Genomic DNA, 72089 nt, shown 5'->3' with positions numbered 1-72089 from the left:
TCTGAGGGAGGAGTAATTTTCCCTCAGGGCTTCCCTGTTGGCCTGTGCGTTAGCAGCAATAGCTGAGCGCAGAGCCACCAGTTCAGCCGGTGGGCCGTGTTGGACGCCGCCATGCCCAGCCTGAGTGAGCGGCATGTGGACTGCATTGCCTGCTGCTGGAGCTCCACCTGCCTATCAGGTGGGAGGATGGAATCAGCCACACGTTCCATGCCTTGGGCCAACTTCTAAATTGCTCCCCTCTGAGGCCGGACAAGGACAATGTAATACATGGATTGCTCCCACCCAGTGTTCCCCGGTGGTGCATGGCTACTGCGTTGCTCGGCACCATGCCTGCGAGGCCCAAAGAGATGTGGACCTGGCTGTGCCGGCAGAGCCTGCAGCAGCAGGAGAGCATTTCTGTTAAACGAATCTTCACGAGATCGTGAATTACCTCTGCTTCCTGTAGACCGTGGAGTTGAGGTTGCCAGTATGTCGATGTATGATGGCCGATGAATGGGTAACGCGAGAAATTAGTCCAATCCCCTCCTGGTGAGTAAACACAGGACGGCACTGAACCAACTCCCAACGCCACGGGTGGCACTTCTCAGAATTTGCGTGACGTCGGGACAGTGTTTCCACTGGCTGAGAAGGCTTGATGAAATCACCGAAGATAACAGAACTGAACTCAGGAACTCCCAAAAGGCAGTAAGGCACAGGTACCGGCAGGACACAAGACAGGCAAAGGGAGGCAACAGTAAGAAGGCAGAACTGACAGGAGATTCCCACTACAACTAGGAACCCAGGGATAACCTACTCTACCATAAGCCAGGGAAGGACAAGGTATCAGAATGAAGGAGCAGAAAGAGTAGGAGGACCAGAAAGCAAGACTGGAATAAGGAAATGAGGCAGAATTGGGCTGAAAAGGATAGAACAGGAAACTGGAGGACTGGACAACAAGTGCCAGGACTCCAGCAGCGCATACACAGTAACAACCGCGTTGAGACGCGTCGTCCCTGTGTATGCGGTGCCCTTTTATGGCTCAGGGGCAAAGCGAGGCTTGGAACGCATGTTCCGACACTGCGCATGCGCGGGACGTCGAAACACTGACGATCCGCGCATGCGCAGATCCTCGCAAGATGGCGGCGTCCACGGCGCCCATCCGAACCGCAGGTCGGCGTGAGGAAAGACGCCACCGCGAGTATAGTCTCCATGAAGGAGGAGACCGCTGCGGCCGTGGACCAGGGACCCCAGGACAAGTAAGTGGCGCCCGCGAGCGAGCGCGCGGCGTGACACCATACCCCCTCCCGGACAACCCCGGAGCACCGGGTTTCCATGGGTAGCGGAGATAGAAGTCCCGAACCAGGCGCGGTGCATGCACGAAGGAGCGCGGTTCCCAAGTACGGTCACAAGCAGGATAACCCTTCCAGCTGACCAGAAGCTGCAGAGCACCTCGCCAAATCCATGAATCACATATCTCTTGCACCTCGAATTCAGGAACCCCCCGAACCAAGACCGGGGCAGGACGGGAACAGGTACGACCCATAACATTGGGCACGTAGGGCTTCAAAAGGGAAACATGAAAGACAGGATGGATCCTCCAAGAGCGGGGCAAAGATAAACGAAAGGCAACAGGTGAAATACGCCCGGTGATGCGAAAGGGACCAAAAAAGCGGGGGGCTAGTTTCACAGGTAAGTTGCATACTGGTAGATTCTTGGAGGACAGCCAAACCATGTCCCCAACATGAAGGACAGGCTCAGGGCTCCGTCTCCTGTCAGCCTGCTCCTTCATATGTGCTTGTGCCGCTGCCAAGGTACCGGCCGCCAGACGATGTTGATCGCGAATCAGGGACACCAGGGCATCTGCAGATGGAACGGCGCTGGAAGATGTTGGATGAATAGGCAGCAGTCGAGGATGAAGACCGGTAGAGCAATAAAAAGGGCTGAGTCCGGTAGCGGAATGAACAGCGTTGTTGTAAGCTGCTTCCGCGGTGTCCAACCACTCCGACCAGTTGTCTTGGGTAGCATTGGCATAAGAACGTAGGCATTGCTCAAGGGTCTGATTGGTACGTTCCGTCTGTCCATTAGTCTGCGGATGATAGCCGGAACTCAGAGCTCGCTGGATGTCCAAATGCCGACACAGTTGGCCCCAAAAGGAAGAGATGTATTGAGAGCCTCGGTCAGACAATATCTTCTCCGGAAGACCATGAAGGCGATACACCTCGTGTAGAAAACATCGTGCCATCTGGGATGCAGTGGGCAGCTTAGGAAAGGGCAAGAAATGAGCTGTCTTGGTGAAACAATCCACCACCACCATTATACACGTGAAGCCACCAGACAGGGGCAGGTCAACGATGAAATCCGTGGCGATGGTATGCCAAGGGTACGGAGGCGTTGGCGTGGGTTGTAGAAGACCAATGGGTCTTTTGCGAGGAATCTTGGTCTGGGCACATACCAGGCATGAGTCCACGTATTGCTTTACCATTGTAGCCCATCCAGGCCACCAGTACTGTCGTGCAACCAGTTCTTGTGTTGTACGAACTCCACGGTGACCGCAAACGACGGAATCATGACAATTCAGTAAAACGATTTTCTGGAGTTCCAATGTGGGGACGTACAGACGATCCTTGAAGAACAATAAGCCATCACGTTCCCTGATGTCAGCACGTTGTAGTATCTGTGTTCTTAAGGGATCCGTTCTTGTGGCCTCAGTAAACTGTTGGAGCTGGGGAGTCACCATCGATAGGAAATGTTTGGACGCTATCAAAGGTTCCGGTTCCTTGACACCTTCAACGTTGTTTTCCAGAGACCGAGACAAGGCATCAGCCTTAGTGTTCTGGGAACAAGGAATGTACGTGACGGTGAAATCGAACTGTGAAAAGAAGAAGGCCCAACGAGCATGACGGGAGGTCCTGCATTGTAAAGAGCGCAAGAACTGTAGATTACGGTGATCCGTGCGAACCACCACCGGGTACCTCCCACCAAGCAAGTGATGTCGCCATTCCTCGAAGGCAGCCTTTATCGCCAGTAATTCCTTTTCTATCACTGTGTAGTTTCTCTCACTCACTGACAACTTCCTCGAGTAATACGCCACCGGGTGCTCTATTCCCGTGATTGTATCTTGCTGTAGTAGGACCGCCCCAATTGCATAGTCCGAGGCGTCTGTTTCAACCACAAACGGTTTTACATCATCTGGATGTCTAAGAACAGGAGCCGACATGAATGATCTTTTTAATTCCTGGAATGCCTCCTCGGCCTGCGTGTCCCAGAGAAATGGCACCTTGGTACTGGTCAGGTGGGTTAAACTGTTGGCCAGTTGAGAGAAGCGTGGAATGAAACGCCGATAAAAGTTGGCAAAGCCCAAGAACCTTTGAAGTGACTTCACGCCATGTGGCGATTTCCATTCTTGAATAGCTTGCAGTTTTGCGGGATCCATCTGTACTCCTGTGTTGCTGATCACGTAACCCAGAAACTCCATGCTCTCCCTATGAAATTGGCACTTCTCGATTTTGGCATACAGACCGTTGTGTATCAATCTACGGAGGACTTCCTGTACATGCGCCACGTGTGCAGTATGAGTGTCAGAAAAAACCAGAATATCGTCAAGGTAAACCCAGACAGATATTCCGGTAAGGTCAGAAAAGACATCGTCCATGAACCGTTGGAAGACTGCCGGGGCGTTGCAGACGCCAAACGGCATCACCCTGTATTCGAAGTGACCAATAGGTGTTTTGACGGCCGTCTTCCACTCATCTCCCTTCTTAAGTCGCACCAAGTGATAGGCCCCTCTTAGATCCAGCTTGGTGAAGATCTGTGCTGATTTCAGGGATTCGATGATGTCCCGGATGAGTGGTAACGGGTACCTGTCCTTCCTCGTGATCTCGTTTAGTTGACGGTAGTTGATACAAGGACGCAAAGTGCCCTCTTTCTTCTTGACGAAGAACAACGGGAATCCTGCAGGGGATTTGGACGGCACTATATATCCCTTGTTGAGGCAATCCGTAATATACTCCTGTAGTATGCCCTTCTCGAAGTGAGTCAACGAATAGATCTTGCCGTGGGGAATGATCGCACCAGGCAGAATGTCAATGGAACAATCAAAGTGCCGATGGGGTGGTAGTGGTATGTCCTCAGGCTTGGAGAACGCTTTGTGGTATCCGGCATATTCATGAGGAACCGATTGAGTGGCACATAAACGAGCAGATACATCAGCAGGATTGAGGGACTCCAAAATTGCCGGAAAGGTTTCGTGTATTACACAGTCACTAGGACAACGTGTCGAAGAGAACACCAAGGAGCGAGCGGTCCAGTCAACCTGGGGATTGTGGTACAACAGCCATGGTAAACCCAACACCACCGGAAATGAAGGAGACTTGATGACGTCCAATGAAATACGTTCGAGATGCCCTTCCACATAGAGCCACAAGGGATCGGAGTGTTGGAAAACCGGACCAGAAGACAAAGTAGAGCCATCGATTACCTCAACCACCGTTGGTCGTTCCTTGTTGTGTAAACGGATTCCATTGGTAATTGCGAACGAAGCATCGATGTAGTTGCCAGATGCTCCGCAGTCCAAAAGGGCCCAGGTCTTCACACACTTTCCAAGCCAAGCAACACCGACTTTCAAAATCAACAAGGGTACTGAGTTCATGGGGGGAAGGACGGATTCAGAAGGGCGGCCCGCTGCTGCCTTCGCCTGAAACAACGGGCCTGTTAGTTTTCCTGTTTCTTCAGAGGACGTAACGGACAGGTACCTAGAAAATGGCCAGAACCACCGCAATACATGCACAAGTTCTTCTGTCGTCTTCTTTTCTTTTCAGTCTCGGATAACGGACCTCTGACGGCACCCAACTGCATGGGTTCTGGAGCTACATCGATAGAAACAGCCGGTCCAGAGTTCTGTGCTGGAAGAATTGGTTGATACCTGTCAGATCTGCGGCGTTCACTCCGTCGTTCGGTTAACCTGTGGTCAATGCGTAAGACTTGTTCCACCAATGCTGGCAGCGTTTCTGGCTCCGGAATGTGCAACAATTCGTCTTTGTACTCCTCTCGTAGTCCCCGACGAAACAAGGTTTTTTGAGTGATTTCGGGCCATTGCGAATCAGTTGCTAGTTGTCGAAACCGACTGATGTAGTGGATTATGTCACCTGACCCTTGCTTGATCTCCATTAATTGATTCTGGGCCATGGCTGCCAAATTGGGCGGTTTGAAGACATCCAAAAAGGCTTTCTCGAAGGCAGCGAAATCGGCCAACAGAGGACTGTTGGTAGAGACCAAAGGTGCGGCCCAGGCGAGTGCATTGCCAGTTAGATTTCCAAGGATATACCCGATCTTAGCTTTGTCTTGAGAAAAATGTGTAGACCTGAATTGGAAATGGATCCGACAGTGAGTACAGAACTCAGCCACTCGACGCGGATCACCATCATACTTCATCGGAGTGGTGTAAGCCATGGAGTTCTCAGGCGGTGTGACAGGTTGTGCGGGATTAGCCAAACATCGATCCAATGCTTGTCTGAGAGTGTTGTTTTCCTGGCGGAGAGTGGTCATTTCCAGGCGCATGGCAAGCATTTCTTCACGTAGTTCCTGCATGTCGTCCATGTCGGGACTGAGGGATAGGCGTCTCAATCTGTTAAACGAATCTTCACGAGATCGTGAATTACCTCTGCTTCCTGTAGACCGTGGAGTTGAGGTTGCCAGTATGTCGATGTATGATGGCCGATGAATGGGTAACGCGAGAAATTAGTCCAATCCCCTCCTGGTGAGTAAACACAGGACGGCACTGAACCAACTCCCAACGCCACGGGTGGCACTTCTCAGAATTTGCGTGACGTCGGGACAGTGTTTCCACTGGCTGAGAAGGCTTGATGAAATCACCGAAGATAACAGAACTGAACTCAGGAATTCCCAAAAGGCAGTAAGGCACAGGTACCGGCAGGACACAAGACAGGCAAAGGGAGGCAACAGTAAGAAGGCAGAACTGACAGGAGATTCCCACTACAACTAGGAACCCAGGGATAACCTACTCTACCATAAGCCAGGGAAGGACAAGGTATCAGAATGAAGGAGCAGAAAGAGTAGGAGGACCAGGAAGCAAGACTGGAATAAGGAAATGAGGCAGAATTGGGCTGAAAAGGATAGAACAGGAAACTGGAGGACTGGACAACAAGTGCCAGGACTCCAGCAGCGCATACACAGTAACAACCGCGTTGAGACGCGTCGTCCCTGTGTATGCGGTGCCCTTTTATAGCTCAGGGGCAAAGCGAGGCTTGGAACGCATGTTCCGACACTGCGCATGCGCGGGACGTCGAAACACTGACGATCCGCGCATGCGCAGATCCTCGCAAGATGGCGGCGTCCACGGCGCCCATCCGAACCGCAGGTCGGCGTGAGGAAAGACGCCACCGCGGGTATAGTCTCCATGAAGGAGGAGACCGCTGCGGCCGTGGACCAGGGACCCCAGGACAAGTAAGTGGCGCCTGCGAGCGAGCGCGCGGCGTGACAATTTCTCCGTCAATCTGCTGCCCCAGGGACAGGAGCAACTGCTGTGGAGTGAGACTCTGCACCTGTAGCCACCACAGGCCGACATACCAATAATGACTGGCCCCTTGAGGGGTCTACCCCCACTGCAGGTGTGGCGGACAGAACAGAATCCATAGCAGAATCACCCACCGTCGACGGCATAGATTCATGAGCATCCGATTCAACATCAGAGTCAGAGAGATCCCCAGAGCCGTACGCAGAGGCAGGCCTGGACAAAATGGCATGAAGCACCAAGGGATGTTCGTCGCCTACCACCCCACTACCACCACTGGTGCTGGGATGGTGACCTGAACCCTCCACCCTGCCTGCCATCTCCTCCTCCACTGCTTCTGGTGCATCATCACCTGTAAAAAAAAAACACATTAGCACACATGTCAGCAGCACATACCACACACATATACAACACTATATTGAGGGCCAACACATGAGTCAGCAATGTCACACACAACACAAACTCTGTCATGCATCCAGTGGCAATGAAATGGATGGGGACCCTGAAAGTAGACATGGATGCATGTCAAATGCAAAACCCACACATATACTGCATGTTGCATATCAACTGCATCACACACAACCTTCTGGCAGGCATATATCTTTGCCAAAATTTACAGATGTCAACTAAGAGATTGCAGGTAGCATAGCCAAGGCACAATTTCCAAATAGCCACAGCAGTAAGTCAAATAGTAGTGTCCATGACACATGCAAAATGCATGTCAACATGCACTATAAGAACATTAATATCAATAAAAGCACACGTGTCACGGGATGCAACAACGCAGGTGCCTTGAAATACAGTGAAGGGAGGCAAATGGATACATACATGGCAGGTCACTTTGACAACACACAAGTGAATAGGCATGTTGAAGGGTGAAACATGGCTCAGAAGTGTGTGGGTGCAGTACAGCACATGTGTACGTCCTCAACTATCAACAGAACCAGAAATGTAGTGATGTCAATCTTGTGACATGACGGCACTGTAAGGGCAAGTGCAGTCATCATGTGCAAAGTGTTGGCACTGGGTTGTAGGTATGCACTGCACTCCCCACACCCCCCTATGGAATGGCAGGGAGCCAGTGCATGGCTTTGAATGGCTGACCAAGTTGCAGACAGTGTATGCAGGTGTCAATGGCATCATCTGAGACAACCGAGACTACAGCAGATGAGAGGGGGATAGAAAACAGTACTCATGAGGAACCATCACAAGTACATCTATGCAGGCAGAAGCCACAACACCATTCACCTGGAAGCAGGGTGGCTGTAACAGAGGGAGGCCTGTGCCCGACACAGACAAGGGCACCATAAACAAGTGCATGATGATGAAGTGACCCTGAGTGAGCATGACATGGCTGAGCAAATACCATGAGACAGATAAAATACTGGAGATGTGGTACAATGAGTAGCCTGCCACAGACCCATAGGGGCTTGCAGGGAATGCAATGGTCCATGAATGATCACTCATGTGCACTCTGAGCCTGTGCCATCTGCACGGTCCAAGCGAGACACCCTGCATGATATGATATGATATGGTATTTATAACGCGCCTATACACAAGTGTTTCAGGCATCAAGGACAAAGGATGTACCCCACAGCACAGGTATGGCAGGGTTGCACAGGGAAGTGTGCCTGTACACAGGAAAGGGGAACAGGCCATACCAGTAGTCCAACACGGAAACCACCAGTACCATGGAGACAGTGCACTGCAGGGTGGTGGAGAGGCAAGGAAGCATTCCCGTGAGGAGGAGCAGCTTGCAGGGTGACCTCACATAGCCGTCAGTCATGGGACGACATAGGCTGAGTGTTGGGTGGAACTACAGCACAGGCTATATGCAAACATGTCAGTGAGCCTGAACATGGACAGGAGAGGCCGACCGAAGGACTTGCATGTAAGTAGGGTGCATGTGTGGTGATGAGGACTGCCCCCGTGTGCAGCACATGTCCTACATGCAGACTGCATGACGACAATCACATATCAGCAAAGCATTGCATGTGTCACACATGTCACTCATCAATACATGGCCTTAACTGGCAGTCAATCACAACACATCACACATGCAAAACACACATGGGTCCGACAGACACGCATCAAGACTCACCGGACGTTGTGTCATAATCCTGCACCTCTCTCAATCCCTGGATAACTCTCTGAACGATGATCTCTGCAGCGATTCTCTCATGCGGAGTGAGTTCATCCGCCTCTGGTGGTGGCCCACTGCCATTCATCCGAGTCAAGGAGTAATTAGAGGCCCGCTTTTGTTTTGCACAGCGTCAGAGGTAAGTCCAACGCTTGTGGCAATCCTGAGCTATGCGTCTCTCATATCCCAATGCATTCACACCATCCACAATGAACTGCCAGTTGACCTGACGCAGGGCAGGTGTAGTATGGCACCCTGCTCCCACCAGCATAACGCGGTTGTGTGCCGACACGTAGTCCACAAGAAAGTCCAGCTCCTCTTTATTGAAAGGCCTCTTCCTTGCCATGCCAGAGGCCGATGCAGTGTGTGGGGTCCCAGCCTCATGCGCAGAAGCACACTCACTTCTCTTGGTCAGTTGTGCAGACCCTGAGAGGCAAATGCCGCTCTGGTCAGTTGGGGCAGTGGCGATGGTGGACTGGCCAATGGGAGTTGGAATTGGCATGAGGACGGAAGGCCTGGATTGTGTGATTGGCTGCTGGGTGCTCTTGCCAGGACCCAGCAGCACAACTGCCTCAGTGCCAAGGGCTGTGACTGACACAGTCCTGGCTGGCAGACTCACTGCCGAGGTGGTGTCAGCTGCATCTGCCCATGCAGCTCCTACCACCTGGCTGCTTGGGGCAGCAGATGTCAAAACCACCACAGGAACATGTGCCTTAATCACAGCAACCTTGGACACACGTGGCTTGGTCTTCCTGCCCTGAAAATCTGCCTGGGAGTCCTGTGGCAAGTCAGCCTGTGCTGGCTGACCCTGAGCCTTGGTGGTGGTTGCCACAGCTGCACCTGCAGCTTCCACCACCTGGTGGCCCGTGCCAGCAGATGACAATGCCTGTGGGGTCAGATGTGCACTGGGGATGTCTGCAGCAGCAGCATCTCCCTGAGGTGCTGGAGGTGGTGGCATGGCTGTCCCAGCAAGTTGCTGAACATCCTGCCCCAGTGTTACACCCTGGCCATGTCCCCCGCCACGTCCACCTTGGCCTCCCTGGACACCCTGGCCACCCAGGCTCCGATCCCCACCACACCTAGCCTTGGGAGGTTACCCAGCTTTGCAGCCCTTCCCTTTTGGTGTCCTCCCAACCATGGCACAGATGGTATGTTGTCAATGGGAGGTGCACACAACAATTGTCCTGGGCAATTGGGGTGAAGGGGGCAGGGTACGCAATGTTAGACACACCCCTCTGCTCCTGCAAGGCTATCTGAGACCCCTGGTGATAAAAGATGGGTCAAGCAATGCTCAAGCACCCCAAAATGATAAATGATAATAAACGTGCAACCCCCGGTAGCCCATGTGCATGGAATAAACCTTCCGCAGTATGCTGCGGCACCCAGGGACACACAAAATTCGTACGTGTGGAACACACTCTGACCTCGAAAATCAGTGCACGACACACAGGGGCAAACACAGTTGGAAAAATAAGCATGCGCGACTCACCATCTGCCTTGCATGGAAAAGAAAAACACAAGCACATGTGCGCGTAGGCAACTCCCACGCCAAAACAAGAAGTATGAACTTTAAGCGCTGTTAATTAATCGCGTGTGAACCCACAAGAAGAAGAAACACACGTGGTCGGTCTCCACAAAAAGCACGTACAGCAAACTGCTTACCCACACAGACCTTTAACCCCTGACGAAGGCAATGCCCACACGCGTCACGTCACTTACGCGCTTACGCGCTAAGGGCCTTTCCTCTGATTACACGCTCACATGCTGTTTTTTCACGTGCAGACTCGCTCTGAATCAAGCTGGCCACACGACAACACATGGAAGACCACGCTCCTGCCCAGAAGGCCATTTACCTGCCCCCCAGGCCTCCAAGCAGCCTCCTACGAGCCATCTGCTGCTGCCAGCCTGCCTGCTGCCAAAGTGCCCTGCTATTTGGTGCCTGCACAGAAGCCATAGCCAGGGATCGTGTACCTGAGACCACCTCTGCAGATCCAGAAGACTCCCGACTGGTGTATCATCGCTCCACAGGCCAGCCACAGGACAAAGTTGCCCACCCACACCTGCCTCGGGGGTTGCGTGTCCGACTCAACACCATCTGGGGGCAGTGGCAACCCCCAGTCAGAGAGGCAGAGGTCTGCCAGTTTCACTGAAAATGAAGTTGGCATCCTGGTGGAGCGAGTCCTGGGGAATCATGATTCCCTCTTCTCAAGTTCGCACCTTGACAGGGATAGGAGGAGGAAGATCTGGAAGGACAATGTGGAAGCCATCAACGCGCAGGGTGTGGCATCCCGCGACTACGACCGTGTCCTGAAGCGCTGGGAGGACTTCAGGTCCAGGACCCTCAGGAAGGCCCGGCGCCTCGTTGATGCTCGTGGAGAAGTGGGGCACCGGGACCAGCTGACCAACATCCAGATGAGGGTCCTGGAGCGCATTAACCCAGCACTTCATCACCAGGTCCTCGAGATGCAGACCCATCCGGAGTCAAGAGGTAAGTGTCCATGTGTTCATCTCCAGCGTAGTGCATGTTGAGGTGTGTCAAGTGTGTGCACCTTGGAGGTATGTCTGGCATGCCCCATGTATGGCTGTCTATGTGCAGGGACATGACACTGAAGCATGTGTGTCCGGTCAAATGTGTGCAATGACAATGATGTGTGTGTTGCTATGCATGATGTGCACCTGCATGTGACGATGCACACATGATTGCATGCCTGTGTCTGTACCTGGCCATGTCTGTTGTGTGAATCATGGATGCTGATGTCACCCTCATGGACATGCATGTTGTACATATGCATGTTCCTGAGTGGTGAGTGTGTGACTGGGAAACGCCATGGATGCATGACACGTGCACATCTCGATGCGTGCATTGACTGTTGTGGCCTAGCTGTCCATGATTGCACTGTGATGGAAGGTGTACACGGACGGATGCATGACTCTGCAGTGGTGTATGTGCATATGTGTTGCTTGCAAGGACCCGTGTGTTGTGGAAGGTGATGATGACTATGACATACGACAGTGCCGCTCATGTGTAATTGCTTTGTGTCTAGCAGACTTACGTTCAGTACCCTGGTGCTTGTGTTCAATGTCTCCCTTTCCACAGCAGCGAGGGAATAAGAGGGCGGAGAGGGTGTTGTGGAGCAGAACGGCGGGATGCCTCCACTGGCCGGAGACCCAAGGCCCAGTCTCCCTCCCAGGTTATGCCATCTTCTGGGAGCGAGGGGACTGGTACCGCGTCTGCCCCTACGACCGCAGCTGCTGAGGGGAGGCCCAAGTGCCCAAGGTTGGAAGTGGGCTCCTCAGCAGCGAAAGGGGCAGGTGGGCCCCCACAGGGGCAGGACAATGCGGAAGATGGCGCAGAGGCATCCAGGTCGGTGGTGGGTGAGGAGGAGGACGCATTAGACCAACACTGGGGCCTGGTGGGGGTGATTCCACTGGTACAAGTGGTGCAGTCCAGAGGCTGGGGCAGGAGGCAGCACAGGTCGCCGCAAAGGTGCCTGTGCATAATCCTGTTCCTGATTCTGTGACTGCATCACTCTGCACCAGCAGGGATGCCTCATTCCAGGCCCGTCCGCAGGTAGAGGATGTGTCCAAGTCAACTGACCTTCCTCTACCTGCGGACGAGGCAATCCGTGACAGGGTTGAGCCCATCCTAGTCGGTGTGGCGATGCGCACATCCGTGATTCGTGAGGACTGTGTGATTCCAGGAAGGACAACACACATCATCACGAACAGCTGTGTGCCACCCATAACTGGCTAGGACGGCTCATTGTCGCAGGGTTCCTCCATGTGCAGGCCGCTCTTGCGACCCTCTCCCACTATGCGCCAGTTGTCCTCCATGCCATTTTCCAGCCCAGATGTCACCAGGGCACGCTGTGGACCTGCCTCATTCACCTCGGCCAGGCTGGTGGAGATCACATCCCTGTCACAGTCGGAAGTCGGAGGTTCAGCAGAGGTGGTCACCCAAGCAACAGGATCCCTGGCAATGGAGGATGTGCAGGCAACTTCCAGCAGGGCATGTCCACGACCGCCCCGGGGGTCGTCAGCATCCCGGAGCCAGTCGTGGTGGCACAGGCAGATGACATCAAGGCAGCAGCACCAAGCTCGACGTAGGAGGCGTCCAGGCTCGGGGCATACAACATCACAGGGGCAGGCATCGGATGAAGGGCAGGAGGACCCTGGACTATGTGTATCTTCTGTGTGGCAGCGGATGGGCCAGCAAATGGATGCAGAGCGGCGGCGGGCAGAGAGGGCACGGCTCACCATGGTCACGGCAGAGAACTCCATGCGGCGGGCATTGAGCAGAGCACAGTTTCTCGAGGAGTCTCGCAGGGAGTTGGTGGAGAGCATGCCGGCGTCCCTGCAAGCCCTCGAGGACAGAGCCCAGTCCCGCCTCCGGGCATATACTCTGAGTTTGATGATGCCCTGGCCAAGACTCTTGGTAAGAACGGTGAGCCGTAGGACTAGCCCACCGCCATTGTGTATAGTTAATTAGGCTTAGGCTTCCTTTCCTTTTATTTTTATTTTGGAGTTGAAGGACATTGCTCCACGTTTTGTACATAGTTGTATTTTGTAGGGCTTTTACTAGGTTTCATTTGGTTTTGAGATCATGGACCCTAAGAACTTTCATTGTCAATAGTCCTGAAACTGCCCATTTTCTTCATTTATGTTTTTCACACCCATGATGGAATGGTTTTTTTTAATTTACCCTTTGTTTTCAGATTTTTTGTTTCTGGACATGGACCACTTTGAGTATTTGCTTTTATTTTTGGATCACACTGTTTATGGATTTTGCATTTCAGTTATGTTCACATTCATTTATTTTTCCTTGGCATGGTTGCTTTTCATTTGGTTGATTTTATTTTTTAATACATTTTCATCAGTTCACATATTTGTGTTGTCTGCTTTCATTAGTTTGGTGCATGTATCAGTCGTCATTGCCTCGGTCATGTGTCGCTGCTGGTTGTACATGTTGGGCATGTCTTTGGGTGCCTGCATGTGTGCTTCTGTGAATGACATGCCATGGGACCCGTACTGGCAAGTGCGGAGAATGGAGTGGTGTGGAGTTGCACTGTGGGGGGGGGGGCAGCGTGGGGTGGCATTTGGGTGGACATTTGCTACATGCATGTATGTTGTGACAATGTGTTGGTTGGGTGGATATGAGTCGGGGCCTGCTGGCAGGGGCCCGTCACAGGTTTGGGCCTGCTGACAGGTGCCCATCACTGGTGGGGGGGACATGAGTTGGGGCCTGATGGGTACCTGGCAGGTGTCCATCACTGGTAGGGGGACGAGTCGGGGCCTGCTGGCAGGTGCCCATCACTGGTGGGGGGGCATGAGTTGGGCCCTGCTGGCAGGTGCCCATCACTGGTGGGGGGACATGAGTCGGGACCTGCTGGCAGGTGCCCATCACTGGTGGGGGGATATGAGTCGGGGCCTGCTGGCAGGTGCCCATCACTGGTGGGGGGACATGAGTCGGGCCTGCTGGCAGGTGCCCATCACTGGTGGGGGGACATGAGTCAGGACCTTCTGGCAGGTGCCCATCACTGGTGGGGGGACATGAGTCGGGCCTGCTGGCAGGTGCCCGTCATTTGTGGGGGGGACATGAGTCAGGTCTTGCATGTGCAGGTGCCATGTGGGCTGCCTGCAGGTCATGGCCAGGGGTGTTGGGTGGTCCCCTGTGGTGTGGGCTACCTGCGGGTCATAGACAGGTGTGTTGGGTGGTCCCCTGTGGTATGGGCTGCCTGCGGGTCAGGGGTGATGGTCTGCCTGCGGGGCATGGCCGGAGGTGTTGGGTGGTCCCCTGTGGTTGGGCTACCTGCGGGTCATGGTCAGGTGTGTTGGGTGTTCCCCTGTGGTGTGGGCTGCCTGCAGGTCATGTTCAGGAGTGATGGGCTGCCTGTAGGGCATGACCAGGGGTGTTGGGTGGTCCCCTGTGGTGAATGAACAAGGTGTGAGTTTCTCAGGGGAAGAAGGCCTCTTGGACGTTTTAACTGAAACAGGTTACCTTCTAGTCAATTGTAACATAGTTCCTTGTGAAAAAAATACATTTATACATTTAAAATAAGCAAACATATCTTTACTTCCAGTCTTTTTCAACATGAAAATCAATGTGTGGCACTCTTATATGGCATTTTAATGGAATTCTCTTCGTTGGCATATTTAAGTTCAATGTTCAACTTTACACATGATAAGTTTTAAATCGCCTGCTTCTGACAGAGGTGAGTAACAGTACTTCACCCATTTTTGACAGCTTTCTTTCCATCAAATATCTTTAAAAGTGGATTTTGTTCTGATAACATATGACTCTTTCTGACATTGTCTTTATGTGGATTCTTGCAGTAGAATAATGTGGAACACCCAACAAGGAGGTTGATCTTTTAGGTGGTTTGTGAGCCATGATTTTAGCACATTTTTGACAATCAAGAAAACGGATTTCCAAACAGCTCTGTGTTTCTTTTTGGCAATCAGCATTGCTTTTTCAAGTGATTACAGGCTACTTTGTGGGTAGCCCAATGGTTGGTTTTGGCGGTGATCTCCTGTGTTCACTGAGATAACAAAAGTGTGTACGGCCTATTTTTCAGATTTTTTTTACTGCGCAACTTCTGGTGATTTTTAGCGAGCAGCATGCTTTCCGGCGGCCATTATTATGTTTCTGCTGCAAGCAATGCCCAGTAATGTTGCAGGGCTTGGACTAGTGGGTGGCGACATCCCACAAGCCCCCCTCTTGAGATTGGCATTGATCGTCCATCAATGGAAACTCGCAAGACTGGGAGGTCAGCCTCATCTCTTCTGATTCCACCAATGGCAAAGTTCAGCATCAGTTCCTCCATCAGGGGTGGATCGATCAGTTCCCCTCGCCCGTCCTGATGTGAGTATTGAGCGATACTCCGGGCCCCTCGGATCTTTGCTCCCGGTCCCCAGGTAGTCCTCCTTGGTTAGTCTCCATGGTTTATCTCTCTCTCTCCTATGATGACAAAGCAAAAACATATTTGTAGACATTTCCCCACCACTATTAATGTAGTGGGGCGGACGCATACATTTTGAGAAATCAGGACACATTTTTATTATTGTATTTTATAGACTATATGTGGAATATTTTAGAGTTGGAATTTTATGGATCTGGAGTGGCCCATTCTGGGGTTCCAGAAGACTCCTCCAGTTGCTGCAGAGTGTGCCTAGGATGGCAACACTTTAGCTGATTAATATGCACCCACTTCTCTTCCCCCTCTGCCAAACTGCCTGTGGGGATGTGGATTTTGTAGGCGACTGGTGAGATTTTGTCTACAATTTCAAAAGGTCCCCTCCAGGTAGGCAGACATTTTCGCTGTTTGGCCTGGTTCTTTGGAAATTGTATAAGTAGACCTGGTCTCCTACATGGTATTCTTTTCTGGTAGTCTTTAAGTTATAGTGGGCCTTCATGCTGTCTGCAGATCTCTCTAGATGTCGCTGAGCATAGGCAAAAGCATGTTGAAGGTGTTTTCTTAGGTTTTCAACATACTCATGAGTAGTGGAGGCATTGATCAATGTCTGCTCTTGGGTCCGGTAGAGCAGATGCTGGGGAAGCACCATCCTGCGTCCAGTCATCAGCTCAAACAGTGATATTTTAGTTGCAGATGAAGGGGTAGATCTGATGGCCATTAGGACAAGAGGTAATCGAATATCCCAACTTGGCCCAGAATCTCCCACAAACTTTTTTAATATGCTCACAATTGTTCTGTTTTATCTCGCGACTGCACCACTAGAGGCTGGCCGGTAAGCAATATGTAGCTTCCTTTTGACCCCAAGTATCTCCCACATCTTTGTCATTGCTTCGTTGGTAAAGTGGCTACCTCTGTCTGATTCGATCCTTTGGGGTAGACCAAAAAGCGAAAAGATGTGGTTGATCATCAGGGCAGCTGCTGTTTCTGCCTTGCAGATTGGGGCCGGGAGACATTCACCCATTTAGTAAACAAGCATGTCACAGTCAACATGTACTTGTTCCCCCTAGAGGAGCGAATCATGGGCCCAATGAAATCTACTTGCAAATCTGACTATGGCAGTGTCATCCCCCTCTTTTGGAGAGGCACACGGTGTGTGAGGTATGTTGGCTGAAATTGTGCACACACAAGACACCCCTTCAAGTATTGGTCGAGGTCCTGCCCCATGTGTCGCCAGTATGCAACCTCTCTTAAGATTTCAAGTGTTGTATGAAACCCCCTATGACCGGCTGTGGCCGCATCATGGGCATGACTTAACATCAGGCTTCGGAATGAGGTAGGAACTACCCACTGATCATGGCCAGCTAGGGATTTCCTCACCAACAAACCGTCTTGGATTCGGAACATTTCTGGACATTTCATCAACACTCTGAGGTCCTCTTTCCCAATGTAATCGGTATCCGTCAGGGGAAAGTTCTCAGGGTCCTCAATGTGTTGATAAAACTTACCAATTATTGGATCCCCTTTTTGAGCCGTAATCAAATCAGCATCTGTGGTCTCCTTACTCCATTGTGCAGTTGAGATGTCATTGTGAGCATTTGTCTGGGACCTAGTGATAGCAATGACCTGTATTTCCCCCAACAGGGACTCGATCTCTATTAGATCCCCTTGGGCGGCCCCGGTTTTGGCCAGCTGATCAGCTAAGTCATTTCCAGTTTTGTTTGGTCCCTCTACTTTGGAATGACCCTTGATCTTTTTCCAGTAGATGGTCATCCCATTCGAGGTGACCAGATCATCAAAGTTTTTAATTCATTTCCCATGTTTCAAGGGTTTTTTATTAGCACATAACATGCCTCTGGTTTTCCAGTTAACCAGGTGCTACACGAACCTGTTCCGTACATAATCTGAATCTGTGATTATGACCAGTTCGTGGACTTGATGTTGGACAGCAGTGAGGTTGGCTTGATGCACAGCCATCAACTCTGCCACTTGACTACTTCCGGGACCAATCTTGTACCCAGCGGAGGGTTCTGGGATCTCATTCACCCATGCATTCCCTACGCCGGCCACAAGTTCTTTTTCCCCGTTGTTGTCAACATGGTAAGGGCATCCATCCACATAGACTGTGGGCATTCCCTCACACTTGTCTTCTTCAAAGACTTTGTGTGGGGAATTAAGGTATGCCTCCATGTTGTCCTTGATTTTTAGACTCTTGTCCTCAAGACAGTTTTCTCTGGCACAATCATGCAAGTCAGCCAGACCTTGCGCGAGGGGACTCTTCTTGTTTTGGCCATATCTGACTTCCACAGGAAAGCCTTGCATTGACAGAATCCAGGAAGTAATTCGGGAAATACTCACATTTCCAGCCCAGATTCTGTCACTTTGGAGATATTGCAGAGGCTGGTGTGGAGTCTCCACTATGATGTGTTCCCCCTGGATAAACGGGCGGTAACTCTTCAATGCCCACACAGTTGCCAAAATTGCCTTCTCACAATCGTTGCATTTTTCCTCCACAGAGGATAAAGTTTTGCTCGCATAGGAGATTACTTTATTGACCTTGTCATGCTTTTGGTATAATACTGCAGTCAAGCATGTATTAGAGAACCCTGTCTCCAAGAAGAACTCCTTGTTTCTGACAGGTTAAGCTAGGCAAGGCGCTTGTGAGAGGCTTTTTTTGAGTTGTCTTACTGCCTCGGCTTGTTCTGGACCCCATTCCCACTTGATCCCCCCCTTCAAAAGATGAATCAGGGGTCTTGTGATCTCTGCATAGCCCTCAATGAACCTTCTGCTGTAATTAGTCAATCCAAGGAGGCTCCTTAGTTCCCGCAGAGTTGTGGGGTCTTTCCATTTCTGGAGTGCTTCCACTTTCTTTTCCTGGGGACAGAGACCCTGAGGAGTAATCTCATGCCCCAAGAAATTGACACGGGTTTTCTACACCACTGTGCTTTTTGAAAGGAAAGTTTTCCTCTGGCAGCCCTCAACTGTGTCAGAACATAACGGATCTCCGCTATGTGTTCCCCCACAGTTGAGCTTTTGATGAGAACGTCATCTACATAGGCCAGGTTACCCCTCTCACCCAGGTCGGGCATGGCCTTATGTAGGAATTACATTGCCGGAGTTGATGTATCCGAAGGGAGTCCGGGTCCATGTGGTCTGCTGGCCCCCAAAGGTAAAAGCCAGCTTGTATTGGTCCTCCCTACTGACAGGTACAGTCCAGTATCCATTGGTCAGGTCTATTGCAATAAATACCTGTGACCCCTGGATCTGGGCCAGCCCTTGGTCAATGTAGGGAAGAGGCCATCGGGAAGAATGGACCCGTTTGTTGAGCTCCCTAAGGTCGGTGCAGAGTCTCCACTGGCCGTTTGGCTTCAATATCCCCAGCACCGGATTATTGAAGGTGCTGTGGACTGGACAGATTATCCCACGGGACTCAAGGTTCTTAATTATTTCAGTAAGGGACTCCATTGATGTGAGAGGCAAGCAATATTGCTTCACAAACACTGGAGTCATGCCAGGGTCCGTGGGAACTGTTGTTGTGTGGATGTCGGTGCGACCACAGTCATATGAGTCAACCGCAAAGAGATCTTAAAAATCCAAGAAAACTTGTTTCAACTTTTGCTTCTGCTCCAGAGTCTCACAGGCATCAGCTAGGTTGACTCTCTCTTCAACCATCTGCCTGAAGCCTGGAAAGGCTTCTGGTTTCGCTATCTCAGCGGCCTCCTCCAGCTGGGTGGAGAAGTCCCTGGTCAGAGTGCTTCAGGTGGGAAAGGCAGCCCTCATGGACCTGGAAAATCACCTCATCCCTGCTGAAGTCACAAGTCACATCTTCCTTACCATAAGGGCAGGAAGTGTACACCAGGAACTTCCCCCCATGCCAGATAAAGATCCAGTCTGGTGTTGTGTTGTCATCACTATCACTGTCAAAACAGTCCTTGGGGATTGGTCCTAACAGTTCATTGCCTAAATCAATGGAAAAATGTCGGTCATCAACCGCCATTCCAATAATGGTGCCTGCGGCTAGATTAATACTCTTTAAGTCGCTGTTATCCACCTCTATTGGAATGGTGTCATGTTCTATGTTGACTAATGGTGTTGGGTTTAACCCCAACCCTTGCTGTTGGAGAGAAGCATTTAGATGAATATAAGCATCAGGGTTTTTCAATTTCTGTCCTCTTTTAACTTTCACTTCCAGGGAGAATTGTCAGGTCCTTTCTGGGATGATGACTTCCTCTCCAATCTGAATTTCAACTGCATAAGGCAGCAGTTGAGCTGACTTAAATGCTTTCTCTGGATCATCAAAGCCCATGGGATTATCCGCTAATCGGGACCAAGCTTTGACGTTTATTAGGTCCAAACTAATGGCAAAGCGATTGAGAATGTCACTGCCTAAGTAAAAGGCGGCAGTGACGTCTCGCAAGACCCAGCAATTATGGACTATGCTCTTGTTGCCTATGACGATTTTGAGCATACACCTGCTTGGCAGGAGATGTTTGGAATTGGGTGTTTCCAGATCCATTTCCCATTTTTCTATCAGTTTGAATGTGGGAATGGTTGGATCTTTTGGGAGTTGGCAGAATATGGCTTCGCTGATGAAGCTCTTACCGTTGTTCACACACACTCGGGCGAGAACAGAGTCTTTCCCTTCATTTAACTGAATAGGAATGAACAACTGCTCTCCAATTTGCTGGATCTCAGTCAGGCTCTGAGCTGATTTCACATCTTTCTGCATTATAGGAGTGGGAATGTTTGATTGTGGATTGGTAAAGAATTTCAGAGTGTTTCCTTCCAGTGTGAAATGCCACCTTAGACTGGAAGGAAGGTTGATTTTCAGAAATAGAGAGGAACCCCATCACCAGTCTGTTGTCCTACTGCTATTACTGTCACATGTGGAATTTGGTTGTTCTGGAAGTGAAATTCTACTTGGTCAGATTTGTGTTCAACCATGTGGCATGTGCCGTTTAAACTAACATGGTTGATGCTTTGTTTCATTTTTATTGGTCGGCTAGTCTGGGTCCAGAGAACCTTGTTTACACAGTCTATTAGGGGTGACAACCTTCTCAGGAGGTCAATCCCCAGTAAACAAGGGGTGCCCTCTGGAGTCACAACTATGACCGGGTGCTTCACCTTGTGTCGCCCAATTTTAATGTCCAAATCTGCAGTCCCCTCGACGGGAATTTCATTCCCGTCAAAGTTCTGAAGTTGTCCAGGAAGAGAGGTGAGAGGAATTTGATAATTCTCCCCCCTTCCTGAATAGAGTTTATCAAAGGCCTTTTTGGTCAGAAGGGTAGCTTGGGATCCAGTGTCCACCAGTGCCAAAATTGTACCCTGCCCCTGTATTTGTACCGGGGCATAGTATCTTCCCTCCTTCTCCACAAGGGGGCACAGATAGTGCACATTTTTGGACAACTGGTGGGCTAGTTTTTCAGTTTTGGACATTGAGAGAGAAGAGATTTGGGCAGAATTCTGTGGGGAGCCTAGGGAATCAGAAAAGAAAATGTGGGAACTAGAGATGGGAGAAGTTTTGAGTTCCCCTGGTTCTGGTTCTGGACCGCACCACCCCCCCTTTCTGGAGGCAGTCGCCAGGATGGGTTTGAACCAGGGGATTTTCATGTTGTTGGTTCTGGGGTTGGATGATGGGCGGCGCTACCTCAGTCCCCACATCTACCGAGTCCGGATTTGAATCCTGTGGGACCCATTTTTCCTTAGGAGGGGTTCCCCCATCTCTGAAGGAGAAGTTCCTTTTCCCAGAATACTCTCAGGACCTCTCTCCTTCAAATTGGATGATCTGTACCTCCTCCACAAAATGGGTCTTTTTGGATCCTTTGTTTCTCCTACCCACCCTCTGCCCCTTGGGTGGCAGACTTTCAGGGGCAGGGAATTTTTATTCCAGTTTCCTGGGTTTCCAGGGGCTTTTTACAAGTGGGGAATAAAGCTTCCTCCAATGCTTTACACCCCCCTTCCCCTTTTGCCTCCTCCCTGGGAACCGGTGGTTTGTCGGGGTGCTGCCTCCGTCATTGTTCTGGAGCACCAGGTCCAGAGTTTGGGGCGTTCTGGGCCAGCATGCTCATCTGAGGGTTAGCATGCAACCCAGATCTTGTGCCATATTTTGGACCTGGCGCTCTAGCTGTGAAACCCACTACAGGGTTCTGTTTTCTCCCCTGGGCTGATCCCGGGAAGGGTAGCTATCATTTCTCTAGTAATACCCCGGGTTGGGAAGATTTGGGTACCCCTCCACCCTTGGCCTCCCTCTCCCAGATTAGGTTGTCTGGGCTTAGGAAAGTGGGGATAGAAGGATGGATTGTTCTGGGGTTGGAAGTTTTGTGGATACCTGGGGAAAAAGTTCTGCCCAGGATTTGGGGAATTTCTGCCCTCCTGGGGGAAGTTAGGAGGGAAGTTCCCTGGGTTAGGTGCTTGGTTGGATCCCCCCCTTGGGCAGGAGGAGTCCACACATAACCCAGGATGGGTCTATTCCCCTTGTAGTGGGGACTTACATAGTCAGGGGAGTGAGGGATCCCATTTGTGGGACTACCTCCTTGGCTCCCTTTCGGTGACTGGCCCGAGAGCCTTCTGGGCTTGGACTCATTCTGCTGTGCAGGTGGGTTTTTAGGACCCCCATCTCCAAATCTAATATGGGGGCAACCTTTACCTCTGCCACCTTAGCAGCAGCAGGGGGGTTGGTTGTATTGAGGCTTTTTTGATTATTCTTGCTGTCTATGGGCTTTTGCACCTCATAGATCCGGGTGGCCTGATCAATGACCCAGTCTAGTGATCTTTTCTCATGAAAATCTCTCACTAGCTGGGTCATGATGTACTTTGGTAGAGCGTGGAAAAAAGTATTAACAAATTCTCTGCTGTCCGTGCGCACCCTTCTGGTAGTCTGCGCAAAGGCACACTTTAACTCCTGCACAAATTCTTGTGGGGCCTGATCCTCCCCACATTGTAAATTGTAGGCTGCTCTTGGGGATTTTTGTGAACAGAAAAATGCTTTAGGATGGCCGCCCTATATGTGGACCATCTTGAATGATTTCGGTCCTCCAGCTTAGCAAAGAAACGTGAGTATTCTGGGGAGAATGTCCATTTCACATACTGAATGCAGCTACTGCTGTCTTTCAAATGGAACGTCTCCATCATTTGCTCAAAGTGCTCTAAGTGCTCCCAAACAGAATACTTAGCCTTCTTATGATAAGGCGTGATGACGCTCCTTATTGCCTTGATCTGTTTTAAAGGGTCCTTAAGCAAGGCCCTTTTTGCCTTATTGGCCTTCTTGGTTCGGGTAACCCTGGTCCATTCATCCTCTGACTCAGAGGCACTGCCCCAGAGGTGCCCGTCTGATCTTCCAGGTTCTCCCGGATTCTGCGTGCCTGGGAATGGCTGGCAGAATGTGGGGACCTAGTCTCCTGTGTACTGGGGCACTCAGAGGAGTCTTCTGATTCCTCCTTGCTCCCAGGATTTGATGGGTACCTTCCCACTGTCCTAACTGGGCAGAGGTTTTCAGGATGCCCTTAGTGGGCCTACTCTCCTGGAGTTCCCCACTAAAGTTCACAGTACTTGGGTGCCCATACCCAGAGGCCTACCCATCCATACCTGGGAGGTGCTGGTCTATGAGCCCCATACTTCTAATTGGATAGTAATCTGCCTACCCCGTGGCCCTGGGCTCATGTGCGCCAGTGGACACGGGGGTGGCAGAGTCCAGGGACTGGGAGAGATGAAGGCCTCTGGTAATAGAGTTCCTGAGGTTGTGCTCAGGTGTTTCCCTTTCCCAGCGAACCTCATCTCTATCAGCCCCTGCTCCTTGTTGCCATGCAAGAACCTGAGCTTTCTGTTCCTCAATCAAGGCCTTACTAGTCTCTATCAGTCTCTCTTGCATGGCCACCTGTCGCTGGAGCCTATCACTGTGCTGACAGAGAGTCTCATTTTCTCTCTGTGCTTCCTGGTTTGTCTTTGAATACTGGGCCAGTCTTTGATGCAGGAGGGTTACCTCCTGAGTCCTGTCCATACTGGCCTGCTCCTTCCTTGCCAGAGCATCTTTCACCCTCCTGGTGTGCTCTAACAAGTTTTGATGCTCTTTTTGGAGGTCACCCAGTCCCTGGAGGGCCAGTGATTTTCTTCCAGTTTCCCTTTTAAGTGACAGATTTCCTGGCTTAAGGTGTCCCTTTCCTGAGTAAGAGCCTGCCTCTGTGCCGCTAGGTCATCCCTCTGCCTTTGAAGAGCACCAGCTTTCTGGCACTCTTCATCAAACTCTGCCTGGGTATCTAGGTCTTTCAAAATCAATTTATTGTTCTCTGCCTTCTCTCTATCTAGGTTGCTTTGCAGGGTGACTATCTGCTCTGCGCATGCCCTGTTGAAATCGAGTTGTTGCTCCAGCTTTTTCTGGCTCTGCAGTAGGGAGTCAAAACCTTCTTGGTACTCCTTCTGCAAGGCCAAAATTCTCGTATCCTGGTCTGCCTTTTCCTGTTGCAGGATACCCATATCCTCTTTCATTTTAATTATATACTGCCTGCTTTCATTTTCTGACTCCTGGCTCCTCTGCAGCCTCTGCTCAGAAGAGTCCAGATCAGATTTAGCCTTTTCTAATGCCCTTAGTTGCCTACTTGCCAAATCTTGGCCTTCAGCATATTTATCCTGTATGGCTCCCATAGATAAATATAAATATGCCGCTATCTTGGCAATTTTATTTTGCTCATCCTTGGCCTTAGGTGCCATATTTAGTTCACTCAGGGCCAGATGTAAGGGACCCTGATCTCTTCAGATCTCTAACCCAGTTGCAGTGATCTGTTGTGTGATTGCCTGCAACCACACATTATGGTCCTGCTCAGTCCCCTCACATCTCACAAATAACTTATGTAAAAGGTGTTGTCTAGCTATCTTGATGTCTACCAATGTCGCCATTTCGGAAATATTGATTTCCTTCCTGACTTACAGAAGTTTTTTATTTTATTTTGCAAAACAGACCGTTTCCTTAGAGCGTTCCCTTTTGAGGGGTGTTTTTACAGTGTAACACAGCGTAGTGGCCCAACAGGATGTATGTATCCTATTAGTTAGCACACTGTGTTCAGCTGCATAAGTGGTAGATCTAATCCAGAAGTCCTGCTACGAGCCCCCAATCTGTAAGTTTGTTTGTTTGTTTGTTTATTTATTTGTATAGCGCACCTTACCCAGGGGCAACAGGGCGCAGGCAAAAGATAATTCGAAGCTTACAATGTTGCAGAAATAAGTGATTTCAATCCAGCATTGCAACTAAGTCAATGCCTAGTATGGGATGCCAAATGGAAACCCTTATTTATATATTTTGATGTCAAAGTTATTTTAATTCTGGATGATGTACCCTTATATAACGCCCCTCTCTTTGAATCCCCCCGGTCTCACTGAACCAAGAAATAGGGTTGTTTTGCAAATGAAAAGATTTATTTGAAGACTTCAACAATATATAGATTACACTTTTATGAATATGAATAATATCTCAATATCACACTTATGAATATGAACAATGATCAGCAATGGGTAATAGTACAATATCAACAATCTCTTTAATCAGTTAGGAGTAGGAATAGGAAAAATAATATATCAGAGAATACTTTGTATGGGTTCAAGAAATGTCAATGATAGGAAGGAATGCAACACAGAAATAAAACTTGATATGACTTCAATCAAACACAATGAGATCACTCTTTCCCCCTGTTATTACTCACTCCCCCCCCCACTATGCAATATGAAGAGATGGAATGAGGGCACACAGGGTTCAGAAATAACAATCAACAATGCAGTTCAATCCCGATTCCCCCAGCAAGCTTAGAGAGAACAGGAATGTTTTTAAAAACAGGTCAAAATGCTTTTGAATGTGATTTTCAATGAATGGAAAAATGCTAAAAATGACTTTAATTCACTAAATGGATTCAGAACTAGTGAAAGTTGCTTCAGATGGGTTCAGGTCAACACTAGCAATGGTTATAGAATGATTAGCAGATGGAAAACGAAACTCAGAGCTGAAAACAAGAAACAGCTATTTTACATGAAGTGAAATTGAGCCAAATTGCAATTCACAGCAACTTTTCTGCGTGTGGGAAATGCGATTACAGCCAAACTATCAGGGATTGGGAAGCTGAGTGTGTTAGCTTCAAAATGACATTTAAATGTCATTTCTAGGACGTACGGTTCAAAAGTTACAGAGGTTTTTTGTGAAGGTAATTTTTCAGAAACAGAGTAAAGATTTCAATATGAAAGATTGCGCTTTAAAGATTCAGAACCAATATGGACTTATACTAAGGATCTATGAAAGTACAAGATACCCAATGGGACAACCACCAGAACAGGGCGCCTTCCACTCTGATTGTTGTGCGCCAGGACACTTGACTTTCTTCAGAAAATATCAGCGCACAGATGATTATCGCTACAATTATCACAGACAATATAAGAAGAATTCAGGATGGACACAAGATTCTATAATGCAGTTCTGGACAGGTTGAAATGGATTGAATAGGATTACTTTAAACTAAGAGATGACTATGGACAGTTCTAGACAAAATACTCACTCCTATGGCTTTGGAATGGAATGGACCCGTCAAAGATCTGGTCAAGGGTTTGGCTGGGATTCGCTTGCCACCGGACAGGTCTCAGGCACTGGGTTCTGCTCTCAGCATGGCACTCTGGTCTGCACGGCCTCTTGGACTGGATCTGATGGGTTCTGGGTTACAGCTCTGCTCTGCGGGTCTGGATCTTGGTTCTAGCACGGTGTTCTGAGATAGAACAGCAAAACAGCTCAGCCAGGCTGTTGGATTTTGTGGTGCTCCTTTAGAAGTTTAGGGATTAGAATCAGGTTGCAAAAGATTCTGAAGGCCAGCTGAGAAGAGTTCAGCTTTTGGGTTGGGCCTTTCTGCTTCAAAGTTCTAGAGTCTGGTTCTAGAGTCTGGAGTCTGGATCTATGTCTGGAGCCTGGATCTTCCTGCAGGGTGTTTCGCCAAGAAATCAGTTGATGAGTGGAAAGTCTGTGTGTGCCTGCCTGTCCTCAGCAGTGCCTATTTATGTATTTCCAAAGTGGGTGGGGAGGCTGATTATCTATGCCCAAACCTCTAAGGATCTGATAGGTCAGAGAATTTCCCCTGTCCTGATTTGAGACAGGAGCAGTGTGTCATATGTGTCAGAGTGACACCATGTTTATGGCCCAAAGGAGATCCCTCCCCTTTGCTTTTACTTAGGAAATCTATTTTACCCACAAAACATATTTCCAAGATGCACAACTTGTTGATATTACATATAAACATCACAGATTAATTAAGGCACGTCTCTGTTCAAGTCCCATGTTCTTACGAGCTTTGGTTCAGAAATGACAACTTTTTCGTGCTTTTGGTGGGTTTCTCAATGTTAGTTCTGCACCAATTTTTATACATGCATGCACGTCCCATCCGGGCACATTCCTGTAACTTTTCATGTTCCTAACATAAACACCATGGCTACAATATGAATAATTTCTGGTGTTCAGTCTCAGAACATCGCACAGATTCCAGCTTAGTCTTAAACTGTGAGCGAATTTTTCATTTTAACAATCTCTAAGTTTCATATTTTTGTCAGTTCAGTAAACTTTGCTATAAGCATTTTTCTAAAACATACATTTACACCAACTTCAATCAACAATTTCAGTCTGCCCCACCTCCAGAGCTGGGCTGAGTCAAAGGGTCACTTGGCTTGCCTTCCTGCCAGAGCAGTTGTTGTGAGTTGCACCCGAATTAGCATTTTCTATACAGCCCAAGGAACCCATTGTTTATTTCTCCGGGCAGCAGAGGAAATCTCCACCCCTCCTGATTAACAGGCCAATGCGATATCCTCCTTTTGGTGGGAATGAACAAGGTGTGAGTTTCTCAGGGAGAGAAGGCCTCTTGGAAGTTTTAACTGAATCAGGTTACCTTCTGGCCAATTGTAACATAGTTCCCTGTGAAGAAAATACATTTATAAATTTAAAATAAGCAAACATATCTTTACTTCCAGTCTTTTTCAACATGAAAATCAATGTGTGGCATTTTGATGGAATTATCTTCTTTGGCATATTTAAGTTCAATGTTCAACTTTAGACATGATAAGTTTTAAATCACCGGCTGCTGACAGAGGTGAGTAACAGTATTACACCCATTTTTGAGAGCTTTCTTTCCATCAAATATCTTTAAAAGTGGATTTTGTTCTGATAACATATGACTTTTGCTGACATTGTCTTTATATGGATTCTTGCAGTAGAATAATGTGGAACACCCAACAAGGAGGTTGGATCTTTTAGGTGGTTTGTGAGCCATGATTTTAGCACATTTTTGACAATCATGAAAATGGATTTCCAAACAGCTCTGTGTTTCTTTTGGCAATCAGCATTGTTTTTTCAAGTGATTACAGGCTACTTTGTGGGTAGCCCAATTGTGGGTTTTGGCAGTGAACTCCTGTGTTCACTGAGATAACAAAAGTGGATCGCGGCCTATTTTTACTGCGCAATTTCTGGTGATGGGTTGAGACATCCCACAAGTCTGAGGAGTGGGTCTGAAACCCCCACACCTGCAGCAAATGTGGAAAATGTTGATAAGGATGATAATATGTCAGAGCCAGCTCTAATATTGTGGGTGAGTTAGATGAGGCAGAAGAGTCTCAGAATGTATGCCCTGTCTTACCTCTACCTGCTCATAGGCCCCAACCTTTGACCACAGGGACCCCATCAGGTCCAAATCTATGTCCTGAATGTGTCTACTTGAGTTATAATTTAAAAGAATCCAGCTCAAACTGAAAGCAAGCATCAAGAGCTTAGACTCAGAGAAATGGAATTGAATCATGCACTTGAAATGAAAAAGTTGTCTCTTGAAACTGGTTTGCTCCCAGAGTCCTCTAGGTCTTCCAGTCATAAGAGGCCTTGCATGCCCAAAGATGCAGTAAGTATGTATGAGGTTAAGCTTGACATTTTGGATTGGTTGGCTGCTTTTGAATATAACCATGGGATTCAAGACATTACAGGGAATCTGTTGATTCCTTGGCTTTTTTCTAGGCTACCCCCTGTTGCAACTGATTTGGTAATGGAGTTGCGGGATATAGACAGAAAGGAGTATGAAACTGTGAAGCTAGCTTTGATAGCTAGATTTGGGAAGAGCCTTCTCAGTATCTTAAGAGGGCTAGAACCCTCAAAAAGCATGATGGTACCCCTTGGGCTACCTGGGTGACAGAATGTTTGAAAAACTTAGATGGATGGGTTAAGGGTTACAGAGTGAACTCTTATGAAGGTATGAGAAATCTGTTTATGTTGGAATCTATTTATGATGCCTGCTCTCCTGAGCTGAGACAGCACTTGGCTAACTCTAAGGAAATTGATCCAAAGAAGTTAGCAAGGGCTGCTGACTTGTGGATTGCCAACAGGGCTACTCACAAGGATTCTGGGGTAACTCTGAAAAAGGATGAGGGGAAGCAGCACAAGAAATATACCAAAGAGAATTCTAATACTTCCACTCCAAAAGAGGGCCACAAACATAACAAGGGTAAGCCACAAGGGAAACCAAATCAGTGTACATTCTGGTGACAAACCAGAAGGAGGTCAGAACAAACCCCATTCAAAAAGACATTTGGTAAATGTTATGTGTGTGGGTCAACTGACCATGTGAAAGGGTATCCCAGATGTAAGGGTAAACCTGCAGGGGTCCACACTGTCTCCTTACCCTTCTCCCCAGTGTATGAAGTACCAATGGCAAGTGGAAACTTTCACTTACTGGCTGTGGAACCCATGAAAGTCTCAGCCAGTGTTTCTTTAGTATCCCTGGGTCTGTGGGAACAACAGAAGTTAGATGTGTATAACTATATTCCAGACAATACTAAAGGGTATTACAAAGACAGTGTTCTTGTGAATGGTCAGGAGACCCCTGCCATCAGAGGCACTGGGGCCAGCATAACTGCAGTTGATGAATCTTTTTTCAAGGAAGAGGATGTTGCTAAGGCACCCAAATTCCTAACTAAGCTTGCTGTATGCCCTGTCAAATGCTTCCTCTGTTACCGGCTCTCATCCAGTGCAATGACATGACTGTCAAGATACCTTTAAGTGTGCAGAGTGAAGTACCTGGGAGAGTTCTGTTGGGGAATGACTTAAAAACTCTTGGAGTAATATCAAGCACCCCCAGGCCTCCCATGAAAAGGAAACAGGTGCATATTAGGAAGGCCAGATAGAGTACCTTAAGGAGCTCTCCAGAGGAGATTATAGAGGAAGCTATAACTCCCAGTCCACAGGAGTTACTAACTGCAATTTTGAAAAAGAAGGAGGAAAAGGTGCCACCTAAAACCTCCAGGAAGAAACCAGCCAGCACGCCTGTGCTACCAACCAGGACATTCCCGAGAGGACTATCCAAAGTCACACCAGTGACTCTTCCACCAGCCGAGGCTGAGTGTGTGGAACAACCTTGTCTGGTTGAATCAGCTGCTGAGGAATCAGAGTGGGAAGAGGACATTGCTCCTGTTGGAGATCTGGATCCTGCATACCACCCTGAGCTGCAGTATTTACAGGCAGAAGGTGGACCCTGTAGGACAGACTTCAGCAGACGTCAGAGAGAGTGTCCTACTCTTGAAGGTCTTCGCCAACAGGCAGCTTCCCAGCTGGATGGGCAAGAGCCAGTGAAGCATAGGTTGTACTGGGAAGATGGCCTCTTCTAAAGTGAACCGACTGAATCTATCCCAGGGGACCACAGAGGTTATAGGTCAAATGCTTGAATGCATTTGATCGAATGACAATATGCTCGAATCAATTTGACCGAAAAAAGGGTTGAATTTATTTTTAATTTATTTTTTTATTTTTGTTGTGTGGTTGCCCCCCAAACCCCTGTTGTTGGTGTTAAAACGCCTTTTTTTTACCTATACTAGAGCAAAAAATAAGTATATACTTTTTAAAAAAAAATTCGACCTTTTTGTTTTCAGTCAAATTGACTCGAGCATTTTGTCATTCAATCAAATGCATTCGAACATTTGACCGGACACCGACTACAGAATAATTGTAGTGCTTCTTGAAAGCAGACTCCAGTTCCTACAGTTTGCCCATGATATACCTTTGGCTGTTCACTTAAGTTGTATGAAGACCAAGCAAAAGCTCTCTCTATATTTCTACTGGCCTAACTTGGAGTCTGATGTAGATAAGTTCTGTAGGAGCTGTCACACTTGCCAATCCTCTGGCAAGAGTGGAACCAAGAATGTGGCACCCTTGGTGCCTCTCCCAGGGGTGGGAGTTCCTTTTGAGAGGGTAGGAATCAACATTGTTGGTCCCTTAGACCCTCCCATATCTTCAGGAAACAGGTTTATCCTGGTTGTAGTAGACCATGCTACTAGGTAGCCTGAAACAATACCTATGAGAATGGTTACATCTCAGCTGCTGTTAATACTTGGCATTTTTACCAGGGTAGGTTTTTCCTAAGGAAGTTATCTCTGACAGGGGATCCAATGTTATGTCCCAATACATGCAGGCCATGTGAAAAAACTGTGGATTGGTAGAGAGGTTCAACTGTACAATGAAGAGCATGATAGGTGCTTTAGAGGAACCCCTTAGAAGAAAGTGGGACCTTCCACTCTCATGCCTTCTCTTTGCTTTTAGAGAAGTCCCTCAGGAGGGAGTTGGATTTTGTACCTTTTGTTTTTTTCATTAAACATTTTGTTTTCCAATAACATATAAAACACACACCCTCACACTACGAGGTAACAATTCCTTCTGCTACCCGCCAAACATCGGGATCACACCTTGGCTGCAGCTTAATATGGTCTCTTAACACGCCTGGTTACATTTTACTACAACAGTGTCTCGTAAACTTGATTCCCATCTCATGTCCCTAGGTGACAGTTCAGTTTGCTAGTACAAACATCCCCTCAGTGTGCATCTTCCCACTTCTGCCATATTCTCTGGGCTTTCTCAGGACATCCTCTAGCAGTGTAAACTCTTTTTTCCATTGCAATACAAATGTCCACATCTGTGGTCCATTGTACATAGTTCGGTGTCGTCTCAGAACCCCAAAGTTGCGCCATGTTCCTCTTGATCAATTCCGTGGTGGTGGATATAAACAATTCTTCGTATCGTGACAGTTCACTGTCTTCTTCTATCCCCAACAACAACTGTTTCGGGTTTCTGTGAATCACTTTGCCCATTACCCATGACAATTCATTGCAGCACTGCTGCCCTTATTGCTGAATAAGAGTACATTCCCACAGGATGTGAAAGAAGGAGCCTTCCTCACTTTTGCATCTTAAACAAGATGGGTTGGTGATCTTACCCCATCTGAATATTGCTACCCTTGGATAATATATTCTATGCAGTATTTTCAGTTGGATTAGCCTGAGCCTGGATGAGATAGCCGATTCTCTGGGAAACATCAGTGCGGCTACCCATTCCTCCAGAGGTATGGCACCCACCTCCCTCTCCTATTTAGTCTTCAAACCTATCAGTTCATTGGTGGCAAAAGAGATTATGGCACTGTGCATAGTTGACGTGACTTTGTGTTTTATCATTTCTGGAAATAGGTTGCGTTCTAGTGGGGCATAGTCAGGCATATCAGTCATGTCAGTGAGGTGGGCCTGCAGCACGTGTTTAAGTTGCGTGTAGTGATACTGCTCATTCAGGGGGAGTTTAAAACTGGTGACTAGATCTGTGAACGGTATTATCATGTTCTCTCTCACGACATCTCCGATTTTTGATATGCCAAGTTGTGACCAAGATGGCCATTTGGGTCGTTTGTTCACTTCTGGGAGGTGTTTATTGCTCCAAAGTGGCTTCACCAGGGTTAGCTTTTTATCCCAACCTAAGTGTTTATGTGTGTCCTTCCATATTTGAGTTATGTGTGTTAACATGGACGGGGTAGCTAGCCGGTCCTTTTTGCGATAGAGGTATTTCATGATGGGTCTTTCTGTGGATTTGGGTCTTGTATTCTAATATGCGGTAATGTAGTATCTCCATGAAGTTTGTCGTTCACTATTACCATTTGGCTGGCCCAATAGTAGGTTTGTAGACAGGGGAGTCCAATCCCACCCTCCCATACAGATCTTTGTAGGGTAGTGAGTGCTAAACGTGGGTGACCCCCGTTCCATAGCAGTCTCCTATGTAAGTGTTTGGTCTATTTTATGAAATTCACTAGGCGCTATAGGTAACGGAGCGTTTTGTAGTATGTAAATAAAGCGGGGAAGAGCCATCATCTTGAAGAATGCTGCATATCCTAGTAATGTCATTGGCAGGGACATCCAGTGTCGGACGTTTTCTTTGAACCTTACTGTTAGTGGATGTAAGTTCCTAGGCACATAGTCCGTTAGATTATTCATGATCTGTATGGCTAGGTACCTAAATTCTCTTTTTCCACGCGGTAGGGGCAGTCGTCTGGCTCTATGTTGTCTGCTTTCCCTAATGGAAACAATATGGACTTAGACCAGTTGACACGGAGGCCACTAAACATGCTATATCTATTCAATAACCACGTCACGATGGGGCAGGATTTTCATGGGTCTTTTAAATATATCAGCAGGTCAGGTCATCCGCATACAAGGACACCTTGTCAAGGACACCTTGTCTTCCCACCCATCCGACCAATCGAAGCCACTCCATGTTTGTGTGGTTCTTAATAGGATTGCTAGAGGTTCAATTGCCAATGCGAAGATTAAGGCCGATAGGGGGCAGCCTTGTCTTGTTCCTTTTCCTAATTGAAAGGGGTTCGAAACATGCTCATTCACCTTTGTCACTGCCTCCGGGGAATTATATAGCAGTTTAACCCAGTTTATGAAGTATGGTCCTATGCCCATGTGCTGCATAATTACCCAGATTGCCTCCCAATAGACCATGTGGAAAGCTTTTTCAAAGTCTATAGCGAGTAGGGCCAGGGGACCTTGAAGCTCGGGTAGTTTTTCTAGTGCTGTATGTAATCTGTATATATTCTGTCTGGTGGATTTTTGCGGCATAAACCCGCTTTGGTCCGGCTGTACCAATGAGTGTATAACTTGTTGCAGCCGGTTGGCCAGCACTTTCGCTAATAGTTTGGCCTCACTGTTTATAAGAGAGATGGGTCTGTAAGAGCTGCATTTGTCAGGTGGTTTGTCTGCTTTCGGCAGTACTATTATCGTAGCTCTCCTTAGGTCTGGGGGCAGACAACCCTGTGAGTGTGAGTATTGTAATAGACGTAATAAGTTTGGGGAAATCACATTTGCTCCTATCTTCTTCCATACTTCGATGGGGAAGCCGTTCGGGCCTGGGGTTTTACCTGATTGGAGCTCTGACATGGCTAGGGTTATTTCTTCCTCTGTGATTTATTGTTCTAATAAGTTGAACTGTTGGTCGTTTAGGGTGGGGAGGGTAATTTCCTCCAGGATATCAGCTTTAAGCAGTGAGGATGGTGCTCTATACAACTCAGCGTAGTACGTTGTGAAGCCTTCTGCTATATCTCGGTCTGCCACTAATGTCTCAGATTCTACTATTGTCAGCTTCCTAACTTGGGTAAGGCCCACATCTCTGTGATCTAGCCATGCCAGTAATTTTCCTGCCTTGTTTCCCGTTTCGTATAGCTTTGCCCGCATCGCTGTGTGTGCCGGATTTCGTACCTTTGAACTTCTTTATGGCCATCCAATTAGAGGCCACTTGGCCTAATTAAGGAGGGGTTGGAGAGTGCTCCTTCCCCCAAGCCAGTGAGAGTCACTGACTATGTAATAGGTCTCCGGAAAGAGAATGTCACGCATGATGGCAGAAGCATCAGACAACTTGAAAGCAATTCAGGGTCTAGTGAAATATTGCCATGACCAGAATGCCAACATGGTTGAGTTTACTCAAGACCAGCTATTTCTAGTTGTGGTACCTAGAAAGCAGAGGGCCTTACAGGACAAATGGATAGGACCCTTTAAGGTTGTGGGTAAACTTGGAGAGGTCAACTATCTGGTGGATTAGGAAATCCTAAGGAGGCTCCCAGAGTCTTTCACACCAACCGTTTAAAAGCTTATGTCTCAGGACCAGCAGTGGGAGCTTTTTTTTTCTTGGGAGCTCAGAGGCCAGCCTTTAGATGAGAAAATAGAAGGAGTTAATCTCTCTTCTAATTTGACACCTGAACAACAGGAAGGGTGCAAGTTTCTGTTAAATCAGTTTGCCTCCCTGTTTTTACTATCTTCAGGCTCGACCCCTTGGGGCCAGCATGATATTCTCACTGGTGACTGTTTACCTGTCAAAAACAGAGGTTACAGGATGTCAGATCATGTAATATCCCACATAAAGGAGGAGGTCAACAAGATGCTTAATCTCGGGGTAATAGAGCCCTCTAACAGTCCATGGTCTGGTCCAGTTGTTCTAGTACCAAAAGCAAGATCCAAGGAGTTGAGATTCTGTGTGGACTATAGAGCTCTTAATGCAGTCACCAAGACTGATGCCCACCCTTTACCAAGGAAAGATGAACTGGTGGATAAATGTGGTTCAGCCAAGTACCTCAGTACATTTGATCTCACTTCAGGCTATTGGCAAATAGCACTGACAGACCATGCCAAGGAGAAAACTGCACTCTCCACCCAGCAGGACTCTGCGAGTTTAAGGTAATGCCTTTTGGACTAAAGAACGCACCTGCTACCTTCCAAAGGATGGTTAATCAAGTTCTGAATGGGATGGAGGACTTTTGCATGGCATACTTGGATGACATTGCAGTGTTCAGCCCTACTTGGGAAGAACATGTTGACCACTTAGGATATGTTTTGCAGGCTCTTGAGCAGGCCCATCTGACCATAAAGGCTAGTAAATGTCAACTTGGTCAGAGTAAAGTGGTCTACCTTGGACATGAGGTAGAAGGAGGTGAAATCAGGCCATTGCCTAGCAAAGTACAAGCTGTACAAAACTGGGCCACCCCTACTACTCAGACCCAAGCGAGAGCCTTCCTAGGCCTCACTGGGTACTATAGGAACTTCATTGAGAACTATGGGACCATAGCTTCTCCCTTGAATGTGATCTCCTCTCCCAAATTCCCTAAAAAGGTCAGGTGGAATGAAGAGTGCACTCAAGCATTTGAAGGCCTAAAGAAAGCCCTTTGTCAAGCTCCAGTCCTAAGTGCTCCTGACTATAACCAAACCTTCATTGTGCAGACAGATGCTTCAAATACAGGTGTAGGTGCAGTGTTTAGTCAACTGGATGAGAAAGGTAGGGAGTGCCCCATTTGCTTCATCAGCAGGAAGCTGAAGGAACCTGAAACAGGATGGGCCACCATAGAGTGTGAGTGCTTTGCTATTATGTGGTCACTGAAGAAGTTTAGGTCATACTTGTATGGATCTACGTTTGTGATTCAGACTGACCATCAACCCTTGTGATGGTTGATGCAAATGAAAAGGGGAAAACCCAAAACTACTGAGATGGTCAATCAGCCTGCAAAGGTTTGCTTTTACCATTGAACACAGGTCTGGGTGTCACCATCAAAATGCTGATGGTCTCTCCAGGATGTTTGACCGACTGGAGTAAGGAGATTCATCCAGGAGTGGATTAAATCCTCCTGTCCCTTAGTCTGGGGGGGATGAGTGTTAGGGAGAATTCTCAATATGTGCTAATTTCCCTTAACTTTTGCAACCCCCAGCAACTTTGCTGGATTTCTAGGATTTGATTTTTCTACCTGGGAAGAGTGTGAGTCTTTTTCCCCACTCTTCCATGTATTTTGTGTGTGTTTTACTTTTGTGTTCTTTGGTTATGGAGTTTTCAAAACAACTACAGTGGCAGCATCTTTTGCTGTGTGTCACACAGCACCTTCAGTGCAGTGGCACAGGGATGTCTTTTAGACTTCCCCAGGTTCAAATACCTTCTCTGGGACTGACTACCGTCTCCCAGAGCATGTAAAGTTAAATTGACTTTACCAGTCTCTTTAAATGTACTGACCCAGCACACACTATCTTCCTATAGAGTGCCTGAGTGGCTGCTTAGCTTCCTCTGAGTCAAAACACTCATGTAACAGTAAAATGTTACCCTTTCCTACTTTAAATGGCTGGTGGCAGTGGTTTAGATTGAACTACCATGATTTTTCCCGACCGCTAACAATGGCAGCTAAAAATCGTGTCAGCCATGTTTTTCAATATGGCTCCCAAGACCTGTCTGTAAAAACAGACTCCGGTCATCTTTTTTTGCCATTTCTTTTAGGAAAGGTCCTTCTTGTGTTTGTCTCTGTGTACCAAACCAGGTTTGCTCCCTTTGTTCGTTGGCCTTTGGCGGGCTTCAGTGCTGAAGCCCTCCTCTGGCACCTGAGTGTCTGGAGTGGACAGGACATGAGGGAGGTGCCCGAAACTCCCTGTGCTTAGTCTCCTATGAGACATGAATGCACTCTGGCATGATTGGCCGGCTGGCTGTCCTGCATTGACAGCCACCCTGATGTGTGAGTGACAGCCAGGCTGGAATGAAAGGGGGAAAAATGTTTAAAAGCAGGTCTCTGGGACTTGGAAAGCAGAGTCGACCACTGGAACGAAAGAACCGAAGACGAGCTGAAGGAAGAGGACTGCTGCAACTCCTGGACGACCGGTGAAGCCCTGCTGCAGGTCCGAATTGCCTGAAACTCCATTGACAGAGAAGCCCTTCAAGGTTAAGTTCTGCCCTTGAGTTTGGTGGGAACAACCAACTTGCAAGCCACCTGGTCACCGACCCCAATGGGTCGAATTTTCATCAGAGTGCTGTTGAAAACCGGATAGCCAGAGGGAAGGAAACCAGCTTGTGGACTTTAAGGCACTCGCACCTTAAACCGATGTCTAGCTACAGCTTTTGGTCTCATCCCTGGGCAGTGCAGGAACCTCCCGACATCCTCCTTCTTGTCCCCATGACTGAAGCTCAGGAACAGCGAGATCTGCTCGAACTGCCAGGAACAACTGCCTCAGCTACAGCTTTCTTCATTGACAAGGTACTGTGCGAACGCGGTCCAGAAATCTTTTTGGCCATCGAGAAAGTATGTCAAACTTTCCTCAACTACGAAGGATTGTACTTCCCTTAACATTCATCAAACTTTTGGCCTAGCCAAATTCTTCTATTCTCTGTGGCAAAGACTTAACCGTTACTTAACAGAACTGTGCTATCCTATACAAAAGACTCTGAACCATTGACTTTGGCCCAGGCCTGTTGAGAAGAATTGCTGGTTGTATTTAACTGAAACCCTTTGCCCTGCCTATGAATGTATTTGGGCAGTCTATTCTTATAACCTTGTCTTTTTACCCCTTTATTAAGTATCTGAAGTGCCATTTTGCTCCCACTTCATTTGGAGCTAAACTTGTTCATTTACTTACTGGTTGTATTTGTGGGGTTTATTAGTGCGTGATATTGAGCTGCTTATGCTAGTGTAAAGTTTTCTAACTGACTGAGTAAATAAATGTGTATACTTTTACCAAGAAACCTTAAGTAAGTGTATATTTGAATCACTGTATATGTTGGTCTTTTGTGTAACTTGCTCAACTGCTCACTTAAACTCTTGAGATACGTCTGTCTGATCAGCCATCGCTACCACTTTACTGTGCAGTACAGGCTTGTACCAAATGTGAAATTGTGCTTCCATTTGTAGTTCTAATTGCCTGTAGTGTTCCCAAAGGGTACTGCAGGTGATTCTGCCTAACACATTCCACGCCCCCTTTTTGGCTTAGAAGCCAGTCCACACCACCTCCTGGCTCCTAATTAAATACCCATTTTATGTGGTATGGTTATTTTTCTGGTACATTTTTATTATACACAAAATTGTATTCAGAAAACAGGCCAACATATCCGATGAAGTGTTGTCTTGAGTGTTTTGCTTTGCGTAATATTGAATAATATTCTATGTTACAGCCCATCACTGCTTGTATTCTGCTATTTGAAAAGAGGAAGTGCAGTTTGTGTCCATCATCAGCACTCTGCAGCCACAGAAAAGTGGTCTGATACTGGATCTGTGTATGTATGCGTGTGCAGCGCCTGTAGGAGCAACTGAACCTTTGTCACCAGAGGCCTGATAGAAGACCCCTGAAAAGAATCTTTGTTTCATATACATTTAAGATAATTTTACTAGGAAACAGCTGTTCTAAATGCAAACCCATCGAATTGTCCAGCAAGTTATAGCTGAAAGATCCAAAGGATTAGTGTAATCAGTAGATAGATCATGTAAACTTTGATAATACACAGGCAAAAGCTTTAAACACCCATCAGCCTAGAGAACGTGCTTCAGCACGAAACACTTGTCCATGTGCCGGCTACTATTTCTTGCCAGAATATTGCACCTGTGAAATATGTACATACATAGCTACTGTTACTTACCATCATAATTCATTTGCTGTACAAACGCTGTGCATAAAACGGGCATTTATGTTCATTTTATTTGAAATGTGATTTATGTTTTTATAACTGAATATTCATGATGTAAAAATAAATATGCAAAAATATATAACATTGGTTAGACCACAGGCAAGGGCATCCTTGCTGTTAGCCTCTTTGAATGGGCCGGCAGAATATCTGTGGCAGGTGTCCGTAACTTTGCGTAGATCTTTGCGAACGTTAGATTTAACATGCTTCCAGTAAGGACAGTCCTGCAGACATGATCTAAGGGTAGCCATGGGGGTTTAGACTGCAGCTGTAAGTGCAGGGCGTGCGAGACTCTTACCCATTTTCTGGTTATGTTCGCCTTTGCTTGTTTTCTAACACATGCTTGGCGGAGGCCCATTCAAATGTGCATGGGCAAAGACAGAGCTTTTTAAGTTTTACTGTTGTTAAGTAATTTTAGAGTGTGTTTTTCCCCTTTTGGTGGGTGTCATTTACTCTATGACCTGTGATAGATTGTGATAGTTTTATGGGTTTTTTTAACAATCCGAAATAAAATTTGCTGATTGATTATCTAATAATGATTTACTGGTGATTATCTTCTACATAAATTCGACTAGCCAATGAAAGATGGCGTGCAGAGGTAAAGGTGTATTATCTAATTTGTAGCAATGTGTATGTAGGTAGGGAATTTATAAAGCACAAACCTAGCTGGAAAGCAATGGATCATTGTGTATAGGGGAGGCACCCATATGATAATAGTAAGGGGGCTGGGATGCTAGAGCTAACTCAGGAGATGGGATGCTAGAGCTACCAGAGGAGCTGAGATGCTAGAGCTAGCAGAGGAACTGGGATGCTGGAGCTAGCAGAGGAGCTGGGATGCTAGAGCTAGCAGAGGAGCTGGGATGCTGGAGCTAGCAGAGGAGCTGGGCAGCTGGAGCTAGCTGAGGAGCTGGGATGCTAGCGCTAGCAGAGGAACTGGGATGCTAGGCCTAGCAGAGGTGCTGGGAAGAATAGGAGCATAGGCAGGGGAGCTCCAGAGGGGTAAAATTAGGGTTAAGTGGAATGATCAACGATTGGCGCAATGGAGCATTGGATATAGGGGAGGCACCCAGATGATACAAGTAAGGGAGCTAGGATGCTAGAGCTAGCTGAGGAGCTGGGATGCTAGAGCTAGCAGAGGAGCTGGGATGCTGAAGCTAGCAGAGGAGCTGGGCAGCTAGAGCTATCTGAGGAGCTTGGATGCTAGCGCTAGCAGAGGAACTGGGATGTTAGGCCTAGCATAGGTGCTGGGAAGAATAGGAGCATAGGCAGGGGAGCTCCAGAGGGGTAGAATTAGGGTTAAGTGGAACAATCAACAATTGGTGAGATATTATTTGATGAATAGGGTCTTCATGTTGTTCCTGAAGTGTAGGATGGAGTGGGCCAGTCTTGCCTGATGTGCACAATCTTTGTGTGCCTTGACAAGGGTTTTGCATCCCCCAGCCATCAGCACAGAAATTCAGTGGGCAGTGCTTTTTGCCCAAAAAAATATCCTTGTGTTCTAATGATAAATACTGAAGGGTTTACCATGATTTCCCAAAGAGACTGCCAGGTTATCCTTTTTACTCTAAGACATATTGGGTCTCATCAGGGGTTGGGTGGTATGTTAGCTTTACTGCATCTTGGTCCAGCGCAATTTGCACTGGATCCCGAGTTTCAGTGGGGAGGTAAATTCTGAATTCCCATTGGGCCCGCTGGACCCAATGGGGGCTTCTATTGGTGCTATTAGCACCGGCGCAATTAGCACTGTGCTAATAGCTCCGAAAACGGGTGAACCCTGTGATGATGCCCATTGCGTCCTGTCTTATGGAAGCAAGTATTTAATTAGTTATTTGATTGCGATTGTAAAAATTGTTCCATTTGCGTCTCTGATCATTAGATTTTTCCTCCTAACCAGACCATCGTGCTTATCGCAATCACGCAAAATACCACGAAAAACGGCAATAAAAAAAACAGCAAAAATGTCAGTTTTTGCTAAATATTGTTTCTTAAATAAGTAACAAAAAGCCAGCTTCCCAAAACATGTTCGGGTCCAAGTGATGAGGTGTGCTAACACATCTCATGACTTGTGCCAAAAAAGGATTAGCCCAATCCAAGGGCATCTGAATGGGTACATCTTATAGGTTCCCCTTCAGACGGCCCTTTTCACCCTTTTTCACATTTGCCCAAATCAGGGGTGTTTCTGCGCATTTAAAAGTGCAGCCGGAATTCATAAACAGGATGTGCTTTTAAATGCACATAGAAAAATAAGGTAATCCCATGAGACTGTTTGGTAAAGGCGCCATGGGGTGCACATTGCATGACTTGGTCTTTGATGAACCTGTCGTGCAATTGTTTTTTTAAGAGGTATGATCCACTGCTGTCTCACTTGCATTTTTATTCGTCAAGCAGGGATAGAAAAGTTTTTTTTTTTAGATCAAATTTTACAGTGAGAGGCGCTTTATGGGCTCGTCATGCTGAAATGCGCTACCAGCACCTACTTCGGTAATGGGAACCTATAGAACATTAATGTCAAGAGAGCACTCCTGACAATAACGTATTCAACTCAGCTGGCCAGCGTATCATTTGCACTACAGCTCAACCCCATGGAACTGCACATTTCACCTTTGAGAATAAGGTGACCTGCGTATTTCCCGAAAAGGGGCATCTAAAATAGCACACACTCTGTTCTATTTCTCGTTGCCCCATTTTTTACAAAACTTGCCCAAAATCTACATTTTTGAAATATTTAAAAAACAGTCACAATTCGAGGGAAAAAGGAGATAGAGAGGGGATTAATGGGCCTGAAGGGGTGTGATGGGCAAGAAAGTAGAGGGAGAGCAGTGGGCCAGGGTTAGGGCAGTGGGCAGTGGGCCAGAAAGCAGTGAGGGAGCTGTTGCCCAGAAAGAGGGAGCAAACTATAGATTGTGAGCAAGGATCAGGGAAGGGTGCGATAGAATGGAGAAAGGATGCAAGATTCAACAGAAGCGAGAAATAACGAAGGACTGTAGAGTGCATGAGGAAATGACACTTGTAAGGTGTGAGTTAGGAGTGTGGCAGAGACTGGGAAGTGCGAGTTGTGACTTGGCAGTGTGACAGATCACGTGAATATGCACATGACTGGCAGAGTGAGGGGTTTGGCAGTGTAATGGGGAATTGGTGAGTGTGAGCGATGTTGGTGAGTGGCGTCGGTGCTTGCAGGATTGTAGAACATGGAGGGAGAATATTTTCATCATCACAACTGATAATGGTCAATAAAGTTAATACATGAAATAGGCATGCAAATTCAATCAAAAATCTAGAGCAAAACAAACCCTGTTCTGTCAGGTTAGGGAAATCTGGGACTCTCCCTAATAACAAAAAGTGCAAATAATGGCAACCTGGCTCTCTTGTAGCCTCACAGACTCCCTCTTGCTTGCAACCTGTCAATCTTATACCCTCCAGTCACTAACAAATGTGCCACCAAAGGCTGCAATAAATGCTTTTTGATGCTGCAAAATGTCCCTTTTTCTGCCGCAACATTTTCAATTTCATGCCACAATATTTTGGAGGGTCTAAGTTAACTTAAGTGTGTGGTCAGGTATTCCTCACTGTGAGGAGAAACTAAATTATCATTTGGGATTAAGTATTTTTTCACAGTTTATAGCAATGCCAACTTACTAGCCATATCTATGATCACTTCGAAAACAAGGTGTGTAGGTTGATGTTGCAAACAGGGCATCTAGGAATTGTTTTTCACATTTTCAATGAGGGATAATAAGCATCCTGAAATATATTTTCTCATGTTTTACCTCCCCTTTGGTCATTTATTTGTGCGATCTGCATAACCTTGATTGGCCTTTTTTAAAATATTTGTAGGTTATCAATCTGATTGTCTTATAATTAACTACAGAGACCTTCAGGAACCTGGGATGTAGGAAGTAAAGTATAACCCCCAACTTGAATATGACTGCACACATTTTAGGATACAGTCTCGCTCCATGTTTCCTTTATAATAACACAAATTTTTATTTTTTTTAAAACAATTATTATTTATTTTAAACACACAAACACAACAATGTACACTTTAATCCTCACAGGAGGATAAATGTAAATAAGTAACAACTTCCCTCCCCAACTCCCAACACCCATTCCCCAGCCTCCCCCTGGGCCTACACAACATGATCATGGTCCTCTTTTATATTAGAGCCACTTCATCCATGGCAACGGGTGCACTTACAGTGGTCACCCCCCTTTCTTGAGTATCATGTACAGAGGTGGCTAAATCAGCTAACAGTTGTTACCACATATCAACTTCTCGTACTCCGAGTTCCTCCTCTCTGCTGGACGCTTCCAACCACGCCACCGTTTCCGGATTGGCTCATTTTAGCAGATCCCCCACCATACTCTCGCTACTGGTCTTGCTAGTACTTTTCATTCCATCGCTATTCTCTGTTTTGCCAGGATATACGCTAAATCCTTCAGCTTACTTATATGTTTTGCCCGCTTGTGTCTTGGGAAGCACCCAAGCAGACAGGCTTTTGGAGAGTCTACGTCCAATGTGATCCCAGATTCCACAAACAGCTGTGCCACCTCCCTCCAGAATCTTCCGATTTCCACACATGCCCAAAACATATGCACCATATTAGCATTTCTCTCCCCACATTTCGGACATGCCTGGTCTTCTGCCTGATTAAACCTGGCTATTTTGTATGGAGTCGATTATGCCCCATGAGTCACATACAGCTGAATCTGCTGGAATCTTGAGTTTTTCAATACCCTTTTATGATACAGTCTCACCCTGTCCCATTCCCCGTCTGACAGTGGTGCTCCCAAGTCCGCCTCCCACTTCCGCCTGACTTGGTCTATTTCCCCTTCTACTGCGGACATCAATAACTCGTAAATACGTGAGACTGCATGTCCCCCTTCTGACACATCGTAAAATGATTCCATCACCCTATCCGGTTGCATATGCGTGTAGGGATCCGGCCATCTCAGTTTCAAGCCTTTTAGGATTCTGGCATGTGTGATGTACTGACCTCTATGTATCCCATTATCTATTACTAGCTCTTCAAATCTCTGGGGTTTCCCTTCTTTTAGCACATCTCCTACTGTGGCTACTCCCATGGGTTCCCAACACTTCTGTACGTTCTTCCTGGTCTGTTCATCTGCCCCAGCAAGTGCCGCCAGTGGCACCTGCGGGGAATACGGTGCTATGGAACCTAGCAGCCGCAGTGCCCTGCGCAATATGTTGCAGCCCCGTCACAGCAGGAGGTGCCCCCTAGTTTTGTGTAAATCAGATAACCAAATCATTTCTTTTAAAAAGTACAGCCTGCCTGCTGTTTTCAACAGCCTCAATTCGGTAGTTGGTTCATCTGACAGCCATCTGGCCACATATTGCAGCTGACTGGCCATGAAGTACACCTCAAAGTTGGGCAATTTGATACCTCCACGCTCATATGGGTTTGGGAGCTTCCCTAACGCCACTCTGTTTCTCGATTTATGCCAAATGAAACTCTGGCATACTCCGTGTAATTGACCAAAAAACACGGGATCTCAAAGGGGACATTGGCGAAATAATGCAAAAGCCTCGGCAACACCACCATCTTCAATAGTGCCGCCCGCCCCATCATGGTTAGTGGCAACCTCCTCAAGAATATTATACTCTTCTCTATCCTCTCCACTGCTTTCTCAGTGTTGTGCTTATGTTCCTCTCTGGGGTCATGAATCATGTCTATTCCCTGGTATCTGAACGTAGCCAGCTCCCATTTGATGTGAAACACCAGCAGCCTGTGTATGGACTTCCCTTTGTATCCTCGTAGGGGGTACAAACTAGATTTATGGGGATTCACCGATATACTGAACACTAAGGCGTACCGTGCTAGCACCTCTAGGACATATTGCAAATTCTCTTCTGGGTAACTCAAATAGAGCAACATGTCATCTGCATAAAGCGAGATCAAGTGTCTCCTGTTTTGTGTGCTTACTCCCATCTCTCCGAATTACGCCCTCAAGTAAACCACCAGTGGCTCCAGTGCTAGTATGAAGAGCATAAGTGACCATGGGCACCCCTGTCTTGTTCCCTTACTTAATTGACACTGCTCCAAGATCATGGAACCCGTCTTGACTCTGGCCTTCAGAGCATTATATAGTAATTCCACCCATCTTAAATATGTTGGTCCCAATGCCGAAAGCCTTCAGGACCGCCAGCAGCCAGGTCCACTTTACTGAGTCGAATGCTTTCACTGCATCCAGCGATACCACCGCTACCTCATCTGTATTCCCATTCATGTAATCTATTATATGATGTAGCCTCCTCAGGTTGTCGGTGATGTTCCTGTGCGGGACGTACCCTGTCTGGTCTGGGTGGATAATCTTGCTAATCATCGGTCTCAGCCTCGTAGCCATGACCACAATGAGGATCTTCCCATCCTGGTTCAGCAGTGACAGAGGTCTATATGACCCACAGTCAGTGTCGAGTTTATTAGGTTTGAGGAGGGGGACAATTGCCGACTCCCTTAGGGATTCGGGCAATTTACCCTGTTCTAGTGCTTCATTTAGCATTGTCAGCAGTGGGGGTGGATGTCTGCCCTATACTCCTTATAGAACCCACTAGGAAGCCCATCTGCCCTGAATCTTTGTTGGTGGGAAGACTTTTAATGAAATTTTCTAGCTCCTCAATCGTTATGGGGACTTCGAACCTGTCCCAATCCTCTGCGGTGAGTTGGGGGAGATTTATCTCGGATAGTGCCCCTTGAATGTCTACTACTTCCTCCTCCGTGGGTTCTCTGTAAAAGTCCCTCTAAAAGTCATACAAGCACTTGTTTTCCTCCTCCTGAGTTTCACAGAAGCGGCCATCTGTCCCTAGCACCACCCGTATCGGTTGCTTAGCAACCTCCCTCTTGTATAACCACACCAGTAGGGGTTCAAGGTTTTCCCCCTCTGCGTGTTGGCGCTCAATGTATTTTTTATAGCTCAAGCTACCCAGCCTCTCCCATTGTACTATGCATTCCTGCTTGAGGCGTAGTCATTCTTTTGCTTCCTCTCGTGTCCCACTGCCCGTCCTCATCATGTCCTCCAGTTTCTGCTCTATCTTTTGTAATTCCTGCACTATTTCCTCTTGTAACCCTTTGGACTGGGCCATTGCCTCCCCCCGCACCACGACCTTGAATGCTTCCCACAGCACACCGGCCGAGCTTACACTACCAGTGTTATGTGTAAAATACTCCTGCACTACCGTTCGCATGTGGTCTAGGAACCCCGGTTCTTATAAGGTTTCGACTCTGAGTCACCAGGTAGGGATCCTTGCTCGGGGAGGCCAGATTTGCCATGTAATGACCAGGGGTGCATGATCAGACATGACTTTTGCCTTGTACTCAGCTTGTGTGAACTCATGTATCACTTCTTTGCCAGCAAACACGTAGTCTAGTCTTGTGTGCAGGTTGTGTGGAGCTGAATAGTGTGAATATACACGTCTATCGGGTGCAGTTCCCTCCAGACATCTGCTAATTTCAGATCCTGCATCACCGCCCTCAATGCTTTGGCTGCGGGGGATGGGTTAGTAAACTTGTCATCTGACCTATATTTTGTCGGGTTTATCGTGCAGTTAAAATACCCCCTCCCCCATATGAACCCACAGTCCCTATGCGGGCTTATCTTAGAGTATACCGTCTTAAAATAAGCCATGGTGTTCTGATTCAGGGCATGCGTATTTATGATACATATCTCTTTATTCTCTATCATTCCCCTGACAATAGCCATCCTGCCATCATTATCTACTTCAGTTCGTAGGACCTTAAGTGGAACCCCTGGCGCCACCAAGATCAAAACCCCTCTGGAATACGTCGAGTATGCCGTACCAACCATGATACCCCTCCATTTCCTTGTCAGTGTTTCTAATTTACTCCTGGCAAGGTGAGTCTCTTGTAGGAGCGCTATATCAACTCTCTGCCGCTTGAGATATGTCATAACTCTATTTCTCTTTATATAGCTGTTTAACCCTCTAACATCGCATGTCACAATTCTCAGATCACCCATTTTCGTAAACCGTTTCAAACTCCTCCTTACTCCCTTTTCCCTTTCACATCCTTTGTGTATGTTTGTAGGCCTCCCTCCTTCCATTTTCCCAAAACTCCCTCCCTTTTGTGTCTGTATCCTTTGTGTTTGCTTGCCTGGCCGATGGACAGCATGCGCTTATCGTTCTCTTGATTTTCACCTATTTAAGGGTGCAGGCGTGCATTAGGCTTGGTCAGCAGTGTTCGAAAGCCAGTCCCCTCTCACAGCCACATCGCATGTCCATTCAGCTGCTTGCTGCTGAACACCGTAAAGCTCACCTGGTACAGTTTGTATGTGTAGCAGACGTGAGAGACAGCACAACAGGGAGCTTACTGTGTGTTCCCTGGTAACCATCAACCTTATCTTAGCCAGCCCATCAGTTGCATTGTGTATAGTGCTGTTCACATTGTCCTCATTCCATTTTGAATGTTCGTTTCTTCACCGCGTCTGTCAATCAGGGGAGTTGCTAGGTCTGGAAAAGACCCCGGGCTAACCTAATGTCAGAACTGTTGGGACTGGGGGCTAGCTAGTATTTTGGCTGTAGCTCCTGAGATTCTATCCGGGGCTACAACCAAAAGATCAGGGGCTTTAGCTCCCTTAGCCCCCCCTAGCAACGCCCCTGCTGTCAATAAGGGCCAATTTCATTACATTCCTGATGTTGGTGTGACTCTTACCAGCACCTCGCCGCCAGGGGAGCTCTGCGGTCCCAGCCTCCTGCTTCCGTACTGTGTCATCCAGCCGGCTTCAGCTGCACTCGTTCCGAGGCTGGGTCTGGTGCTCTTGTCATTACTTATGTCCTTAAACACAAGGCCACATGGACACCGACCGCCGTTCGCGATCCCGTGCCCATGTCACCAGCGTTCACTTGCCCAGCCGAAGGTCATTCGAAACCCTCCACTCTCCCAATTCTAAGCTATGAGCGAGTGGCGGTGCACATTAGTCCCAGACTGCAGCATTCGATAGCCTTCATTTCTCATACCCGCCTGGCTTGCCCGCTCCGCTGCACACTGCTGCACCCCTTGGATCACCATGCAATGCGCACTCAGTGCAGTCCATGTGTTCAGCAACTGTGACAAACAGCACAATGGGGGGCTTACTCAGTGGTTTGTTGCTGAGCAGCAACCGTATCTTATTAACGTGTTACAGTTGTGTTGTGCATAAAATTGTCCGCGTTTCGTCGTTTGGCACATTCGTTCTCACTCAACGTATCTGACCGGGGCGTATCCGAGTCCGTTCATGTTGTTAATACGGCTCTTCCGAGCACCAGACGTCAGGGTAGCTGTGCAGTCACAGCCGCTGTTATAGCCTCCTTCTCTCGCTCCAGGCCGTCCAGCCTTTTCCAATTGCACTTGATGCAGGGTCAGATTTTCCATTGTTGCCACTGCTTCCTCGGAATTCCTTTGTTCTGGGGTCGTTTTACTTGTAGGTCCTGTCGCCAACTATGGGCCGAGCCATGGAGAATATGAATCCTGGTCTGAAAACCCTGTTCACCAGGGTAGCATCAGTGCACCATGGGCGTGATTACCCTGCGCACCAGTCTCGCCTTTTTTCCACGCTGGCTATACTCTTTGTCTCTGGCCCTGCGCCATCTTGGCTACAATTGTTGCAAGTTCCTGCCAATCTTCATTTGTCCATAAGCCGCAGACCTCATCATTTCTTCCACCCGATCCTCGCTCACCATGTGCTGTAGAGATTCATGTATCTCTGTTGCTAGAGCTGGAATATATAGTCAATTTTAAATGGAGCTACGGACCAAAACTTCCCGGATCAGCAGGAGCTCCATCAGAGATAAGTCTTCTTACATGGCCTCGTAGCCGCGCCCCCCCTTGGAATAACACTAATTAGTATGGGTATTTAGCAATTCCTTGTGCACACATGCATGCAACCAGATTTGTTTCTCTAGTATATAGCCATACACTGACAGAGGTAGTAATACCACAATCTCACCCAGATGTAGCATGACTATGCACATGTAACCTGCGTCTAGGCATGCTCCATATCAATTAGTAGTATGTACCACCCGTTAATATTACAGATGTGTGGTGTTTGCTGTGCTGTTGCTTTCGTTTGGGCCCGCAGTGTACACGGCCAGGCTTATGAAGTTTTCTGTTTTAATAACAACACAGTTTCATCACCTTTGGTAAAGGGACAAAGTGTTGCAATGTTGATCCAGAGAGACTTGTGATGAAATAATGATCTAAAACCTTTGACTAACAATGTTCTTCTGACTGCTCTGTTTCTCTTTGTTTCATCTTCATTTGTTAATCATGGGGTTCATTATTTCTTTTTTCCATGTTCAATTTGTTGTATGATTTACTTTTGATTTGGGTTTCATTTATGAATATTTAACACCTACTTTTCTGGGGGGGGGTTCAAGAATGGGAGCAATTAATTTTAATTGAATGGCTTGCAATATACACTTGTTACGGACTGCACTATAAATAGGATTTTGAGTTTCAAATTGAAATTCTATTTTGGAGTTTTAAGAGCTCTGAGGAAGAGCTCTTTCGCTTGAAATGCGTGTTTACTTGCTTTCGACACATATTTCTAATGTTTGAATACAATATGTATTTGTTTCATGAAACTTAAATTTCAATTTGAATCAATCATTTGTGTGGAAATATTTTTCATATATAATTTCAAACCCATCATGGCATTAGAAGGGCGCGTAGAAAATGCTGGTAAAATTGTTGTTTTTTGATTTTGGGATTCTGTGCCACCTTTACTAGAGTATACAGCGACACCCAAACGTAGAATTGCCTAGTTCTTAGTGTATTAAGTGGGCAGTTTGCCTCTTCTTCTTGTTCATCTTTTAATTGTACATGGTGTTCTGCCACCTTACAGAGGTGTCAAGCTTTATGGGTTTAAGCCATCCCCCTCTTAGCATTCAATACAAGGGGCCTATGAGAAACTGTCTCATCAGATATTACACAACATTGGGCCTCATTACGACCCAGGCGGTAAGTTACCGCCTGGGTCGTACCTTGACCATCATGGCATAAACTATGTTTACGCCATGGTGGTTGGCGGACTTACCGCCCCATTCCGAGGTTGGCGGGGCGGTAAGTCCCCATTAACCCATTTACCCTTCCCCACTCCCATTTTTGCCCCATAGGGCATAATGGGAGTGGGGAAGGCGTTAATTACGCCACCGTAAATTACGGTGGCGTAATTAACAACAAGGTCCCTTAGCGCCATGGATTTTAACACCTGCTAAAAGCAGGTGTTAAATCCTCCATGGCGCTAAGGGACCTCGGAATCAAGCGGTAAGGGTCGGCGCTGTTTACGCCGCCGTAAACCCCTTACCGCCTGGGTCGTAATGAGGCCCATTGACATTTCATGGAGCGACCACCGCCCCCACCTTGAGGAATAAGTTCGCAGTGGGAGTATCCAAAGCCTTAACCTCAAAAATAGGCTTCTTTCCTTAACTTGCAACATGTTGAGATAATTTTAGAAACTCCATATACATTCGATCTCCAAATATTTCCTTGCTATTTGAGCACCCACTCCTTGATCCATAGCCATGTGCAATGCCCATCCCCTGTGGGCCTCTTTTACTAGGCACTTGACACGTTGGCCGTAACAAGAAGGGTTGCCCTACAATTCAGATATTTGAATTGTTGATAGCGTGTTTTTTTTTTAAACCTTCTTTATTGAGTTTTTAAATAGAAACAATGCAAAAAACAAACCAAACTCTGGAGATGCATATCCAACCCGCCCTCCATTGTATGGTGATTGTGGCCCCTCCCACTTTATTCGTTTTATTTATTTATTTTATTTGCATAGCGCGTAACGAAGGCCCGGGGGCATGGTAGCGCTTGGACAAGGAAGAAGCAAATACATTTATTTATTTGCATTTTTAAAGCGCACTAATGTCTTAGTTACAGATTATGTCATTGCTACTGGTTACAAGAAGAACAGTCAGAATGGTCAGGTGCAAAGGTGTAAGAGTACAGGACTGTTTTGAGTCCTCCCTTAAAGGTAGTTAGCAAGGTGCATGCTCACAGAAATGGCGGTAGTGCGTTCCAGATTTTTGGAGCTGCGTGTGGAAAGGATCGCTGAGCCACAGTGGCAAGTCCAGTCTCGGGTATTTCCAAGAGACAGGCATTATTAGACCATAGGGCTCTTCGGGCTGGAAGCCACGAGACACATGCCGAAAGGTCAATGCACACGAAAGGTGATCCTTCTACAAATGGGGAGCCAGTGTAGGGCTTTCCTAATCTCAGTCACATGTTCTGATCTCCGCAAAACTTCCACAATACTCACAGCATTATTTTGATTAACCTGCAGGCGAGTAAGATACCTTTTGGCAATATCCAGCAAAAGACTGCAACAGTAGTCCAATTTGGCTCCTATGATGACACGTGCGATGGTAAAGCAGTTGGTAGCATTCAAAAAGGGGCGGAGCTGAGCAATACATTTCAAATGATATGAAGTGCTGGAGACAAGGCTAATAACGTGGGCTTTCATGGTAAGTGCTTGATCTAATATGACCCCAACAGTTTTATCCTTAGACTGGGTGTTAATGGTACAACATGCCATATTGAAAAGCCGGTATTCAGGGCTCAGTTTACGCAGTTGTAGGGTCGTACCCAGAACCATCAGTTCTGTTTTGGTGTCATTGAGCGTGCGCTTATCAGCTGACATCCATGATTGGAACTGATCGTAGATGGTCCCCCCACGCGGTTCCCACCTTTTCCAAGTCCCCCACAAAGTGCCACCCAATCCCACTCTCCGCCACCCCCCCCCGCTGCTCCCGCCCGCCACTGCATCCCTCCCTAATTTCTGGCCTCAGTTTGCCTGTGGCCATTTCCCCCAGATTTTATCGTATTTCTGGTGAAAGCCCCAGTCTCTGAACACCCGCAGTTCCAGGTCGCAACAGTGGTCCATTCCCTATTTCCAAGAATAGATCCCCAGTGCTAATGAGCCCTCCCTCCCTCTTGCTATGTCCCGCTTGGCCACCATCACCCATGTCTTGATCAAGCTTAACTGTTGATAGAATGGTTTTGATATTGTTTAACCAATGAAGATCTATTGCTCCAGCTGTTGCCACGAGACACTCCAATACTGAACAATATTGTTTGAAGTTCGCAATGTTCCAAACTCTGGCCCAGGAGACAAGATGTTTTAATCTTAGTGTATATGTGATTCCAGTGAGCCCCAGTCCCATCCTAGTCAGCATCAAGGGGGAGCTACAAGGAAGTTCCAGCAGCCTCTCTATCATTTAGTTTTCTTTAGTTTCCAATGCATTCAGCTTGCTATGAAAACGATGCAGTTACCGCATGGGCCCTACAAACCTCTAGAGCACTAGAGATAATCCTCTCACCAGGCTGTTTTGAAAATAATATTAGGTTGTGATGGTCAAGGCTTATTAAAAGATCAGTGGTTATATGGCCAAGGGATCATGCATCACTGCATAGAGTCTATATCCAATTGCGCCCCATTAGCCAAGTCTGATGTTACGCAAGTCAAGTCTTTCATCTGTTACTGGTAAGTGTAGTTATTTGCAATTAGGTTTTAATTGAAAGCTTATAAATGGGCAAATACTCTTGCCTGGTGAGACATAAGGCTCATTATGAGTTAGCTGGTCTGGATTTAACGGTGCGGATAAAACCATACCGGCACCATTTTCCAGACCGGCTAACTCCGAGTTCTGTGGCATCACATCCGCCAGGTCTGACCTGGTGGGCGTAACGCCACCGGCCGCAGACGGACATGGAAACACCGGCACCATTACCACATGGTGCCAGTGTTTCTGTGATCCCCATTTCCCACAGGAATGGGGAGTAATGGAATGCCGGCGCCGGATTTACCGGACTACTGGGGCTGTAATGCCCTGGTAATTCCGGCAAGTCCAGCACCGGTAAATCCCCACAAGTCCGGCGGCAGCCTGCCGGTTTTACCGGCATGGCTACCGCCGGACTCGTAATGAATTGTGTATCAGAGTTTCTCAGGTAAACACAGAAGTGGAGAATCTAATACTTTTGGGTGTAAATATCACTTATAATAGCTGGGGTGTTGGCAAGACCCTTGATATTATGTACCCAAGAGCATGGAGAACTCAGGTCGCCCTGAAACCCTGGGACGGCTTGACACACACTATTTTCAACATGGAAGCACCATTACGTTAGTTGGCATTTGATGACATGATTCTGGCACAGGTAGTGATGTATAATAGTGTGTCCCTTGTGACTTCATGTGTGAGGTCAGGAGAAGTGCTGTGATCATGGTGCTGAGAATTTGCTTTTGCTTCATATGAAAGCGTGCTTAGGAAGAATGGGTGTGAGGCTAGGAGCAGGCAGTGCGTATGAATCATGGGAAACTTAAGCTCAAACTCGCCAGACTTTAATTGTGGTAGGAAGTATTTGGCTGCCTGCCTCTAGCAGCTGCCCTTGAGGTCTACACTGGACAGGGGGTCGACATTAGCCAGAAGGGGAAGTATAGCAAATACTACTTGGAACCTGGTTTCCAAATGTAGAGTTCTGCACAGAGGAGGAGGTGGCTCAGATCTAGGTTTTGTTAAGTTAGGGTACTAGGATTCAGAGCTTTCAATATGGGGGAATGTTGCAGCTCGATTAGTAATGTTTTAACTTGTCATACATGAAAATGGGTCTGAGCCCATGCAATGGGTGTGCAGTGCAGAGAGCTGTGAATAAGAAGTAGGTTGTCATCTTGGGTCAGTAGATCATGTACACGGCTGGTGAGATGCTGTCCCTTTCTCTACCTGTAGGGGTAGCTTAGTCGTTAGATTTTGGACCTGCTGCAGTTTGCAAAGTGGGTGCGCTGCTTTAAGTGTAGTTGAGGCAGGAGAGGGTCAAGGCCATGATTGCTGGAATGCATATAAGGTAGCAGCATAGTGGGTGAGCGTACACAGTGCCCTTTTCAAGCCTCGAGCAAAGATGTGTTAAAAGGAGTACACCAGCTCTCAGATTATCTAGGAACCGTCACCAATGTCCCCAGACGAGTTGAGCGCACATGTACTAAAGGTTCCCTGGGTACTTGGAGATGGGAAAGGATGGTAAGACAGGTGGAAGTGCAGGGGCAAGAGTACAATAAAAGCCTGAGGATCACAGGGCGGGAGAGCATCTGGCACACGTGATGTTTCGAGCACAAAATGGAGGCTTGAAGTCACCACCTACTACAAAAAGTCCTCATGATGGGTTTTATGGAGTCAAGGCACGTTAAGCGGGTGATGGTAGAAATGCATTCACGCAAGATACACGTTTCAACTAGGTCCAATGAGGCAAGGCCATTCTCAAAGATGATGTAATGGATGAAATGACCCCTCACAGCAGCTGAGGCCACATTGCGTTAGTTGGGTCAGTCTAGTTGAGGTGAGTTTGAGAGGGTTGGAGAACTGGAAGCATGCCTGTGAGGGATAATGTCAGCAGAGGGATGAGTCTGCATATGGCAGAGACTACACAGAGCAGATTTAAGGGAGTCACCTTCTTTGATTGTGGTGATATATTGGGGTGCGGGCCTTTGTACGTTTTATTTGTTAGTGTTTAGCTTCGTTATATCTTATTGATGGGGGCCCTTGATAAGGATTATGTTTGCACTTGGTAGGAGGTGTCAAAACAGTTAGGGTGTCAGTAGAAGGGGGACAGCATTTAGCCTAAGTGGAATAGTTGATGTTGGAATTTGTAAAGACTATATATTGGGATAAGGATTTATGGTGGAGCTTATTGGAAGATGATAATACATCTGTTACAGTTCAACTTGCTCATGGCTTCTGCAGTTGAGATGGTAGGGAATTGTACATGTCATATATTACAAATGATAACAAATACAATTCTTATGATCTTCACAATTACAATGGTAATGAAAGAAACAGTGCAAGTGCTAGTCACGACAACAATTCTAAAAGCTGGTCTTCTTGGACTATTTTAAATGACAGTCAGCCTCACAATTCAATATCACAATCATGCCTCATCGGGGAGATTACAGGACCAGTAATTGCGATGACCTTGGCAAGGGCTCAGGACAAAGTCCCTCTTCCATGTCTTTTGTGGTGGCTCTGCACATATGGAAGGAGCACAGTAAACCGGAGCTGGGATGGCTGGTAAGTACAGGAACAGGAGGCTGGTTGTTGGGGATGATGTGGGGGCTGAGTTGGCAGTGGGGGTGGGCAAGGACTGGGGTCCGTGGCACCAAAGTGTTGAAAATAAGATGGCAGCACAATGGGAAGGGGCTCGGGTGGTTGGCAGAATGTGGGTGGACACTGGAAGTTTCTGCCCACTTTTTCAGTTCCCTCATTAGATAAGCACCCTTTTCCGAGGTGAGAATAGACGTTCCTGTTGCATTTAAGACAAAACTGCTGTGTGATGGGTCTAACAAGGGAGAGAACAGTAAGTAAAAAGAACAGTAAGTTGTATGGAAAGCTGAACAACTGTTGAGGGAGGTGTGCATTTAGGTAGTATCGATGTTCTCAATTTAATGTGTGAGAAAGTTGCACAGTCCAGGTTTTTTCATGCAGTTCTGGGATTTGTGGTCCTACATTCAATATGGAAAAGACAACACTACAAGTCTCAGAATTTCAAGTAAAAAAAACAGTACTAGATGACTTTCTCAAGCAAGGAATTGGGAAACTTTAGAGCTTTGATGTGAGGCGGTCGGTAACCTTTTCAATGAATCACCAAATATAGACACGGCAATGTTTGTACATTGTTTTAGATCTGATTTTCAGCCTATTTGTAGATTATAAGAATACAGTGCTGTAATGCCCGTTTCAAAGTATACAACCTTCTAAGGTGGCCTAAAGGAAGATATCTTAGAAGATTCAAGAACGATGTATAGCAATGTCTCACCCACACCATTAGGCCTTGTTTGGATTAAAGTAATAATTGTAATTTGTAGTGTCAATATGAGATCAATAACCACAGTAGAAAGGCATGAAAATACATCTAAACACATACAGCAGCTGAACAAGGCAAGTGTCTGCGTGACTAAACATTTCGGGAGGTGGAAGGAAGGCATTGGGGACCTTTCTGGGAAAAGCAAGGGCTCTGGGACCTGAGGCCACACTGGCCCCTTGCTTGCCTCCTTGTTGGTCTGAGGATTGCTGCATGCTATTGCCCACTCCGGGCCCGCGTGTGGACTAAGGCTGTTCACCTGCATAGGCATAGCTAAAGCTAAGCTAAGAAAGGGTGAGGTTCTCGCCGACATGATTTCATTTGTAAATGGCGGTTCTATGTGATCATCAACCACAGTAACATTTGTGGTGTTGTAGTTCGACTCTTTTAAGTCAACGTTTTAAAAATAATTGTGTTGGGGGAGTGCTCATACCTCCCCTGCCACTACCCCACCTCTCACCATACTACCCCTACACAGACACACAGAAATACACACATATATATTTAAAAAAACAAAATAAAAACTCAACTTTTCAGAGTCTAACTACAAGACCACAAACTAACTGTGTTCAATGGAATCACTGTAAACGGTAATGGCCACCAGCCACAATGGTCAAAGGGAATATACCTGGATATTTCAGGCAAAATCAAACCATATTTAGGGCCCTGTCTCGCAGGGCTGTTTAGTTGCCCCAAATTTATCAAAAGTTCTGTTTTAAGCATTGAATGATGCAATATAAATCTACCAACCACAATGACCACACTTGAGAGAAGCAGGAAGAGGTTTAGTGGTTAGGTTCCTAGGATGCTGGAAAAACATATACTGCTCTTGGGGCTTCTGGTTCACCCTTGATCACAAAGGATCAATGGATTTCTCACCCCTGCAACCATCCTGGGCACCTACTATAGCCCTAGTGAATTTAATGTGCTTGTGTTCTCTACTCTGACTTTTTATTAACCTGCACAGGGTGAGTGCAAGGCTTTAGGCAGCCCCCGGGTGTAGGGTCATTTTGGTTTTGCAGTCCCCTGTTATAAAATACACTCCAACTTCGTTTATTCTGCAACTCGAGTCTGAGTTTCAACTCAAGCCATCATTCAGTGCAGGGCAGTAGTGACAGAAATGCACCATCCCAGATCATGGGTTGGGTTGGCTGACACTGAGGAGTTGTAAGAGCTGTAGGCAGGGAGCGAAGGACTAACCATTGCCCTCCCCCTATCAATCAAGATCACTAACCCACCACGCCAACACACCACCTCGGATCATGGCTTGGGATGGATAAAACTCAAGACTTGCAGTATGCAAAAGAGCAAAGGGCTAACCATCTCCCTCACATCACTCAAGAGCACTACCCCATCACACCACCCCAGATCATGGGTTGGGATGGATAGCCAATCGCTTCTTCAGTTCAGGAAAGAGCTCAAGACCTTCCTCTTCAAGAAATGTCTTCCCCAACACCTAGGTTCACACACCATGCACTCCACACCCTACCTCAGAAGCAATAATCTGCTCCCCACTGCCTCTCTTGCTGATATATGCCCATCGCCACCCTCCCCTGTTAGCCCTCCACTCCCTTTTTTCTGTTTCCCTCAATTTGTTCTTCCCCCTACGATTGTAAAGCACACTGTTGCTTCCCGAAGTATGTCTGCGCTCAATAAATACCCCAATAATAATAATAATAATAATAATAATAACAATAACACTGAAGTACTGTATGCAAGAAAATTATGGGATGACCATCACTCAGGATCACCTCACCACCTCAGATCATGGCTTGGGAAGGATACAACTCAAGACCTGTATGCAAGAGAGCAAAGGGCTAACCATCTCTCTCACATCACTCAAGATCACTGCCCCACCACACCACACCAGATCATGACTTTGGAAGGATGCAGCTCAAGGCCTGTATGCAAGAGAGCAAAGGGCTAACCATCTCTCTCACATCCCTCAAGATCACTGCCTCACCACACCACACCAGATCATGACTTTGGAAGGATGCAACTCAAGTCCTGTATGCAAGAGAGCAAAGGGCTAACCATCTCTCTCACATCCCTCAAGATCACTGCCTCACCACACCACACCAGATCATGACTTTGGAAGGATGCAACTCAAAGCCTGTATGCAAGAGAGCAAAGGGCTAACCATCTCTCTCACATCACTCAAGATCACTGCCCCACCACGCCACCCCAAATCATGGCTTGGGAAGGATGCAACTCAAGGCCTGTATGCAAGAGAGCAAAGGGCTAACCATCTCTCTCCCATCACTCAAGATCACTGCCCCATCACGCCACACCAGAACATGACTTGGGATGGTTACCACTGAAGAGCTGTACACAAGAGAGCAAGGGGCTAACCCTCTGTCCCCCATCACTGAACCTTCATTGTACACATGTGGATAAGGTCACTAAATATATGCTTATCCTGGGGCGGGACACGCACTGTGGCTTAATGCTTTGAATGTGTGTGGATTTGATACTGTTCTGCGATAGATTCTCGAGGTGCCTGGAAACTAGAGATGCACCAAACGTCTTGTAATTGTTCAGGGTACCTTGGAGCGACTTCAAAGTAATGGATTTCTGATATGCTGTCCAGCTCATGCATACAATTGTGTCATTATACTGCGCACGCTGAAAATGAAAATAAGCAACCAAGCGTACTTAATGCCAGAGGGAGCAAGTGAATTAAGGTGTGTTCTTCGTCGCTAAATGATACAGAAATAATTTGAAATAAAATAAACTTGGTGGAAAAGGGGCCGTGGTGGCAGGGCAAGGAATCCTACATACAAGCAATGCCAAAATGACTTTTTTTGTTGGTACTGTGAGTAGCTTTTCTGTGCTGAATTTTATAGTGTGTTGCGTGATATTTGTGTACGATTGCGTGTGAAGTGAATACCGGTGCATGTTCGTACTCTCAAAAGAGCGAGCAAGCAGTGAATGGCCATGCAGTCACAGTCCCTTGTTTGCCAGTGGTTTAAATGGCGGCAACGTTTGGGAGCACTACTCCTTTTCCTTTTTAAATTACGTTTTACTGTTCCTGTACTTATATCTTGAAATCAAAGAGCGCCTTAATGGTTTCGTTTTTAAAAAAAAACGTTTTGGAAGAAGATGAAACGTGCACGAGCATTCCCTTAAACAGTAGGCGTGTTTATTTGGGGGTTTGGATTGCAGGTGGGATGGGGGCAATGATGGGGCTTGTGGGGAACGGTGGCAGGCCAGCAGGGAACACATTTCCACCACTTTTCGTACACTTCGACAACTGCTGTTTACCTGCCCAAACAGATGAATGCACCCCAGTGGGAAGCGTGAGAGATTACCAGAATTTCTCAGCTGGGATATTATGAGGTTATTGGGGCATTGTCAGTAGGGCAGCACAGGCTTTTCATGGTAGGGCTGCTGTGGTCTTACTAGGCCACTACCTACACTACTCAGAAGCCTTGCTCTACTTTTTTGGCAGCCCAGTTCTTGAGGGGGGCTAGCAGAAGTCTGCACCAGACTGGCCACCCTTCTCGACACTTGTCCAACCATCAGGTGCATCTACTAACAGCACCAAGAAAGTCAGCATCTCCGGTGGACGGCACGTCGGCATTAGCCAGGACCCGTGCAGGCTTGAAATCTGCCGCTGCAAAAAGGAAAGAACCAGAAAAGAAGCCTTCTCTGCCCACGCCCAAAGACTATGGAACCTCCTCCCTGACAGCATCAGACTCGCTGCCACACTCCAATAATTCAGAAAAGAACTCAAGACCCACCTCTTCAATTAGTCTATCCTCCTCAACACCTAAACCATCATGTCGCCCCTCGGACCACCTGACTCACAAGATGCCTCCCGCCCCTGTCCTCCCCGCCACCCGGTACAGCTGTACCCCTCCTTTTAGTCCCTCTGTATCCTACCCCCTCCTGTATAGTCTTTTGCTCGAGCTTCACATTAAACACCCTGGTCTCCTCATTGCTGGAGATTTTAATCTTCCTGTGAATACTGATTCTACTTGTCCTGCTACCCACTTCCTATCCTCTTTGCAGGACATGGGTCTTCCCCAGTTGGTTTCTGAACCAACTCACATTCGTGGGAACACCCTTGACTTTCTCTTTGCCCCTACAGCTGCTCTATCCTCTATTTCTGTCAGTCCTGTGCTTTGGTCTGACCACTTCTTGATAGCATTTTCTTATCTTCTTCTGGATCCTGTTCCCCGTCCTGTTAAACCCTCTGTCTTCAAGCGTAGTTGGCTGAGAGTATCCAACCATGACCTTACCTCCGCCCTGCTTGCTAACTCTGGCAATGCTGTGGACTGCTCTCTTCTTAAACTTGAAGCTGCCTTTTTAGCCTCAGCTGACTTGTTAGCACCCATTACACTCTGTAAACCTAAAACTCGCACCCCTGAACCCTGGTTCACTGATGATCTTTCAGCACTAAAACTTCACTGTCGTCAGGCGGAGAGAAAATGGCGCTTAGATTACTCCTCTTCTGCTAAGAATCTATTTCGCCACTCTCTCTCTGCCTATCACAAGGCATTGACTTCTGCTAAAAAGTTATATTATAGTCAATAAATTCAATCTGCTCTCAATAAACCTAAAGCTCTCTTTGATCTTGTCAAATCCCTTTCCTCGCCTGAGAATGGTAAGGCCTCTGTTCCTCCCTCACAAGGTCTGTGTGACTCTCTTTCCGATTTCTTTCTCGAAAAACTCTCTACTATCCGTGACCGCATAAAGGATGGTCTGCCGTCACTTTCAGCTCCTACAAAGGCTATTCCTTCCCCTTCTCCTACTGCCTCCTGGTCTTCGTTCCCACAGTTCTCTAATTCTGATGTACTGTCATCCATCTCTAGATTAAAGTCTGCATCTCCTAACAATGCCATACCCCTTATTCTTTTAAAGAAGATATCTGCCAACATCATTGAGCATATCACCACTGCTGTTAATATCTCCTTCTCCACAGGGTTTATTCCTCCCTCCCTTAAACACGCCCTGGTTGTCCCTCTTCTTAAGAAGCCGTCCCTCGATCCTGATGTACTGCCCAACTATCGTCCTATTTCACTGCTCCCTTTTCTTATGAAATTGATGGAGGCTTTGGTGTCTCCTCTTCTTTCTAACTTTCTTGAGTCTTCTAATTTCTTCGACCCCTTTCAGTCTGGTTTTCGCCCGGGGAGGGGTACAGAATCCGTCTTGAACTTGGTACTTGATGACCTGGTATGTTTGGTGGACAAGGGTGGTGTCGGAGCAGACCTACTTTTGGATCTGTCGGCTGCTTTCGCACCGTCGACCACTCCATCTTACTCTCTCATCTTTCCAACGCCGGTCTTTCTGGCCAGGTCCTTGATTGGTTCACTTCGTTCTTGTCTGATCGCTCTCAGTCTATTTCTCTTCCCCCTTTTCGATCTAAGCTGGCTACACTTGTCTGTGGTGTCCCTCAGGGCTCAGCACTCTCTCCTATTTTTTTTAATGTTTATATTAGATCTCTTCTGCTTCTTATTCACTCACATGGTTTCCGCTATTATTCTTACGCGGACAACACACAGATCCTCGTTCGCCTTGATCTTACTCAAGCTGAGACCGCCGCCCGTCTCAGGAACTGTTTGGAGGACCTAGGCCATTGGATGATGACTAATTGGCTAAAACTGAATGGCAGTAAGACCGAGGTCCTGGTGGTGGGTACTTCTTCCCCCCTTCTTTTTTGGAACTCCATTTCTGGCCATCGAGCCTGGGCCCTCTCCCCCTTCCGGTTCAATCGGTCCGCAATCTAGGTGTTAAAATCTCTGCCTCTCTGTCTCTCGATAATCAGGTCGCTTCTGTATGTAGTGCTGGTCATTTTAAACTTCGCATTTTGCGGAAAGTCTTGCCCTTTATTCCTGCTGAATGCCAGGCTCCGGTAGTGGCGGCCCTGGTTCTCAGCACCCTTGTTTATTGTAACTCTCTCTATCTGGCCCAGCCGCGCTACCTGACCCAAAGGCTTCAATTGCTACAAAATGCTGCCGCCCGTTCTGTACTCCGCACCCCCCTTTGGATCCCACATCTCCCCGTTGCTCAAGAAGCTACACTGGCTTCCTATAGCCAGTCGGATTTTGTTTAAATCGATGTGCCTGGTGCATCGTGCCTTCTTTGGCTTGGGCGCTGAGTATCTCCAAGAAAAGTTTACTCACTATACACCTGCTCGTCTGCTGCGCTCCCAATCTGCGTGCCTTCTCAGTGCCCCCCGCTATCGTTTGTCTCGTATGGGAGGCCGTGCCTTCTCGGTGGCGGCTGCTAGAGCCTGGAATGAGCTGCCTTTGGCCCTCCGCGCTACTGAAGACCAATTCACTTTTCGCCGGCTGCTTAAAACTACCCTGTTTTGGCCGCTTCTCTCCTTGGTGTTATTACCGCACTGGTTTTGATTCCCCTGCAGTAGCCAGCGCCAAGATGCCTTTGGGTGTACATGCGCTTTACCAAGTTCAATTAACATAACATCAATTAACGTATATCGGTTCTGTTGTTACCTCTGAAAAGTGCTCTGTTATGCATCGTATACCACTGTAAAGCGCTCTGTTGCTTCTCTAAGCTAGGTCCGTGCTCAATAAATACCATAATAATAATACTAATCAATAATCAGTTGCTCGAAAAAATGGAGGAAGAAGTCGGGAAGATGCATGTGGTTGGAGGCAAAGATTAGGGTATAGTAGTCATTTCCAGGTACCAAGCACAAACTGCCCAAGCAGCTATAGAGATGGAGCACGACTCGCTTCCAATATGGTGAGCCATCCTCTAGTGTCCCAGAGGGAAGTCCTTGATTCCCTCCAGCGAAAAATGTTCTGAAACAAAAAAAGAATATTAATCTATTTCGCACTGATGTGCCCCGCCTCGTATACCTGAGGTGTTTCCATGATTGAGGCAACACATAACAGTAAACATCCATTCTCTAATACGGGAGCAGAGCCTTGAAACATTAAAACAATGGTTAATTCCTCTCACTATTGTGAGAGGGGGTTTAGATTCTATTAAAGACAAGGAGGCGAGTATTATGGAAAACCTTCTTTACTTGTGACACCACAGCAGCAAAGAAAAAACTTTACAAACCGAAGGTTTGAAACACAGAAAACTGAAAAACAGAGTTTTAAAGTCCATGAAGGGAAACCTCCCCAATCCAAGATGGAGGACAGGTCATGCCCCGTAGGTGACCAATGGGCAAAGACCCATCCCCCCATAAGTCCTTTACTCTAAATCCAACTCCTCTTTCATCAGCTGTCTTGCATCAGACGCCCACTGTGAGGAAAAACTGTAGCGCAGATACAGGATCCACACGAAGCTCAAAGGATCTCAACCCTGCCGCATGCCGAAACCTCTCAATGGCTGATCCTGAACATAACAGCTCAATCTGGAGCTGTAATAATGACAAAAACAAAGGGTGGGGGGCTGGGCTAATATTCACCTCGTCTTTAATAGAATCTAAACCCCCTCTCACGATAGTGAGGGGGGTTAACCATTCTATGAGAAGACAGGAGGCTTCATATTATGCAAGTTCAAAGCCCTTGCATCACATTAATTGCAACATGATCAATAGGCTTGTGATAAAATGTTTTGAATGTTGATTCCCTTGACCAATCAGTTGCTTTTAAAATCTGTTCAAGACTACCCCCCAGGAAAGCTGCATTAGATTCCATGGCTCCTCCTTCTGAATGAGGACCAAAAAAGGAAGTGTTAATCCCTGCTTCCTTCATAACCCACTTAATCCATCTGGCTAAAGTAGCAGGGCACACCGGTTTATGAGGCCTCCTATAGGAAATTACCATCTGAAGGTATTAGGAGGTCTGAAAGCCTCTGTCTTCAACACAAAACATTTTAAGCACTGTATCACACATAATTTAGAATCCTCTGGAATAGCTGGATAAGAGATGGAGGAAATGAAACACTTAGTTCTCCTGGAAATAAAGAAGGTGACCCCCTGAGGGGTGAACACTTTGTTGGCCACATCTAATGCTCTGATATCAGAGACCCTTTTAATAGAAACAAGGCATAATAACATGGTTAGTTTTTCGAATACTTGTTGCAAGGACAGATTTTCATTAGCGGGCCAGGAGCGAAACAGATCTAAAACCACATTAACATCCCATAGAACAAAATATCTAGCTTTAGGAGGAACATTAATCTGAATAGATTTCAGGGCTCTGCGAACTAAGAAGTGTCTGCCCACTTGTTCCGCTTTAACCAATACATGTCCTGCTGAGATCGTTGATCTAAACCCATTTATGGTCCTGTAGGCCTTGCCCTCTTTAAACAATTCCACTAAAGAATTAACCACCTCTACCGGAGGGGCAGAAACGGGATTGAAGTGTTGAGCCACACACCAGCTAACCCAGCGGTTCCATACTGAGGAGTAACCTGACTTGGTAGAGGCTGCCCAGGAGTCATTGATGACACTGATGGAGTCCTGCGAAAGTCCTTGGAAGCACCAGGAAGAGCTGAAATCTTCCAAACCATAAGGGAGAGGTGCCCTTGAATGACCAGCTGGTGAGTGAGACCCACCGGATCCAACAGGAGCAGAGGGTGGAGAGGAAGAAGAGGAATATCCCCTGCCAGTTCCAACAAGGCTGGGAACCACACCTGGCAAGGCCAAAAGGGGTTACCAACACCAACGTTGCCCCTTCCCTCTGCACCTGAACTAGGACCCTGACTATCATCGGAAAAGGAAGGCATATGAAAGAGGGCCTAACCAATCCTGAAGGAAAGCATCAGTTGCTAGCGCACTGGGATCCGGTCTCCAACTGTAGAACCGGAGAACCTGGCAGTTGAGCCTCGATGCATTATACAGAAATGAGACAGCTGACTACCCCACTCTATGTCAAAACAGGCTAGGCTTGGAGATATATAAACATTATCTAGATTGTTAGGTAAGGCAAACAAACCTGAATTTTATTACTACCATGTGTAACACTTGCCCCACCCCTTTGAACGAAATTGAACCATCTCGCTTGTACATACTCATACAATCAAAATCATAATTCATAAATGAGTCCATATAAATTTATTTTTGAACCAATTTAGAAAAGTTAAAAAAGAGAGAAAGCAGAAATACATACATATGTGACCAATCCTCATTACATGATCTACTCAATCTCTTCTTAAAAACAGTAACATCTATCAGGGGTTAATTGAATTAATGAGTAACTGACACAGTTCACTTAAGCAGTATATAGATATAAGACTTCATTAATTCATAAGTCTTTTGTCAAGTGTCGACATGTTTCGGCCCTTCTGGAGATTAACACACTATCTCTAGTGTCTATACACCCAGTGGTTTTTCACGGCCTTCTTCAGGATAGACAATTTCTTATAGGTGAGATGGAAAACCTCTTTTCGTATACCCCATAACAGGTTTGGCACAATATCCTGTGTGGACATGAGCTCAAAAAACCGGCTCAATTATAGCTGTGGTAGGTCATTTTTCCTTATTTCTTATCGCCGGGTATTCACAGATACATCCTGGTTTATTCATAAGTCCCAGCCAATTTTGGAAACCTGGATTTAATCTTGAATCTACTTGATGTTTTTGAATCTGTTGCCCATCATCATTTTGTGAGCGACGCTCTACGGTCAATCACGAGTATCACCTTCACGAAACGCCACATATTCGCGTTTCACACAGGATTATCTTATTTTTGCAATCGCTTCGTCAGCGGCAGACAAGAAGACGCCTGATTGGTCGTGTTCAGTTGAGCCTCGAGCCAAAGAGATCCACTTGAATCGGACCGAGACAAGATCTTGGCAAACAGAGCTCTATCCAGAATCCAGTCATTTCTGTCTTGGAGATGCCTGGAATTCCAGTTAGCGACATCATTGTTGACCCCGGAAGATATTCCGCTTTCAACAGAATGTCCCAATCTAGACAGAAATACCAGAATTCCTTTGCTAAATCTGATAGGGCCTTGGATATTGTTCCCCCAAGATGGTTGATGTATCGAACAGCCGAAACATTGTCCATCCGGAGAAGGACATAGCAATTCTCGTGATCTTTCAGAAGACTCTTGATTGCAAAGGAGCCCGCTAACAAATCCAGACAATTGATATGTAGCGGCTTCTCTGAAGCAGACCACTTCCCGCCTGTGGAGACCTGTCCTATCCTGGCCCCCCCGCCTGCTCTGCTGGCATCTGACTCCAGGACTACATCCGGGGAAGGACCAAAAATTGCTCTGCCATTCCAGGCATCCATTTGCCTGAGCCACCAAAGGAGCTCTGACTTGGCTTTGGGAGACAGAACCACTAACTGCGAGTACGACAGACTCTTTCGAAGGTGTTTGGCCTTCAGTGGCTATAACGCTCTGTAATGGAGAGGGGCCGGAAAGATAGCTTGGATGGAAGCTGACAACATCCCCACCACCCTGGCCAGTTGTCTGAGGGAGACCCTCCCTTTCTTGAGCAGGAGACGGATCTCCTTCCTTATTTTGGTTTTTTCAATCCGGAACGAGAAGGATGCACAGCTTTGAATCTATATTGAAGCCCAGATATTGGATACATTGCGTAGGCTGGAATATGGATTTCTTTACATTTATGACAATGCTTGCAGTAAATTTATTGTTAACCCCAAATGAGCCTGAAGAATCTGAGAACTCTGAGCTAGTATAAGCATGTCGTCTAAGTACATTATTATCCAAATTCCCTTGGATCTGAGATGAGCCATTACTGGTTTCATCAACTTGGTGAAGCACCAGATGGCTGATGAGAGACCAACGGAAGGGAGGCCAACTGCCAAGTGCGATACCCCCAACTGGAATTGAAGGAACTCCTGGTAGGGGCGAAAGACAGGGACAACCAGGTACTCATCCTTGAGGTCTATCTTGACCATCCAATCCGCCGGGAGAAGGGTATCCCTGAGAAGATGAATTCTTTCCACGCGCCCGTGGTGAAACACTACAAATGAGTTGAGGGCTCGCAAGTTTATAACTGGGTGAAACCCTCCTCTGGTTTGGGTACTAGAAAAATCGTGCTCAAGAATTGGGAGGCTGAAAAAGCCGCTGGGACCACTGCCCTCTTGAAAATGTGGTCCCTGACCTCTGCATCTATCAATTGCTGTTTGTCCCTGTCGAACCCTAGTGGAGATGGCAAAGTTAGCTGAAAAGGGGGAGAGTAAAATTATATAAAAAACCCCTTCACCATCTGTAACATCCAGGGATCTGAGGTGAGAGTTTACCATTGAGGAAGAAACCTGGCCAGCCCGCCCCCCCAAACCTTTGTGGGAAGAAACCTTTAACACATGTGGTATTACCTGGCCATGATCTTGATCTACCAGCATCCCTGCCGGTACGTCCTCTCCAATGGAGGCCCCTCTGGGGGTAAAATTCAGCTTGCGCTCCTCGACCAGAGGAGGAATTGTGCACACATCTTGATGCGTACTGCCTGGGATGGGTAGAGCCCTGGGAGAAACGGCCACAGGAGAGGGCTCTACCTCTTCCGGCCCTGACAAAACCTTAGGGGCAAAGACCTTTTTTATGTTGACCTGTGCTTTAACCAATACAGTGAACATATGAACGTAGGCAGAGAGATCTTTAATGAACCTGTCTCCAAATAAATGTCCCTGGGCCTTAGGCCCCGCTTCCCCTTCAGCCATGTCTGCCAACTTTGAGTCAAGCTGCATAAGGAGGGACTTGCAACGCTCTCTAGAGATGGCTGCATTGGCGTTGCCGAGCAGGCAAACAGTTCTTTAAATCCAGCCCCTCAGGGCCTGCACATCAATCGGGGTATTTGAAAAAATGCTTCCTCTACCAACTCAAAAATCTGGGTCACCGGACCCAACACATCGAACAACCGGCCCTGGCAACTCCTCCAGGCCTTGTCTAACCTCTTTTTTGCGTCTTTCCTTTTTTGGGACAAAAAGGAGACCATAGATTGGTCAATATCAGGAGTAAGGGCCACCTTGTCTGGGAGCACAGGCTTAGGGCACTCTGAATGCAACTTGTTTCTATCCTCCTTAGGCAAGGGACATCTAATCTAGTAGGTCAAAAAGGATGATACTGCATCTGAGGGGTGCCACTCTGCTGATCTAGGGTGCTGAATAAGTGCTGGGTCAAAGAACGGAACCCCACTACCATGAAGTATAGGCCCTTGGGACGGAACCACAGGGTCCACCTTCCTCTTACGCCTCTTGGGTGGCGAGCCTGAATCCTCCGAACTATCACTAGTGGTAATGGTAATTGCAGGGGCACCAGCAGGCAGCTGAGAATAGTCTGGCCCAAAGAGAACTGACTGGTGTTGCTGGGACCCATCTTACTTGTGTTTCTGAACCTTCCCTGGGGCGGAGACCTGACATGGGGCAGTAGTCTGATTGTGTTGCCCTTGTAAATGCTTGAACTTACCTGTACATTTATGGGGGAACATGTTTAGGCATAGAAGAACCCTCCTCTGGTGAAGGGTGAAAATCTGAGATTTTATTTATAAGTCTATTAAAGGCTAAGGCCAATGTACAATTGAAATCTAAAAGAGCTGTGTCCAATGATGCTTGAATAACTTGAGCCACTGATGGCTGGACTTGGAGGGAAGGTTCCCCTAAAGGCCTATGAACTGCATCCTCCCCCAACCTCTCACCTTTTTTGGAAGGCCTCACTTGTGTACTGGCATCTGCTGAAGAGGGGCCCTCAGACTCTTTACTAGCCATACCAAACTTAATATGTAATGTGGAAAAAATAAATGCACACCTTCAGGCAGAAGTGAATAAACGTAGCCTAGCAGGCACAGGTTAACAAGTCGGAACGCTGATGAAATGCAGCACTTATTAATGTAGAGGGGAAGCACAACGCTGAGCAGGCAAATTTATATGAAACTTCCTAAAATGCAGTGTGTGAGGAGGACGCCTCACCAAACAAACTGCTTAATAGCAGCAAGAGAGAGAAATATCTTGCGTTCTCACTAGCAGGCAAAGCCTGCAGCTGAGCAGACCTAATAACGTGAGGCGAGTAGGCGGGCACTGGAACTCAGGAAATCTTCCCGACCCGACTCCTTCACGCACGTAGCAAAAAGCCTTCGTGTCGAGCTTGAGGAGACTTGTAACTCGACCCGCTTGAAGGCAGAGTTCTCCCTGTGCGACCACGGTTTATGAAAGAAAAGCCCTGCAGCGGTCACACACGGCGAGAAACATAAGTTAAAGGAAAACAAACTGAAACACTGCAACGTGACAAGAGACTACACGCGCCCGTGACACGCCCAGATAACTAAGCTTATATAAGCTAAACAATACTATGTAACTTCACGCAATGGCAAACGATACAAAGTAATGAAAGCTCTAACTGAAAGCACTGACAGCAACAAAGTTCACAACTAAGAGGGAGTGACTTAACTGTGGCGTCAGCAGCAAAGCAAAGAAAGAGGAGTTTGGTTTAGAGTAAAGGACTTATATGGGGGTTGGTCTTTGCCCATTGGTCACCTACATGGCATGACCTGTCCTCCATCTTGGATTGGGGAGGTTTCCCTTCATGGACTTTAAAACTCTGTCTGTCAGTTTTCTGTGTTTCAAACTTTTGGTTTGTAAAGTTTTTTCTTTGCTGCTTTGGTGTCACGAGTAAAGAAAATTTTGCATAATATGAAGCCTCCTATCTTGTCATAGAATCAGAACAATGCAGCTGACTGCAAGCAAAGGTGCAATATGATGGTATGCATCAGGTCAATAAGGCAGCAAACTCACCCTAGCAAGATCTAAAACCACAGCAGGAATTGGGTAGTGAGTGACATTTTATTTGGGAAAGAGTATGCACGTGTTGTTGAAAAGGGCAGAGAGTGACAGAAACGTCTTCCTCTACTAAGCGCTCCCTTTGAAGCTGTTGAAGCGGAAAAGGAAAGAGGTGTGCACTTCCTGTTTGAGCCTAACTTCCCAAAAGAAAACGTATGCAGGACACATTAAAGAGAGTATGCGGCTTCGATAGGCTCGCTGTTTGACATTTCAACAAAGGACAATGTTCTTCTCTGCTGGAGGAGTCAGGACACATATTGCTCCCTGAAATTACCGATGCACCGGGAGTGTGAGCGCTTGATATGGTTTTAAATGTATTATGGAGCCGCTGAATTTACTGAATTCCTCTATATTAAAAACACATGCCTTTGATCTCTAAACACAAAGCAGTGGTCTTTTTTTTAAGGACTCAAAAGCCTAAGAGGGGAAGGGCAAAGCTTACAGCCGCTGTCAGGATGGCACACAATTAGCTGGCTCTCTGTTGATTTTTTCTGTCCTCCCCGCCTCTGATTCCTTGTGTTCCAGGAAAAGTGTTCACCGCAGCTGCAGTCTCACAGGTATTTGCAGTCTCAGCGGTGCAGTGAAATATTCATTAAAATAAGAAAAGGAAACTGCCTTCAGGGCAAACCAGGACTGCTTTTTTTGAGCCTCGCTGTTGCTGTTTTCAGTATTATTCTATAATTTCCCCTACTAATTAAACTATTAAATATGTATTCTCGAATAGGAAATCCTGCAGTTAAAAGCTGTTAATGCGTATGCAACATGAAAGTACTATTTGTGTAGTAAGGGTAGGCAATGGTAGCCACTATGTTTTCTTCCTTTACGTTACCTTCAGAAGTGCGTGAATTTTGCCAGATTTCCCGGGCATCATTTCATCACTTTTTTCAGAGGGTGGACTCATTTCCCCCCAGCTAAAACGAGAACCATTGAATGCCCTCTTTGAATTTATGCTGAATGCAAGGATCGAACCACAGTCCTCAGGCTTGGAGACCAGACCCTTCACCACTGCACTATATCACCCGATGAAAAATTGATAGCAAGTAAAGGTGAGATGTCCCATTTCAGTACTGCAAGTTCCAGGGAAAACAATTGTAGTGTTTTTGGGAGTTTACAACATGCACACCTTTTAACATTTTTAAAAACACTATTAGAAAAAAATTAGCTGGCTCTCTGTTGATTTTTTCTGTCCTCCCCGCCTCTGATTCCTTGTGTTCCAGGAAAAGTGTTCACCGCAGCTGCAGTCTCACAGGTATTTGCAGTCTCAGCGGTGCAGTGAAATATTCATTAAAATAAGAAAAGGAAACTGCCTTCAGGGCAAACCAGGACTGCTTTTTTTGAGCCTCGCTGTTGCTGTTTTCAGTATTATTCTATAATTTCCCCTACTAATTAAACTATTAAATATGTATTCTCGAATAGGAAATCCTGCAGTTAAAAGCTGTTAATGCGTATGCAACATGAAAGTACTATTTGTGTAGTAAGGGTAGGCAATGGTAGCCACTATGTTTTCTTCCTTTACGTTACCTTCAGAAGTGCGTGAATTTTGCCAGATTTCCCGGGCATCATTTCATCACTTTTTTCAGAGGGTGGACTCATTTCCCCCCAGCTAAAACGAGAACCATTGAATGCCCTCTTTGAATTTATGCTGAATGCAAGGATCGAACCACAGTCCTCAGGCTTGGAGACCAGACCCTTCACCACTGCACTATATCACCCGATGAAAAATTGATAGCAAGTAAAGGTGAGATGTCCCATTTCAGTACTGCAAGTTCCAGGGAAAACAATTGTAGTGTTTTTGGGAGTTTACAACATGCACACCTTTTAACATTTTTAAAAACACTATTAGAAAAAAATATTCTCTCTTGGTTTTGTGTGTGTGTTATTTTATGAAAGCCAAATGCCATTTGTCCTGTGCAAATTGAGTGGTGATGCAAAGCCAATTTAATGAAATGTGCATATTTCTCCTTAACATGCTAATTTCTGGCTACGTCGCATCCCAATGCGTTTGTTGTTGATGAGTCCCCCCACTTAAATTTTTAGGACTTGACTCCTGCAGCTTCCACATGCCATTAGAACCATATGTTGCTTATTGCTATTATCTCATGGAAGTTATCATCTAATAGGCATCTAAAATGTACTTGTTTCCCTCGTGGTTTATTCAGTTACGTAATTTGTGGGGTTTTGAATAACTGTCACACTCCTAATCTTAAACGTGGTCTGTGAGACACACTCAGTAATAAGATCCAGCTTTGACGATTGCTGTGCCACCAGGACTTTTTGGTCTCACTTCTCATTTCTTTATACACTGTTGTAAAGACATCAGGGATTTATTTAAAAGTTCCTGTATGTTATCCTTGCTGATGCTGGACTTGTGTTCGCATGAACACCGCAACTAACTGCACAGGCCGTGGCACAATGAAGAGGCCCACTCGGGCGTGACTGGCTTCACTCAACTTTATTTAACTAACTTTCCAGGCTTCCTGCCTTGTCGTCACTTCCCGCAACGTGCCCCCACCATAGCCCGCCTCCACATAACGATGTGGATGGCCTCCACGTGATATGGTGGCTACTTAATGGCCCAAACAGTTTTTAAAAAAGCATTTGCATGTTCTGTAACTCTGTTGAGTGGATATGCACTTCCATATTCCTCCCTCTGAGATATCTTCATTGCGCTTATTAAAGGTCTTTTTAAGTGTTGTTCATTAAGAAGGATCTCCTGCAGATAGA

The sequence above is a fragment of the Ambystoma mexicanum genome, chromosome 5q, assembly GCF_040938575.1.
Source record: "Ambystoma mexicanum isolate Mex_15411 chromosome 5q, UKY_AmexF1_1, whole genome shotgun sequence".
NCBI lineage: Eukaryota > Metazoa > Chordata > Amphibia > Caudata > Ambystomatidae > Ambystoma > Ambystoma mexicanum.
This window is presented reverse-complemented; position numbering follows the sequence as displayed.